Source organism: Symsagittifera roscoffensis, chromosome 4, assembly GCF_963678635.1.
Source record: "Symsagittifera roscoffensis chromosome 4, txSymRosc1.1, whole genome shotgun sequence".
Taxonomy (NCBI): domain Eukaryota; kingdom Metazoa; phylum Xenacoelomorpha; order Acoela; family Convolutidae; genus Symsagittifera; species Symsagittifera roscoffensis.
Window position 1 is genome coordinate 23,994,435 of NC_087065.1, and position 55,425 is coordinate 24,049,859.

The 55,425-nt window shown below is 33.4% G+C and overlaps 1 protein-coding gene across 1 annotated transcript; it reads right to left on the bottom strand.

Moving 5' to 3' along the window:
- Positions 1 to 1,526: 1,526 nt before the first annotated feature.
- On the bottom strand, positions 1,527 to 26,693 carry LOC134844804 (glycine receptor subunit alpha-2-like). Its single transcript, XM_063861619.1, has 7 exons — positions 26,306 to 26,693; positions 25,914 to 26,030; positions 21,227 to 21,391; positions 20,137 to 20,292; positions 19,446 to 19,705; positions 4,725 to 5,022; positions 1,527 to 1,880 (listed from the first exon to the last, which is right to left on the bottom strand). The coding sequence occupies exons 1-7, from the start codon at positions 26,408 to 26,410 to the stop codon at positions 1,650 to 1,652; spliced, it is 1,332 nt and encodes a 443-aa protein (XP_063717689.1). The 5' UTR covers positions 26,411 to 26,693; the 3' UTR covers positions 1,527 to 1,649.
- Positions 26,694 to 55,425: the final 28,732 nt, after the last annotated feature.

Here is a 55,425-nt window from a genome sequence, read left to right on the forward strand (position 1 = left end):
TTTGTATGGGCGCCAAAACCTCATTCACAATTTTATGATTGGTCAGCCGAAAATAGATATCCTAAAACATCTTTTGGGTTGGCAAGGGGGCAAGTTTGTTTACATATGAATCATAGCAGTTCCAAGACAGTCCCCTGATAAACCATGTAATGTGTTCAGATTAATTTTGCTCAATTTAAGAAACCCCATTTTGAAGGCAAACTACGTCGATAAATTCAATACAAATGATCCTGATATCGGTTTTTTAATCTGAAACTGTTTTCACCTTAAACTACTTCCATTAACCTGATTTAACAACTTTCCTCAGTTTGATTTTGAGATATCAAGAGCCTATGAAGGCTGAAAAAGTCAAAAGAATATCGATGACCTCCATCTTTGAGAGGTTAGTAGGTCAAGTCCCTGAGGGATGGTGTCCGCAGAAAATCCACCCATGAGTATGTGTTTAAAATTTACCAATAACTAGATTAAATTTTCTGAAACGGATGTTGCTTCCACTTTTACTTTTCTTTCCCAATATTGAAAAGATGGGATCAAAGAGAAATCCCTTTCCGCAATGATCAATTGAGTTGTCACCCAGCCAAAAATGGCAAAACACTACAAAAATGGGTTGCTAAACATAAAAGCGAGTAGGTGGGGATGTGTAAGAAGCACGCAACCAACTGACAAGACTGCATTTTTTTCTGCTCTGAGTGTTGCGAACAGAACGGTCATTTTGACGAGAAAAGAATGAAATTAAGCCCGTTGAACTTTCTTTTCATCAGAAAAACCAAAATTGGTTTCCTGCAGAACTTTTTTAAGGCATGGATTTATACATTTTTGTCATTTGTGTCCAAAAAATGGCTCAATAAAAAATTAACTTGATTTTTGGGATTTAATCGTGTGAATTTTGGCATTTCTTGCTTTATTAAAATTTGCTTTATTAATCCAAAAAATGATCATTATAGATTCATCAAGATGACTTGAAGTTTTTTTACAAGAAAATTGAATGTAGAATTAATTGTCAAATAAAAAAAATAGAAATTTGAGAATCAATAAGAAAAATAATGAAAGTTTTGCAATATTCAAACATCAATTTACTGTATTGACGTGCATTCAACGGATAATTTATTCAAAAATACCAATTCCACAAAGGTCTATCTATAATAATATGAAAGTTGTTCGATATGAACGAGCTAAAGACTTCCATAATTTTCTTACGCTTTTTGAAGCGGGCGCAAACGATTCTTAACTTTTTTTTTGTTTTTCAATTTTCTATGAGAAATTTCCATGTTTTCCGCTCTTTTCCCGGTCACAGAAACTTTCTCGGACACTATTTTGAAAGTTTCGCCAAAAAAATCAAGATTTATGTGCCCTTGTTTTCTTGTAAATTAAATATGTGTATGAAATCAGTGGTTCGAAAAGATGTTTACGAATGGTTGTCCGGTAAAAAGAAATATCGAAATTTTGTTAAGGGGGATCGCTTAATTTTAGGAGCTTACAGCTCCCCCATTCTTCAAAATGTCTACCTCCCATTAACAGACACCGTTAATTCACTATCTTCAGTTCATTCACAGACTTTTTTCCTGACATATTTCCAAACATCTAAATACTAACAAAGCAACAGTTTTTTGGTAATAAAATTAGAGTTTTGATCAAATTTGTCTTCAGTTTCAAATAACTTTGTCGTTTGCAAACTTCCAAGTGAGCCCAAAAAAGAAGGCATTCCAAATTACGAATGCAACAGGGAATATAACTCGACTCTTTCTGTCAACCAAGGCAGCCTTGTCGTCATAGAAGTCTTCTAGAACATTCGGATGAGAATCGAAATCGCAGTTGTTGTTGTCCGTAATGTCAATACTCAATTCTGATTTTGTCAAATGCGACATTTTTTGGTCTTCGTTCTAAACATAGACAATTGACAAAAATTCATAAACATTTACAATGTTTTTTTTTAAAATAAAGAGTATTTGTTTACACGCACGCTTCTTTGAGAACCAAAAAACGGCTTTTCAGAAATTTTTTCAAAACTTTCAGATCTTTTGTCGTAAACTTCATTCTGATGTCATACATAACACAGCGTTCCAAGATGAAATAATAATACATCAGTATTGATAAGATGGTTCTTCTACAGTCGGAAATGCAAAAGGTTCCACCAAATAGATTGGAAATTATAAATTATACCATTCAAATTGTATAAGAATTGAAATCAGATAGAGAAAATTTATTTAACCTCGAGGGTTCTTAGCTGTTTTTTTTGCCTTGATTTCGGGTGCGAGTGTTTAAACATGACTGACTTGGAAGATATTATCTAATACATCGAGGCGACAGACATATCAATAAACTGGAAAGTAAGGAAATTTTAACTTTATTTGAAAGAAAAAATGACACATCTGAAAACGAGAGATTTTAATATAAGAAGTTTTGTTTATTGTTACGATCATTGGAAATGGGGAGGAATTTTTTTTTCGCGTGTGTTTTAATGTGTTTCCTTTTTTTCCACTAAAAATCAAGTGCCACATATAACCATCGGACCAGGTTGAATGATATATCATATTAAAGCCCTTTCAGTCGTGATTCAAACTTTTGCAGTGTCGAGAAACACCGATTTTAAAGTTTTGCTTTTTCGTCCAGCTTCGGTGATAACTAGCTATACTGTTCATTTAGGCTAAAATAATTTAATTTTTTCCTATAAAAACTAATTATGAAAGCTTTAATTACGACTTCCTTGCCAAACAAAGCTTTTTTAAGAAAAAAAAATTGTGCAAAAATATAAAAGTTTTTTTTTAAATATATTTTTTTTTTTGCGACTCTATTTTTGAAGATAACTGTTGCCAATTATGCCTAATTTACTACTTTTTTACTCGTGTGTATACTTATCTGATCACACCTCTCACACAAATTGACACTAATTGAATTTCTGATTTTTGACTAAAATTGTTATTGAATAGATTTTTCGAATTTGCTTTTTTTGAATTGACATTCAGCTATATTAAATATACAAGTGAAATATTTACAGCGGTTTTCAAAAATGAAAACAAAGTATGTTTGAAAAAAAACTTTTGTCACTAAATAAAAAATTAAACGCCCCCAAAAATTATTTGGTAAAACGTTTGTTTGAATACAAAACCATTTTGAGCTTAAAAAATGATTTAAAAAAATAAAAAAATTGGAGGATATATGAAACTTTAGGTTGCAAAAATTTATTAAAAAGTGTCAGAAAAAAAGTAGCCATAAAATGCCTGTGATCATTGTTTTTAGAGTTAGGTTGATTTGAAAATGACTCAATTTGTCAATTGATTTGAGGCAAGATAATTTGTGTTTTTAAACACGTTGCTGAAAATTAAAAATTTCACTCTAATTTTGGCATAACATGTGTGGAAATTTTACAAAAAACCTAAATAAAATTGTTTTTTTTTGGTTTTTTCATACATCACTTTCAGGGGCGAATTTAGGGAGGGCGGGGCGGGGGGCGTCCGCTTTCTCCCCTCAGGGATTCGACCCCCTTCCGACCCAAAGGGTCCCCCCTTTGTACTATTTTGAGATATCCATATTTGGTGACGGACCCTAAAACTTCTAAAAGCGCCTTTGGCCGCCAATATATACTTACTTTAAGGGGGGAGCGCGCGCTAAAAAAACGCAATTTTTTTTGTCAACATTTTCTAAAAAGTGCCTAAAAACGTCTTTTTTGGCCTGTTTTTCAAAATTTTGCGTGCGGCGTAGAAAATTTGACCAAAGCAGGGTCTTTTTAGTGTTTTGGAAGGACTCGGAAAATCAATTTGGTCAACCTAACAAAAGGCCGACAAAACTTTCGAAAACTTTTGAAAATCTGCCCCCCTCTCGTGAAAATCCTAGATCCGCCCCTGATCACTTTGTATTCGGCATAACGTGTGGATGAAATTACAAAAAAAAATCAAATAATTTTCATTTTTTAAAAAAAAAGTTTTCTTTTGATGTTTTCAAACTTTGTTTCAAAATGTTGAATGAATGGGAACATTCAAGTTTTAACCTTGATAAAAACTGTCTAGTAGAATTTTAGGCGCCTGTCTTTAGTTCCCTGAAACGCAGCTAAGTCCAAACGATTTTCTTTTGGTTTTTATCAGTGATGTCTTTGAAAAAAGACATTTTATACTATGGAGGAAAAGACGTCTATAATTCGAAACGATGTAAAAAGCGATTTCAAGTGTCTCCTGAGTAAAAAAAGTTTTTTTTTAGCTCCCACTTTCAAAGAAAATGACAGAAAATTTGTGTTTGGGTGTTTTTTTTCTACAGACAAATTTTGACTGATTCGATTGAATTCTCGTCATGCATGTTTCATGTAGTGAATCTGTGTGACTTGTTTTTTTTTCTCTGAAGAAAGTTTAAAAAAAAAAAAAATTGGTAAATTTTTGTGTGGGTTTCTGCGAAAAAACAGTGCCGTAAGAATTTAAGTTATAGGTCAAAAGAGCAAAAAAACTTGATAAGAGATAGTGAAATAACATTATTTCAACGCGTTATTTCTTATCCATTCAATCCACAACCGTAAATTTGTTTCAAAAGCGGAAGTTTTTAGACCATTTTTTCTCAGATCATCTACGAAGTTGCTTTGAGCGACCCAATGGAAAAGTTTGAAAAGCCCTCATGCATGACCATAGTTCCTTCTCATATTTTTAAGAGTAGTCAGATCAAAGACACGAAATCCACACTCATCGTTGTAGAGTTTTTGCATTAAGAAATGGTTTGCCTTAAAAAAAGTAAAATGAGTTTACGTTTAAAAGACTGTCCTTTCTTTTCATTTTGTCAGTGACGTGAGCATTGTAGTGGACTTTGTGTACTCTGTATGCACACTTCCGGTTAATGAACACAGCAGCCAGCACAGTCTCGATTAGAGATGCGATGTTGAAGAGAAAACTGACTATGAGGTAGAAGTCCACCATCTTGAAGTCACTCACTGAAGGAAATCTTTGGGCCACCCCTGTTACTAGAACTATCTGGGCAAGGGTCAATGTGATGGTCAGTCCCGCACGTTCTGGCGTGTTTTTTGGGTCGATCCAGAAATTCACCCAGCTGAAACAAAAGTGGGTTGTGAAAAAACTAAGTTAAGACAACAATGCTCGTATCAGGGCGAAGCCCTGAATTTTCCGACTGCCGCTTAAGGTCTATGGAGTAGTGATCGCTTAAAACCTTGATTAATCTTTCAAAAAAATTGGCTACCTTTCAAAAAAATTGGCTTCTGCTTGAACTTTACGAAATAATGATCACAAGTGAAATACACTACTTTGCGGCTGATATAAAAATATTCCGCAAAAATGGTTAGTTAAAAAGCCGAAATTTGTCAGGAAAAAAACTACCTCAAGCGCAAATATTCCGTCACTTTCATCGAAACGACAAAACAAACATCAAAAAATGATATTTCATAGATAAAACTGATTCGCTAAGTCATGTCTTATATAAATATACTGACGTTATTAATAATATTAATTTTATTTTCTAATAAAAACATTTAATTTTCTGTTTTGAGCAATTAGTGGGGTATAAACAAAAAAAAACCAAGTTGTTTTTAGGGAGAATTGAAAAACAACAATTAAACTGCGTTTTAGACAAAAATAATTGAGTCAATAAGTTATAATATGTCCACTTATTATAGAAACTCGGGTAAAAGTATGATCGTTGGGTCCCTAATTTTGAATGAGAAGCTGAAGAACAGTTTTTAGGCTTCAAAATCCCCAAAAACATAGTTCGCTTTTCACTTGGGTTTTTAAAGTTTTCAAAAAACTGCAGGACCCATCTTTGGTTCTTGCTTTCTCTTGGAACCCAACTATGTATCGAAACTTAGATTGTCAAGCTCATAAAATTGAGATTTGAGTTTGGCGTTCAAATGTGTTACTACTTTCAGAAATTTTTGTTACTTTTGCTGCGCCAAATGAGAAACTTTAGTGTTCCGCGAGTTTCTGAAGAACAATTGATACAAATTGAACAAATTGAACATTTGGACATTGCATATTACTGCTATTACACGCCAGTTTTACTATCCAAACGGGTTACCATAACTTTAGCATAAAAAGAAATCTGCATAAAAATTTGAAATTTTTGAAAATATGTTCAATTACATATTAGCCACTCAGATTTCACAATATTGTTTCTATCCACAACATTCCGGTTACCGATCTCATTATTTTATATCAGAAATTTTGCTGCAAAGGAGCACAACAAAAATATTGACCTAGCTAGTATTCGGTTTTGTGTTTAAAAAAATAGTTAAATAAGAGAAAAGATTCATGCATCTACCATTAAATGGCCTTGCACAAATGTTCACTTTTTTTTTAGAATCACGATATTTTTTGTTCGTCCACATTAGCAAATTTACTTACAAAACATACGCGATAACACGAAAAAAGAGCTAGCTTATGCTAAATTATCTATATGCTATTATAAATAGCCCCCATTCAAACATTCCAGTTGTATATCAACCACGCCTTTTATCTGGGATAAATTGTTTCACAAACTCTAGCACGAACATTTTTACACTAATTTTTTCACATCTTAAACTAACAGTCTTGAAATACTATGGCAAGTAAAACGTTCCAACGCTTCATTCCGGTATTTTTACACGTAACTAGAGTTTTTTTCCGACTTTTGTGACAAAAGTAACGAAATATTTGTGCTCGGGGTGGGTTTTTTTCTTCAGAAAAATTTCGACTTTTTAAGTAGCCTTTTTTGACAGAATTTTTAAAATATCAATCGAAAGCTATTGTTGCTGTGAGCTTAAATTTGAAAAGATATTTCACCTGTGATCATTTTTTGTAATGTTATGGGGCTTTATAGATCGCCATTTTGGCCAATTTGGGACAATTAACGCGCGATATATTTCGCGCTATTAACGCGTAAGCGGAGATTTAATCCGTCTTAGAAAACGTTCCAAATTTTTTCAAGGATGCTTATATGCCGTAATTGATTGTTAATAGGAGCGAAATCTATCACGTTGTACTTTATATCGCGTGTGAGGGGATGATTTTCACTAAAAAATTCTCGAATTAAAAAAAGAAATTATTAAAATTAACTTTATCAAGTTACTACTGCTCGATAGACCATAAAAAGCAGCGGAACATTCAGGGCTTCGCCCTGATACCAGAAGTCTTGTTGTTCCGACTTTCGATACGAAAGTAATGGAATATTTGTGCTCGGGGTGGGTTTCTTTTTTCTTCAGACAAATTTCGACTTTTTAACTAGCCAGTTTTGACGGAAATTTTTATATCATTGAAAAGGTTTTGTTGTCTTGAGCTTAAATTTGTTAAGATTTTTTACCTGTGATTTTTTTTGTAAAGTTATGAGGGTTTAAAATTTGCCATTTTGACCAAATTGGGACAATTAACGCGCGATATAATTCGCACTATTAACGCGTAAGCGGAGATTTAATCTGTCTTAGAAATCATTCCAAATTGGTTGAACGAAGTTTATTTGCCAGAATTGATTTGTTACAAGGAACGAAAACTATCCTTTTGTACTTGATATAGCGTGTGGGGGGATGATTTTTTTAAAAAAATTCAAATTTAAAAAAATTTTCATTTTTTTTTGTTTCATTTAATTTTTTTATGTTATTACTGCTCCATAAAGCTTAAAATGCAGTCGGAACATTCAGGGCTTTGCCCTGATACGAGAAGTCTTGTATATTTTTACTGCCTATTGACAACGTTTTCTTCAAGCCTGCTTATTTTTCTATCATTTTCTACCCTCGCCATCTTCTGATTGTAGTGTGACTCATTGGACAATATCATTGCTGCCTTCTGTCTTTGGGTGAAACTCTCAGACGCTTTAACGCTTAATTAATTTCATCGAGATCTCTCAATGCGCTAAACAGAGTAGCTGGTGGATGGTTTTTTGAAATGTATTCCGCAAACAATGTCGGAATAGGGCCTTTTTAATGGCTTTTTTGCGTATAGTATTAACTGCTCTGCAAACTTCACTGGACATCAATATTTTTCTTTCCGAATCCTTAGGCAATAGTTTAACTTATTCGGTAGTTATTCGTTGTAGTTATTACACTGGCTTTTATGATCTTGTCTTTAGTTGCCTTTGTGCAGCAGCCGTTTTTTCAGCAATCAGTCGTTTCATCAGCGGGTTCAAACTGGCCAGTCATGACCCTTGCTGTTTTTTTTTTCATTTTCCTCGTCAAGCTTGACAATCATGGGAGGAGCAGAAAGCTAGAGGGTAACGAGCGAATGATTACCACGGAGAGAACCCGCATGGAAATTTCATGTATAGAAAACGGTTATAATGGATGTTTACAGTCTGTCTTTATAAAATTCTTAAATAATTGGTTATAACGGATTAACAAAGTAATTTTGTGAATGAATGTTCAAAAAGTAAAGTAATAAAGCAGAAATCACTTTACTTTATCATAACGGATTATAACAGAAAACGAAAAATACAAAAATATATCGGATTTAATAAAAGTTTTATGATTAAGAGCCTGCATTGAGTTTTACCTTTTGCTACAGCAAAACGTTGTATTGTTTTCTACTAGTCTACATGTATCTCCTAACCCCAGTTTCTTCGAACTAACTCTCGCAATTCTTAGTTCTTTCACTTACCACCATCACCCCTCCGCCCACCACTTACCCCCACTTACATTTTTTTTAAAACGCAAGAAAAAAACGTGAATGCCCCCAACATACACGCACACCCCTTTTTCCCCCTACAGACTTTTACGAGAAACAAATGGGGTTGAAAACGTCTGGAAAGTAGGGCAATCTTATGGGTTTATGGTGGTGGGTAAAAAGGACAGTAGTAATCGGGGTTTGAGGACGCTGTAATTGTGGGATGGGGAGTCTAGGTGTATGTGGCGATGCTGGGTATGTGTGTGTGGGGGGGGGGGGGGTGCTGGAAGTATTTGGGGGCGGGGTACGGTTTTGCAAACGTTAAGTAATGTGTGTAGATTTAGAAATCAAAAAGGTTGTAAAAACTGCGAAAAAAAAATATTTTCATCTCTAAAAATAATGGATTATACTCGATTTCATGGTGTCAAAATGTAATTATGACCGATTATAATGGCAACCTTTTTTACCACAAAAACTAAGAAAAAACTTCACATTGCGGACGGTTTTCGATTTGTTCTAATTGATAATTGACTCAATCAATAACTAAGAGTTTACTCAATCGATAGAAATTATCAATAACTCTTTGATTCAAATAGACGTAAATCATATCATGGGGAATACTTCAAGTTTCAGATTTCAGAGAGACGGATAACAAAAAGCAATTAGCCCGCAAATGAGCTGTAGAAGTATACTAGTGGACAAAAGTAAGCTCAAATTCATGTTTTTATTCTCTAAACTTCTTGTTTTCAATGTCCATTTTGGACATAAACATTTCAATTTTTAGCACATTTGTTACCTGAACCAAGAAAAAAGTATCAGAACCACCCTTTATGAAAGTATCGTTATTTATTTCTTGTAGTTCACCAATTTAATTCTAGTCTGAATAAGCCAGATTTCCTCTTCTGCATTAAGTTTTGAACAGCAGTGAGCTCTTTCTCGAATAAGCGCAGTAAAAAAACTGTATATGCGACGTGAAACATTCTCATTAAGAAAAAAGAAATAATCAGAGTGAAAACTTTATTAAACTCGGCTCTTTTTTATTTTTTTACGCGGATAAAAAAACTTAGTACAGACGAGGAAGTCTGGCATTTTCAGAGTCGGATTACATTGTTAAGTGTTTGAAACAAAATTTTGATAGAATCATAGATGGAAGCTCTGATAATTTTTTCTTGGTTTATGTAATAGCTTCGCAGAAAAACGAAGAAATTGTAGTCAAACAATATCATTGACAATTGGCATTTTAGAGAGTAAAAACTAGAACTTTCGCTTAATGATGCCCACTAGTGTAATTTGAGAACATTTTTCAAAGAGAGAAAACATTAGTTTAAGCATGTGAAAAACCAGTGAAAAACAAGTATGAACACAAAAATGTTTTCATTTTCGCAATTGTTTTTTTATGCACGAGGGAACTAATTCACAGTGATTCTATTTCTCAAGTGCGTGAAAAAACAGTTGCGAAAATGCTTTAGTCAACGAAAAATTTATGTGTTCATGATTGTTTTTCACTTGTTTTTCACATGCTTAAACAGATGTTTTCTCACTTTGGAACATGTTTTCAAACTACACTAGTGGGCATCATTAAGCGCAATTTCAGGTTTTTACTCTCTAAAATGCCTATTTTCAATTATCTTGTTCGACTCGTCTGTACTAAGTTTTTCTATCCTAAGTTTTTCTATCCGCGTAAAAATGCAAGGAAAGCTCTCGTACGAAGAAAGTAAGAGGCATCAATTGACAATTCTCAGTTGATGCCTTGTCATTTCTTACTGTTCTTCCCAAATACAATCCAGAAATCATTTTTAGAGTCATCAGATGTCAATCGGCTTTGTAAGCAACGCAACAAATTGAGAACGAACAAGATGAAATCGGCTACATTTTTACTGATTTTATTACTTAGCTGTGGCTTCCTTCAAGGGAAAAATTGCATCAACTTTTAGCTAATCATTTTTGCTAAAATTTTTGGCTCTGTAGTTTTATCAGGTTCCGACTATGTGCAAAACGTTTGCAGAACTACGAGCACTGATTTTCCTAAATGATAAATTGGATAAAACTGATAAAAACACATGGTTAGAATTACCACATAAGAATTACACATAACTGATACAATAATTTAGTTTTTTCATACAATAATTTAGTTTTTTAGGCATGTTTAACCCGCCGGAAAAGAAATGCGTTTAAAACAAAGCCTCTCTCTCTCTCTCTCTATATATATATATATATATATATATATATATATATATATATATATATATATATATCCAACTTTGTGAGTATTTATAAGGGTTGTGCGGATTTTTTTTTACTACCAAGTAAGTTACTATGAAAGTAAAAGCAAATTACTACTAAACCAAATAGGGCTTTTAGCAAGCTGAACAGCAGCTATCAGTCATTCTAAAAAACTCATGAAATTTTCATTCTATAGCCTTCCCACAAACATTGCTGGTAGCAAAAGGGTTTGATAGCAACTGGTTTTTTATTTTTGTTTTTAATTTAATCATAGGTTCTTAACCCAACGAGTAGATAAAATTGTTCTCGTACACTGCATTACTACTTTCTGCGTTGACTTCAAGTTTTTTTCAACTATACTTCATGTTAAACTGTTTTCTTTTTACCAAACATATAAAGAAATTAAAATTAAGGTTGATGTTATTTGAGTAAATGGACAAGACGCACTAGTTGATAAACGAATGGACTGCATCAAGGACATAGATTGTCCAGAGTACGCATTCTGTCAAAAGACCTTGGGCAGGTGTCGTCGCAAAAAGTGCAAGAGGAACATTGATTGTCCCGTACATTTTAATTGTTTCCTTAGAAAATGTCTGCCGTTTTAGTCTACGGCTACTCAAAAAAACTTTTCAGAAAGAGAAACGTTTAAACCGCAATTATGATATACAAGACTAATAATTGGAATTTACATTGAATTGAATATATGTTTTCAAATTGTGTCTTACAATATTGATTCTGGTTTTGCTAAAATTCACAGGATCTTTCAAACTAACCCTTATTGTTCCGACCTTCGAAGAAAACGGAAAACTTATGCTTGGTGTGGTTTTTTTTATCCAGTCATTTTTCGGCAATCGAAAAAATAGTTTTTAACAATTTTTAATACCCCATTGAAGATATCAACTACCAATCATTTTTTTGCAAAGTTATGGGAGTTTGAAAATTGGCAATGCTCTGGACTAATTTACGCGCGATGTGAAGATTTCATTCATAATACTGAAAGCGTAACACGATTTGGTTATGCATAGCGAATTATCATTTCCACAACAAAATTGTTTCAAATTGAATTGAGGCTAGCTAATCGGTCGTAATTTTTTCGTCGGATAAAAAAATTTTTCGTACGAATCACACAATTGATCTTTGATTGATATTGTCCAAAATTTATAGTTCTCAAATAAATTCTTGTGCCAAAAACTATTCGCTGAGGGTCAGTCGGAACCTTCAGGGCTTTGCCCTGTATACGAGCAGTCTTGTTTCTTTTATGGACGTCAACCTGGGAACTCATACTATTTTATCAATATGCTATATTATACAGCCCCTATTCAAACATTCCAGTTGCACTATTTAACATGAACATGCCCATTGTATCTCAACCACGCCATTTGTACTATTCAAAAACATATGAAAATCAAACAATTTTCGTTTGTGTAGTTTAGGAGAGAAAAATTATGAAAACAAGCGATCTACAGTTTGATTGTATGGATGAAAGGCTAGTAATACATTTTGGTAGAAATTTGAAGTACATGGGCCTTAGTACGCGTATTGTATGATGAGCAATTTTTGTCCACCGAAGTGTACTGTTTGCTGCGTTTCAAAAAAGTTGATGTAACACAGAAACCATATAAAGGCGAATTATAACTATACCGGGCTTATTACAATCAAAATAAAATGTGACAGGAGCAATAAAAAGGATCGCACATGGATTTTTGTCCACGTTTTGCTTCCAATCAACCCTGTGGTGTTTCTTAACATCGTCTTGGGTTGAAAACAAAACAAAACTACACGTATCAGAGCGAAGCCTTGAATGTTACGACTGCCTTTTAAGGTTTATTAAGCAGTAATAACATAAAAAAATAAATATAATAATAAAATAAAATGAAAACATTTTTCTGAAACTTGAATTTTTTAGTGAAAATCATCCCCGCACACGCTATTTAAAGTTCGAAAGAAAAGATTTCGCTCCTTGTAACAAGTCAATTATGGCAAATAAGCTTCTTTTAACCAATTTGGAACGATATCTATCACGGATTAAATCTCCGCTTACGCGTTAATAGCGCGAAATATATCGCGCGTTAATTGTCCCAAATTTGCCAAAACGGCAATCTTTAAATCCTCATAACTTCCCCAAAAAAATTATCACCGGTTAAATATCTTTTCAAATTTAAGCTCAAGATAACAATAGCTTTTGAATGACATAAAGGAAAAATTTCGTCAAAAATTTCTAGTTAAAAAGTCAAATTTTGTCTGAAGAAAAAAAGCCCAACCCGAGCACAAATATTTTGTTACTTTCGTATCCAAAATCGGAACAACAAGAAGATAGAAGATGGTAGAAGTTTCAAGTTCATGGGCCTTAGTATGAGTATTGTATGATGAGCAATTTTTGTCCACCGAAGTGTACTGTTTGCTGCGTTTCAAAAAAAGTAACACAGAAACCATATAAAGGCGAATTATAACTATACCGGGCTTATAACAATCAAAATAAAATGTGACATGAGCATTAAAAAGGATCGCACATGGATTGTTGTCCACGTTTTGCTTCCAATCAACCCTGTGTTGTTTTTTAACATCGTCTTGGGTTGAAAACAAAACAAGACTACACGTATCAGGGCGAAGCCCTGAATGTTACGACTGCCTTTTAAGGTTTATGGAGCAGTAATAATATAAAAAAATTAAATATAATAATAAAATAAATTGAAAACTTTTTTTTCTGAAACTCGAATTTTTTAGTGAAAATCATCCCCCCACACGCTATATAAAAGACGAAAGAAAAGATATCGCTCCTTGTAACAAATCAATTATGGCAAATAAGGTTCTTTCAACCAATTTGGAATGATTTCTATCACGGATTAAATCTCCGCTTACGCCTTAATAGCGCGAAATATATCGCGCGTTAATTGTCCCAAATTTGCCAAAACCGCAATCTTTAAATCCCCATAACTTTCCGAAAAATTATCACAGGTGAAATATCTTTTCAAATTTAAGCTCAAGATAACAATAGCTTTCGAATGATATATAGGAAAAATTTCGTCAAAAATTTCTAGTTAAAAATTCAAACTTTGTCTGAAGAAAAAAGCCCACCCCGAGCACAAATATTTCGTTACTTTTGTATCGAAAATCGGAACAACAAGAGGATAGAAGATGGTAGAAGTTTCAAGTAGATGGGCCTTAGTATGAGTTTTGTATGAGGAGCAATTTTTGTCCACCGAAGTGTACTGTTTGCTGCGTTTCAAAAAAAATTAATGTAACACAGAAACCATTTAAAGGCGAATTATAACTATACCGGGCTTATTACAATCAAAATAAAATGAGAGATGAGCAATAAAAAGGATCGCACATTGATTGTTGTCCACGTTTTGCTTCAAATCAACACTGTGGTGTTTCTTAACATCGTCTTGGGTCGAAAACATAACAAGACTACACGTATCAGGGCGAAGCCTTGAATGTTACGACTGCCTTTTAAGGTTTATGGAGCAGATATAACCTAAAAAAATTAAATATAATAATAAAATAAAATGAAAACTTCTTTTTTCTGAAACCTGAATTTTTCAGTGAAAATCATCCCTCCACACGCTATATAAAAGACGAAAGAAAAGATATCGCTCCTTGTAACAAATCAATTATGGCAATTAAGCTTCTTTCAACCAATTTGGAACGATTTCTATTACGGATTAAATCCCCGCTTACGCATTAATAGCGCGAAATATATCGCGCGTTAATGGTCCCAAATTTGCCAAAACGGCAATCTTTAAATCCCCATAATTTTCCAAAAAATAATCGCAATTGAAATATCTTTTCAAATTTAAGCTCAAGATAACAATAGCTTTCGAATGATATATAGGAAAAATTTTGTCAAAAATTGCTAGTTAAAAAGTCAAATTTTGTCAGAAGAAAAAAAGCCTACCACGAGCACAAAAATTTCGTTACTTTCGTATCAAAAATCGGAACAACAAGAAGATAGAAGATGGTAGAAGTGTGAAGTACATGGGCCTTAGTATGAGTATTTTATGATGAGCAATTTTTGTCCACTGAAGTGTACTGTTTGCTGCGTTTCCAAAAAATTTGATGTAACACAGAAAACATATAAAGGCGAATTATAACTATACCGGGCTTATTACAATCAAAATAAAATGTGACATGAGCAACAAAAACGATTGCACATGGATTGTTGTTCACGTTTTGCTTCCAATCAACCCTGTGGTGTTTCTTATTATCGTCTTGGGTTGAAAACAAAACAAGACTACACGTATCAGGGCGAAGCCTTGAATATTACGACTGCCTTTTAAAATTTATGGAGCAGTAATAACATAAAAAAAAGAAAATATAATAATAAAATAAAATTAAAACCTTTTTTCTGAAAGTTGAATTTTTTAGTGAAAATCATCCCCCCACACGCTATATAAAAGACGAAAGAAAAGATATCGCTCCTTGTAACAAATCAATTATGGTAAATAAGCTTCTTTCAACCAATTTGGAACAATTTCTATCACGGATTAAATCTCCGCTTACGCGTTAATTGCGCGAAATATATCGCGCGTTAATTTTCCCAAATTTGCCAAATTGGCAATCTTTAAATCCCCATAACTTCCCGAAAAATTATCACAGGTGAAATATCTTTTCAAATTTAAGCTCAAGATAACAATAGCTTTCGAATGACATTTAGGAAAAATTTCGTCAAAAATTTCTAGTTAAAAAGTCAAATTTTGTCTGAAGAAAAAAAGCCCAACCCGAGCACAAATATTTTGTTACTTTCGTATCCAAAATCGGAACAACAATAAGATAGAAGATGGTAGAAGTTTCAAGTTCATGGGCCTTAGTATGAGTATTGTATGATGAGCAATTTTTGTCCACCGAAGTGTACTGTTTGCTGCGTTTCAAAAAAAGTAACACAGAAACCATATAGAGGCGAATTATAACTATACCGGGCTTATTACAATCAAAATAAAATGTGACATGAGCAATAAAAATGATCGCACATTGATTGTTGTCCACGTTTTGCTTCAAATCAACACTGTGGTGTTTCTTAACATCGTCTTGGGTCGAAAACATAACAAGACTACACGTATCAGGGCGAAGCCCTGAATATTACGACTGCCTTTTAAGGTTTATGGAGCAGTAATAAGATAAAAAAAACTAAATATAATAATAAAATCACATGAAATCTTTTTTTTTCTGAAACCTGAATTTTTTAGTGAAAATCATCCCCCCACACGCTATATAAAAGACGAAAGAAAAGATATCGCTCCTTGTAACAAATCAATTATGGCAATTAAGCTTCTTTCAACCAATTTGGAACGATTTCTATTACGGATTAAATCCCCGCTTACGCATTAATAGCGCAAAATATATCGCGCGTTAATTGTCCCAAATTTGCCAAAACTGCAATCTTTAAATCCCCATAACTTTCCGAAAAATTATCGGAGGTGAAATATCTTTTCAAATTTAACCTCAAGATAACAATAGCTTTCGAATGATGTTTAGGAAAATTTTCGTCAAAAATTGCTAGTTAAAAAGTCAAATTTTGTCAGAAGAAAAAAAGCCTACCACGAGCACAAAAATTTCATTACTTTCGTATCGAAAATCGGAACAACAAGAAGATAGAAGATGGTAGAAGTTTAAAGTACATGGGCCTTAGTATGAGTATTTTATGATGAGCAATTTTTGTCCACCGAAATGTACTGTTTGCTGCGTTTCCAAAAAACGTGATGTAACACAGAAAACATATAAAGGCGAATTATAACTATACCGGGCTTATTACAACCAAAATAAAATGTGACATGAGCAATAAAAAGGATCGCACATTGATTGTTGTCCACGTTTTGCTTCAAATCAACACTGTGGTGTTTCTTAACATCGTCTTGGGTCGAAAACATAACAAGACTACACGTATCAGGGCGAAGCCCTGAATATTACGACTGCCTTTTAAGGTTTATGGAGCAGTAATAATATTAAAAAATTAAATATAATAATAAAATAAAATGAAAACTTTTTTTTCTGAAACTTGAATTTTTTGGTGAAAGTCATCCCCCACACGCTATATAAAAGACGAAAGAAAAGATATCGCTCCTTGTAACAAATCAATTATGGCAAATAAGCTTCTTTCAACCAATTTGGAACGATTTCTATCACGCTTTAAATCTCCTCTTACGCGTTAATAGCGCGAAATATATCGCGCGTTAATTGTCCCAAATTAGCCAAAACGGCAATCTTTAAATCCCCATAACTCTCCGAAAAATTATCACAGGTGAAATATCTTTTCAAATTTAAGCTCAAGATATCAATAGCTTTCGAATGATATACAGGAAAAATTTCGTCAAAATTTTCTAGTTAAAAAGTCAAATTTTGTCTGAAGAAAAAAAGCCCACCCCGAGCACAAATGTTTCGTTACTTTCGTATCAAAAGTCGGAACAACAAGAAGACTCTGGTTATTTTAAAATAGCAATTTATATCCCTTTTCAACCAATCAGGTTCGAAATTTTTCGAACTTGTCTGCTTTTTGATGAGTCTAAAATGAATATTTGCGCTTGCTGACCTAGAACCTTGCCGGATTGTATTCAAAATATGAATTTATTTTCAAACGCTATGATGTTAAGCTATTTTGGGATGGATAAGAGAAAAGAAATGGTGGATTTAGGGGAGGGGCTTTCAACCCTTTAGAGATTCGACCCCCTGACTACCAAAAGGTCCCTCTTTGGTATTGCTTTAAGACCTCCGTTTTTGGCTGGCTGACCCTAAAATTTTTTTCAAAACGACTCCAGCGCCAATACATACTATTTTTGAGTGGGAAACGCACCGAAACAAAACACAATTTTTTGCTCAAAACTGTCCCAAAGGTGCCTAAAATCATTTTTTGGCCTGCTTTTCAAATTTTGCCTGCGTCGCTCTATAAGTTTGCCCATCACCTGCGCCCTCAAAAGTTTATAATTTTGGTAAGTTTATCTTCCCATATTGGATGATGTACTGGCATAAATACATGTTCGATATTGACAACTTATAAATAAAATGATTCAAATTGCTTTATTTTCTGCAGAGTTATTGTTCCGACTTTTGTAACAAAAGTAACGTAATGTTTGTGCTCGGGTGGGTTTTTTCTCTTCAGACAAAAATTTCGACCTTTTAACTGGCCATTTTGACGGAATTGTTGTCTTGATCTTAAATTTGAAAAGATAATTCACCTGTGATAATTTTCGTAACGTTATGTGGCTTTAAAGATTGCCATTTTTGCCAAGGATATATTTCGCGCTATTAACGCGTAAGCGGAGATTTAATCCGTCTTAGAAATCGTTCCAAATTGGTTGAAAGAAGCTTATTTGCCATAATTGATTTGTTACATTGAGCGAAATCTATTCTTTTGTGCTTTATATGGCGTGTGGGGTGATGATTTCATAAAAAATTTCAAATTTTAGAATTTTTTTTTTGATTTTATTTTATTACATTACAATTTTTGATGTTACTACTGCTTCATAAACCTTAAAAGGCAGTCAGAACATTCAGGGCTTCGCCCTGATACGAGCAGTCTTGTTGGGATTTGAAACTTAAATTTGTTCAAAATTCGCGCTTCAGATCAGCAATAAATCTACAATGCTGCTGATATTGCAAATAATTAAATGCAAGCAGTTAATCGACGTTGAAATGTGTCGCTATAAATCCTTAAATACACCATGCTAGAAACAGCAATAATCTTCAGAAATTGATGAATCAAGAAAAGCTCGTTCAAATTAGACCAATATAATTTATAATGTCTTGACTAGCTACAATCAGATATACCTGCGGTCATAAATAACCAGCTGAATTAGGGGAATTTAGTGGGCGGAAACTTTAAGACTTTCGCCCCTTCAAACTTCTCAGTCCCTTCGCCACCCAAATGTTTTGACTTGATGAAATCAGATTACAAAACTGCCGGAAATTGGACAAGCACTCAAGGGTTATAAGGAAGTTGTCCTTACCTTACATAAATGTGGCCCTCGTCGCGTACAATTGGCATTATTTTATGAAATGCCTTTCAAGCCAATAGACCATTAACTGACTTTTAAAGCGGATAATACGGCTTTTGTTGTAAGACTTACAAAATCGTGGATACTGTGGCTTTTTTTAAACGGGATATTGCGACTTTTGTTGTAAGGTTTATAAAATGTTGTGAGCCCGGGAAACATAATGAAGGTTTTTTTTGTGCTTTGTGTAATGCTGTAATTCGAATAAGTTCGGTTTTTCCTATGGTATCTCTTCCCATATTCAAAACTTATTCAACTTTCCTGATTTATCCGCCTTACAAAAAAAACTAAGCACAAAAAAATAAGACAGTAATGAACATAATGACAGTAACTATTAGTGATATATTTTTTCTATGTTGTTGTTCTAAAGCTGCAAACTAGAGCAGTCGTCTAACTCGTTTTATATACTTCCTATTTTGTCTTTTTAAAGATCTCGCCTATTTTGTCTTTTTAAAGAAAAGTCAATACTTTTCTCGTTGTTGTTTGGCGAAAAGGATCCTCAATTTGAAAAAAGCTATTACTTAAAATATTTCCATCTGACATTTTGCATTCAAACCCTTACAACCTGTCTTACAACCTTGAAACTTAGCCTGGGAGATCCTGATCAGACCTTCTGGTCCGTTTACAGACGTCTCTGGTACAGGTAGACAATTCCAAAAACTGACAGCAGGTACCAGTTTCTAACCTCAAAACAGCTAACGTCGAGGCTGGCAAGTATATAGTGAGCAGATAGATGTGGTACTTCCTAGCCATCCTAATTGTGATCACGTGTTCTCTGAAAATATCCCCCATGTAGGGAGCGTCGATCCAGCTGTAGTCTTTGCTCAGGTCGAAGTCATTGAAGATGAAGTTGGCGGTTGATTGGTTCGAGTACATTCCTGACAGCCGAGGAGCGTAGCGCAGACGCAGCTGGTCATCGTAGTACTTGTACGTTCCCATTCGAATCTGAACAAATCAATTTATTCGGTCCTCAAGAAACTTCATCACAAGGGATATCAACCACACAAAAACGTTATCCCACTAAATCTGCGCCAAGGCTCCATCGAGATTAAAATGGTTTCCAAAATTTAGCGCAGATACACAGATTAACCATCATTCATAATATAATTATTTGGTATATTTTCATATTTTTGTAGTCATTTTTTGAAGCCTGAAAAGTTTTACTTTGATTTGGCTCTCATATAAAGCAACATATAGCAAAAGGTGATTTTGTTTCCAAGTTTTAAAAAAGTTGTCAGCGTGATCTGACGAAACGATGAGAAAATATGGGACGTAGGTAAAGTACCAGGATGTTTTTTCTTCAATGAACAACATTTCAAAACGACGATTGATACAAAATGACACTAGTTATCATTTTTTAAACGTTTTCTACTTACACGACAGTTATGTCTGTCTAGTGGGAAATAAGACAACTCCATTGGACAAGAGTTGGTCAGAATGTATCTGCTAGAGTAGAGAATTGACATACTCCTGTTGAATCGCAGACACACGTTGTCGTTCTTGTCATCGGCCGGAACAATCGACACCGCCGTCTAAAGTAGGCGCCATTTGTAAATCTAATAATTCTGCTGTAGTTTATTATGGGATCGGGGTTTGACAACTTTCGTCGACTTTTTTTATCAGACAATTTGAGCCTTCGAGCTCTGCCGAAACTTTTTGTATAAATCTTAGACACCTGTGAACGGACCTGTAGGCCCAATGGTGCTCTTCTAGACAGTAAAATTGTTAGCGTGGTTTGTAAATTTATTAACTACCCACAATGAAATTGCCTGAAAACAATTTATTATGATTATTATTTTAAATTTATTTTTAAGTAGACTTAAAACTGATGCAGTAAACATTTCTATTTTATTATATCCATTTTAAAAACTTGTCATATTACTAGCATTATCAAGTACATATACTGTATATTCAACCCCTTTTCGATACCATTTTTCTGGCTCCCTTTTGGATACAGATTTTTATAGGTCTCACTATCAATCATACGGTATCCATTCTGCCCGAACAACCTATCGCATTTTTTCAGCGCGCTTCCCCTTAAAATTTATTATACATTGGCCTCCGCGAAAAAAAAACGAAAAAATAATTTGCCAGAAGTCACTTTTGACGCCAAAGGGTTAACATAACTTCGTTTTGAGGGGGAAATGAACAAAATAAACGAATGGTTTTCGGTCAAAGTCTTCTCAGAAAAGCCAAAAAACAACTCTGTCACATTATCTAAATTTTCCTGCTGCAAATACCAATTTGACAATCTACGGTCTTTTAATTTTTGCGGAGAGAGCAATATTTGATGTGGATGACCTAAAATTCATAATACTCTCGTCCAAATTTAAACAATTTTCATTCAAAACCTCTTAATAAAATGTAATTAACGACCTGTATCTCATCTAAATTATGCGCGCAAACAAATTTTTCAAACAAAGTTTAAATTTATACCATTAATTTGTTCATACTGATAAATTTAACCTGGAAGTAGAAGTCCGGCTTCCATATGTAATCGGCGAAGTCACTTCCAAGAGTGAATCGTTCCACACAAAGGTTCCGTTCGGAGCATTCGTGGTAGCTGATACCATGTATGTTTTGGTATAGATTGTACCATGTTTGATTCAGTCTGACATCTGTCCAAGTTGCCTGAAAAAAAGCTATCGAAAAATCGAAAAAATAAAAGCAATCAGTTCTCCGAGACAGACTACCGCATTGGTCTCTGCAACAAAAAAATCATAAAACACGCTGTAAAAAGTTAGTAGCTGGGAAAAAAATTTCGTTGAAATAGTTAGTGACAAGTAAAGAGCAGTGCTGTTTTTTTGAGATGTATGGAATTGTGGAATTTTAACATTTTATGAATAGAATAGCCGGAGTTTAAAGCGGAACTTACATCCCGCACTATCTCTTTCATTACAAAACAAAACTTAAAAGGATGCTGGTATCAGCCCAAAACTCCGAATTTTCCAAATGTATTTCCAATTCTATCGAGGAGTGTTCACTTACAAATATAATGGAGAAATTTCCAAAAAAAAATAAAATTCAAGGTTTTTTCTGAGATTTTTTTGAAAATGATCTCCGCGCACAATATGTAAAGTAAAAAATGCAATATTTTGCATATAGCAAGTATTAAATAGACCAAATAGCATGTCTCAATTCAATTTACAAACGATTGCTAAACGTTAAACCGGATTTGATAGCACAAAATACTTTGCTTGTTAATGCTCCCAAATTCACAGGTCACAGGTAAAATATCACAAGTAAAATATCTTTTGAGTTTAGATTGATATTGGAAAATCCGGTCACAAATTGCTTGTTAAAATTTTGTTTATCTGGAGAAAAAAAGCACCCCGAGTACAAATGCTTGGTCAATTTCTTCGAAAGTTGGAATAATGATTTGGAGTAGCACAACCACTGATTCACGCGCATGCAACTATTCGAGCCTCTGATTCACGCGCATGAAACCATTCGAGCGAATGCTGCCTTCTATTTTTGCAGTGTATTCTGGCGAAGTGTTATTTGAAGACATTTTTCACTTCTGTTTTTTTTTCATTATCATTTTTTGTCGAGCAGTTTCATAGTATCAATTTTTCCATCAAAGTTGTTTTCCAGATATTGCAAAACCTGGAGGCCTAACCCGGAGGTTAATTATTTAGGTTGACATGAGCACATATATTCAGCACCATTTAAGCTATGACTTACTTGCAAGAGCTCGCTTTACAAATTTCAGCGTACGTGCGATTTGAACCACCAATCATATGATTGCTGGGCACCATCACTACCGGAGAACCACAATGCCAAAGTTGTTTAACAAAGACACTTTTCATTATATCAATGTATCGTTTTAGATCCGAGTGAAAAAAAGTATAGAATAGAGTCCACTGGATATTTTTCCGGCCAGTTGTAACTTCCTCTGAGAAAATTTGTAGGAGTCAAAGTTGGAATCAGACTTAAAATATATTGGTCGTGATTCGGAATCTAGAAAGTTAAAATTAAAAAAATCTTCCCAGTCTCAAGAAAAACTGGTCTGAATAATTTGGGCTCTTGAATTTAAGTTTTACAGAAAATTTGATGCAATATTTCAACAACTTCTACGCGATAGATCTTTTTTTTTGATTATATTGGTTTTTCAGTGGGTCTTACTTCACCCACATCGCTCTTTTCTTTGAAATTTTTTGGCAATTTGTTAGTATTTATGCTATTGAAAAATATACGGCACCAACAGTGTAGCTTAATGCAACGCGAAGAAAATTTAAATGTTCTGACTGCCCCCTAAAGATCTATGAAACAACTTGATGATATTTTTTAAGATGAAACCTGATAAAAAAAACAAAAAAAGGAAAAGTTGAATTTCTTTTTGTAGCTCTTTTAAAAACTCTTTTTCCCATCCTTTATGCATCTTCTATGAGAAAAACACTGCAACATAATAGAAGTCCCATTAGGACCCAAATTAAGCAGCATGTTACTTTTCGTAAAAACGTCAAATTGCCAGAAGTTTTTCATTTGAACTTGGACGTTAACTCTTTTCAGATAGGATGACAAGTTCCGTTCAGTAGTGGCTAGTAACAAAATCAATAACTGTTTAAAGAAATGACAAACCGCTCCAAGCACTTGTAATCCATGTTTTCATTGAAAGTCGGTAAAAATCACATGGTACACGCAATTCTGCCATTTCATTGATTCTTTTAAAAAGCAGTTTGAAACATTCACACTTTTCTAATATATGAGAATAAATACAGAGCAATCAAAAATTTTGCAGGTTGATGAGATTTTTCTCAAAAAACTCTATAATTACAAAATCATATGCTGTGAATGCGTTGATCGTTAAGCGATTGTCTATCAGCTTAATCTTTATGATTGGTGAAAATAGTTGAATGAGCGAAACAAAACGTGAATATGGATACTTTAACCATTCGGTGGTTATTTTGAGCTGATTGCAAGGACAAAATGAGTGTATTTTTATCTGAATTTCAGAATGGACGCTTCTGCTTCTGTTTTCGAGACAACGTTGTTAAGGTGGATTGCCAAAATTATATAACAAACTGAAAAAAATCGTAGTTTGGATTCTCGTCACTTGCTAAATTTAATTGCATCGATTTGTCGGTTTTCTTGTTTTTGAGTTATTGCAATTGTTTGTGTTTAATGAAAAATCGGCGCTATTAGTTCGATCATTCACAAAATTTATGTCAGTGGCGGATTTAGAATTTTTGGTTGTGGAGAGAGATTTTTTGAAGTTTGTCAAAAAAATTTTTGTCCATGACTTTTTCAGCCGTTTCAAGTTTTATTTTGAAAAATTTCGACGAGCTGGGCCATATAGCCCTTGACTAAAAGGGTTAAATTAAGTAGCCCCTTAACTAAAAGAGATTTTAGTGATCCAGCTGTATGATTAAAGCTGAGTGCAATTTCTGAATGCTGGATTAAATTGAATAAACCTGAATAAACGAAAATTCGAATCACGGTTTTGACAAAAACTTAGATTATTTTGAATGCTGTTTACTTGAATCGCAGGATACAGAGTTTAAAATAAATTGATTTCTTTTTTTAATTCAGTCAATGTGACTTCGGCGTCCCACAAAAAAATGTTTTCGGGCCTTTATTTTTCATTTTTTTAAATAAAATATTTTCCGGATTATGTTTATAACAGCAATGGTTTTCTCTAATGCGATGATGTGAAATTTACCCCGATTCTTAGTCCGAACCAATTCAAATCGATATAAATAGCTGATCAGAGTGTGCGACTGCAATCGAACCGATGTTTCACCCATTAAAAACCAAAGAGTTAAGTTTAGTGTACAGTCCCCAAGACTTTACCTTTGATAACTCGTCAATTAAATTACGCAATTTTTCAAAAGATCTAGGTGTTATTGTTGCAATGAATTTGAACTAGACTCGACAAACAAAAACAAATTATCAAAATTGCTCAAAATTGCCAGAAGGAGTCACGAAGTGCATGAAAAAGTTTTTGTATCAATCGTAAATTTTATCAATCAAAAAATTCTGTTCTGCGACTTGATGTCAGTCAATTCGCTGGTCGGAAAAATTAGAGAGCTTTCAGCGAGGAGTTACGAATTGGGTTGACAGTAAAAATAAGTGTTAGCCTAATTCCTCGTTACAAATGAGCTCCATTCTACTTGTATTTTGTTGCAGCGAATGGATGTTTTGTTATTCGGAAAAAAAGTTATCAAAAATAAGACATCTCACAAAATCTAAGCAAACCAAATAGAAATTGCGCTCATAATAATCAGAAACGGACGAGTTGAGTTTGGGCATTATAAAAAAAATCAGATTTGACCTGAATATTTTACGCACCCAGAGCCACAAGCGAAGTGCTTCGTGGGACACGTTAAACCTGAACTGACTCTGAAAACACTGAAGATTGCTGTTGGCGATATTTTAAAAAAACAGGCCAAAAATAAGTTTGTTTGGCTGTTTTTTGGTTTTTTGATTTTAAAGTTGCCATTTTTTATTGCGCGCTTTCGCATCAAAATTTCGGTGAAAGGAAATCGCACCTGAAAAAGTTTCGGGATCGGTCAGCTAAAAAAATATGTCAAAAACAGAACCAAAGAAGGGGGACCTTTTGAGTGTTTGGAAGGTCGAGCCACCCGAATGGTCCCTTCTTTGGTGCTATGTAAGACTGGTCTGGTTTCCCAAAAAACTTTTCTAAACGAAGCACTTTTCGAGCCAATTTATACTAATTTTGAGAGGAACGCGCACCAAAAATTTTGCAATTTTTGTTTAAATTTTTTACAAATGCTGAATTTTCCCTCTAAGCCAAGTATATCAGCAAATAAAGCTCTTTGGGAGAAACCGAAAAAGAAATCAGTCGACATTTAAAAAAATCAGCAAGTTTTTTGATTTTCTTCTGAGAAACCTTTTGAGAAAATCTTAACTATAAGAAACGGTTTTTATGATTATCAGTTAGATGTTTGCAGCTTCTCCCCTGCAAGTTCTCTCAAATTTTTTAAATGTTTTTCATGGAGGGCTAGAAAAAACTTTATACCTTTTGTTTTTTATTTGGGTTTTTAAGGCAAAAACTATATAATAATTCTTCAAATCAACCTATGCGTTCTCTTTAGGTGAACTAGAAGTGGATATACAAAAGCTATAAGTAATGTGCGTCATAAAAAAGACGTGGCTGTATACTTTATGCTATCTAATGCTGTATACGAACCTGTACAAATACATCCAGCACTACAGTCATGTCAACTTCAGACACAGTTCTGATGGAGTTAATGAACAGTCCAATCTCCGCTTTATCGACGTCCACGCCCTCATTTGGCCTCACATTCTTATCGTTGGCAAGTTTGATAGTTGGGTCACAGAAAGAAAAAAAAACTTAATTGATAACTCCAAGTGTACAGGCAAAACTCAAATAAAAACAACAGAGTTTTTCAGTTAATAGCTGCAATTAACTGATATTAATTTTTTCAGTTCAATTGAAGCTCGTTTTTGTACACCATCAAAATGGCGGCGGTCAGTTTTGTGATGGAAACAACAACCTCAATTAAGAAGCCAATAACAAAACTCACATCTTTCATAGGGACCCAACTATCACTCTTGTACTTTATTATAATCAGGGTCAAAAAATGTAGAGCTGCTGGTGATAATTCTGGCATAAAGAAGTGACAAAAAAGCTAACAAAAGATAATAATTGTAGGGTTTAGCCATCTGGTAAATGGTATAAAAAGTTTACAAAGAGGGAAGACCAAATTTGTTTAGAAGAGTTAAATGTCGTAAAACACTTATCAAAGGGGTTTAAATTGAGTTAGTGAAATCTATTTACTTAAGGCCGAGAAATTTCGACTTTTTATGCAAAGTTCTCAAGTCAAATTTGGTTTGAAGTCTGGCGAACAAATTCTAGTCAGATGCTTATTAGACCATGGAGTAATTTTCTTGCCTTCTTGGCCTTAAATAACAGTTTTAAGACACCAAAAAGAAAACGTTTGTTTTCATAAAGACAAATTGAAAAGAAGATTAAGTTGTCAATATGGTTTTCATGGAACCAGTTCGGTAAATCTGGTTCAAATTAAAACACCAGATAATTCTAAGCCACCAAATTTGTTTGAAGAGGCAATTTTCATTCTTGTTGTTGAAAGATCATTATTATCAATTTTGATTTTGAAGATTTATTTTGTATCAACCACACGTGTGTCAAGATTGGCTTTAAGACTCAGGAAGGGCTCTCAATATTTGATCAAGATTTCTGTGTCGGACGTATATTGATTAACATCCTTGCACAGTGTAGTCATTTCTTGCACACATGGTACTGTTCTTCTTGGGAAGGTCGGTTGTCAGAGTTTAAATCAGAACACTAATTGGTCCTTTGACAGTTGTTCAGAGTCAAAAATTTCAATCAAATCAACGGGTTGTCTTGTTCTGTTCAATTTTAAAAACAAAACATAGTTTCAGATAAGCAAACGAAACTTTTCGAAACATAAATTGAGATGTTAAAATGTGTTTTGATAAAGTATATTTATTCTATTTTGAACACTTTTAAACATTGTTGCGATAAAATTATTTAAGTTTCCGATGAAATTAATGAAAATAACATTCTTTGTGAAATAATATGCAAAACCGTGCAAAAAAATCAAGGAATCGTACACTATTTGGAAATAGTTTGGCAATCTCGATAACTTCTGATCCCATATTTGAATTTTTACCAATTAAATACTTTGATCTGAGCGTGCTCGTAATTGGCTCATATTCGGAGTCTCATGTTGATGAATGGGCCCATTGAAAACTGGCTTCAAAACGCCTTGTGAGTAATCTACTGCCAGATTAAGCCCTGAAAGACCCAAGGATTTAATTGCTGAAGGACTGAACCTGATCTTCTCACATTAAATGCTCCCCCTGACTGTGCTTTCAAGAGCGGTTACTTCAATTTATCAGATTAAAAACAGATTTATTCGACAGACTGATGATAAAATTGCAAGATATCAAATCATTGTTCCACCGTTAGCTGTGGTTCGCGAGGTAAAAAAACCCAAAAGTCTACTAGATATAGATAACCGTTTTTTTCCATTTTTTTCATCACTACCCGGTCCCGAGCTCCCAGACTTATATTCGGACTTTGAAAGTCGCGCCGCGTCCGGATCAAGATCTAAATTGTTTAGTCGCCCCGAGCGTTTGAGTCTGGACAGTCTGAACATAAAACTGCGAAAGTCGCGTTGCGGGTCGCGCCTATAGGTCAATCTAGAATAACGAAAATAGCAACTTACTAGGAGGCATCTGGCTCAAAGATTCTATTTCAAAAAGTAGGATTTGTTTCTATAGTACGCTGTGTGCCAGTTATGTTTTCATCTGCCTGATATACGTCTATACTGATCCTGACATAAAAACTTAGCCTCTTTTTTCTATTTTTACACTCAGCAAACTAAAAATGTATATAAGTGGAATAAAAGTTGATTTATTAGCTTGAACAGTTCTAAAGCATTATAAAAAGAAATGAGACTGCTGGTACTTGGCTTCAAACCTTAAAATTATACTGCCATCTCGGCATAAATTAGAAATTGTCCCAAAATAGAAAAAAAATGAATAAATTTTCAAATATGCCATCAAAAGTTTCAGCTTTGCCTCTTTTTAGTTAGAAAAGTTTCAGAGTTTTCTAAGTTTGGAATGTTTTTGAGGCGCCAATTCTTTGTGCCGCTGTCGCGTTTAGCATAGAGAATTGAGAAGAAGTTTGTCTGACAGAAAACCGCAGCTTGTATAAAAATAATGGTCTCTATTATGCTAGTTTTCAACGGCAAAATATTTTTCTTTTTCTTGTTGTCAAGGTCTTTTTTATCGGGACAATTTTCCAAGGTTTCTTCAAGAGTCAATGTTTGGCGTTTTCTAATTCAAAAATAATTGCCGAGCCGGACAGTTGACTCATTTTTAGGTGTAAAATAATGGGCATTCATTGACATTCCCTGAAATTTTTATGCTTTTCAAAATCAGTCGAAAGAAAAAAGATTAAAATGAAAAGGCGGAGCAAAGTGTTTTCGTTGAAATTTGAGTTTGTAACAAAAACCAGGTGACTGTTAGATCTCAGAATTGGCAGAAATTATTTGCTTCTTGTTTAAGCATCATTGCATAGCAGTGGGGCGTGTTGGCGTGACTGGCTATCGATCTTGTTCTGATTTCTATCACTTTTTCTTTTTGTTCCGACTTTCGAAGAAAACGGAACATTTATGCTCGGTGTGTTTTTTTTTTCAATCAATTTTCACCGATCGAAATAATAATTTTCATCAAAATTTTTTTATACCATATCAACTTCCTGAGTTCAAATGTAAAAACATATTTCACCTCCGATTATTTTTTGTTAAGTTCACGGGGTTTGAAAATTGTCATGTTTTGACTAAATTATGCTCGCTTTTAAGAGTTATTCACAATGCTGAGAGCGTAACGCTAAGTGGTCCCATTGATTTGAATGACTCAAAACTTTACACTTTGATATCGTCCAAATTGTATAAATTTTCAATCTTTTCTTTTCCCAAAAAATATTTGATATGAATTAAGGGACATTCGGAAGATTCAGGGTTTTGCTCTGACATACGAGCAGTCTTGTTTGAAATTACAATAGCTTTTCTATTATCACAGTCACTGGTTTGGTTCTGTTTTTTTTTTAAATAGGTACGCATCTACATTTAATCAATGCAGTTATTAGTAAAAAGCAGATTATCTAAATTAAACAAGCATTTAGATGGCAAACAGCGCATTTTGTGAATTGTAATGATTTCCGCAACAAAGCGAGATCAACTTTTGTACTAGAATCAGAAACAAATCTGTTTTTTTTTTTGGGCAGTTAAAGAATCAGTGACAACTGAATTAAATGTTGTAGAGCTCCAAATGCTGTAGAGCTCCGCAATTTTTTTCAACTTGAATCCGCATTTTGTTAACAGAAACCTCATTTCGTTAGCTGAATTCAGTCACATATATAGTTATTTGCGGCATAATTGGAACCTGATCTAAACTATATTTTATGATTAGATAAATTAGATATTTTACCACTGTAAAGTATTTAATATTAATCAATCATGATCCATCTAACTAACAACCCACTTAATTGTAAGTGCTGAAATTACTTGTAATTTCAGCACCAGAGAGATTTGAATTTAACTTAGAAATTAGTTGTCTCTCCAAGAGAACTTCAGCAGCCGCAACAAACCAGTATACCCTAGATCTATTGAGCCTAGCAGAGACTAGTTAAACACCCTGAGACTAGAAAGTATAAGAGTAAGATTAGGATCGGTATTGGATCGGTATTGGATCGGTATAAGAAGTTGCACGAATCTATCCGGCCGAAAATAAGATAGCGTGAAGAGCAGACGGTGTACCCTATCCGAAATTACTCTATGAGTTAACCACATCGGTTCTAACTCATCTGGTGCGACCATAAGTCTCGAATAAGACCTTAATAGCTTAGAAATAACCAAAAATAGATTAGAATTTAGACAAAACATTTTCAAAATGTTATACGATAATAATTTAATCGAAATGTCTCTAGGACTCAATAGATCAGAGCCGATATTCCGAACGATAATAGAACTACCCGGAATTGGAAGAAGACCTCGAAAATGAAAACAAAAATTAGTAGCATGACAATAATTTTTTAAAAATCATAAACTGTTGTCCCAGCTTCATCACCTAAACATAACAGCAATCATAAGCTCACCAATATCATTAAAAAACTAAATCGTTTTCTTAAATAAATTTAAACCATTTCAAACTTAAATTCACTTAATTTTAAAATTAGATCATCAAGGCTTATCCTTGGATCTTAATAAAATTTCTATTTCACTAAATTTAAAACCTGATCATCAAGGCCTATACTTGGATCAAAAAAAATAATTATATTCTCCCCCACCCACTTAACAAGTGTCTAACGAACTCAAACGTCGATTCACTATCCAACCCTTCCAAAAGACCCAAGACTAATAGAAATTTTAAAATAAAATTAACCATTCAAATTAGGATAAACAGTGAAGAAATTCGGTTATTCATCCTTCACTTGAACCCTCTTCTTACCAGACCCAGGATAGATCTTAGACTTAGTAAGTTTAAAATAGTACCTAAAGAACTACTTGCGTTCTAATTATACCTCAACCTTGTGGATCGATTTACTATTCTCCAACCCTTGAACACAATCACTACCCCTAAGTAAGATTAAGTAAGTTAACACCTTAGCTTAGACTAGCCACGAGAAAGTAAAAAATCATTCCTCGGAATCGATATACTTTTCTCTCCAACCCTAAATAAAAAGACCCAGGTTAAGCTAACCAAAAAATCGTAAGGACTGACAGTCTAAGAAAATAGAAATACCTAACAACTTTTTGCATCCCTCATCCTAAACCTTATGTCATTCAAAAATCTAGGAAATAAACAAACAATCGTTTTACACAACTGTGAGATAGATAACAAAAAATACGATTTTGTCATCACACCTCATACACAAACAGTTTGATACATTAGAACAAAACGACAAACAATAAAAAGAAAAATTATAAACAAAGACAAATCACACGAAAAAGATTTTCAAAAAATAGAAACGCATTCTCAGAATCAGAAGCCGGCAATTTAGATGAACTCTACAAATTAAAAGAATCAATTGATAAAAATTGTCCCATTCACGATCAATTATATTTTTCCGATTCAGAAACAACTTCAAATTCATCAAAAAGAGGAAAAAGAAGAATAAAAAAGCAATGCAAACACAAACCAGTACCCTTGTATAATTGGAATCAACCAATTAGACACATCGATAGTTATATATTAACATCATCAAACAAAAAAATGAGCCACACTCAAAGTGACGATAGTCCAGATGACGAAGAGGTTTACCCCTTCCTCATAGATGCACCCGATAATAGAGGGTAACATGATTTTTGCAAGAATTTACTCGTAAATTAGTTTGAACCCGGAATCAGTCCATGCAAAGCAGAATTCCCAGATGTAAAAATCAAAAAACAAATTATTGAGCATTATTTGAAAGATATATGTAACTTAACACAACAATATGGAATCTACACCATAGAATTCAGCACACCAAATACGAATCATCGTAAATACGTAATTCAAACAGATGATCTTGAATTAGAATTTTCAAAAATATTCTTAGAATATATCAAAAGCATACAATATCATAATTCACAAAGAGCAAACTCTATATTCACTAACGAAGTTTTTGCAATAATATATACCTATATCTCTCTATTAGAAAAAACAGAATTTCAAAGTATCTCACCAACTGAAACATCCAAAAATACAAAAGTACGACAAGAAATCACATTATTTTCGACTTTTCTACATATAATCAAAGAAAATTTTGGCATGGTTTATAATAGATTATTTCACACATAATTTAGACTTAATTTCACAAGCAAGAAAAAACTTTAGACCTCAAAATCCAAATGATGATACTGCCATTACAGAACAATCAGACTAAGTTTGGGACCCTGAATGGTCTCATTCTACATTTATAAATATCCCACAATCTATTTCAAGTCAAGCAATAAGTACAATATCTTACCACAGAGATTATGTAAAAGTAGTACCACTAACCATTGATGCAACACCATTAAACTACAATACATTTTTACCTGATACACGAAATAACAGTTTAAATTCGACCGTCATACACAAGTAAAACCTTAATGGAACTAGAAATCTTACACAACAAGATATTCAAACACCATCACACTTCATAAATGAAGAAATTGTCCAAACAACAACAACTACACAACAAAGTATTTCACCAATACATCCAAATTTAACAACAGCAAGAAATACAAATACTTCACTGGCACAAGTAACCTTACAATCAACCGTTAAACCTTCGGTTGCTCCAAAATTTTCACATATGGATTATCAAACATATAGACCCATGACAGTACCATCAAAACCACGAAAAACGTTCACAAGAAACACTTTTGCAGAACACAATTATAATTATGCACATTCGTCAAAAACAAACTACCCCCCACGAAAAAATAATAATCATGTATGTTCTCACTATTGGGATAACCCAATGACATCAACCAATTCAGTAAATTTTCAAACTAAATCACATCCTCCACAGGATCATACTGAAAATTACCCATTCTTTCAATAAAAAAAAATAAAAAGCAAGCACCTCATCATACGGATTACTTATCATCTGATGATGATTATTTACAACCAGACCTTTCTGCACCATATACCCAAGAATATCGCACACAAGAATCGCGACGACATCATACATATAATAGAATTTTTTCTCCAAACCCAACAGATACACGAAATCAACAACCAATACATATGCCAAATCCAACTAATACACAATCTTTTCAACCGATTCAACCACAAAACCCAATGACTATGCAATCGTATCAACCAACTCAAATGCAAAATGAAATACCACTTCCATATTATCTTCAGCAACACGAAATAAGAAAAAAATCAACTTTCAAATTTTTCGCAAATGCCAAATGCCGCAGAATCACTACAAATGACAATGAATCCATACCTCATGGGTGGATCATCAATAACATCAAATAAACTACTGATGGTATTTACAGGAACAGATCCTGAATATTCTGTAGAAGATTATTTAAATGCAGTAACAGCAAATTTAATTTTAAATATAGGACCTGAACCAATTAATAAGCCACTACATCAAAATTGGATACATAGACGCACAGCATTGATACAAACAACCTTAGATGGCGCAGCTCAAAAATGGTTTCCAGTATTACCTATAGAATTAAAATCAGACTGGAAAAGATTTACACAAGAATTTTCAAAAATGTTTGACTCCGAAAGAAATAAACAACACCAAAGAGTTTTATGTAATGAAATTCGCAGATTACCAAATGAAACCATCAAACAATTAGCAGTACGTATCGAAACACTAGTACGAAAAGCATATTCACTTAATACACATGACTATAAAAACAAAAAAATGACAGAAATTCTAAAGATGACCTTAACACCTGAATTAAGGAAAATAGCAATAAAAAAGAGAGCATCTCATCCATCCTCAATTCGAGAGCCAGATTTAGATTTTCAAAAACTAGTAGACAAACTAGAGCAAGCGGAAATCACAATGAAACTTGAAGAAACAGAAAATCTAAAACTACAATATGTTAATCGAATTGAAACAAACACTACACATATCAATAACATACAGGAATCAGATACAGACCTAGTTGAAAAAATCACTGAAATACTAAATATTTATGAAAAACACCCAAATTTTAAAGGCAAACCATCTTTCAAAAAATGGTGTACTTATTGCCAACGATACGGACACAGTATTTCCGAATGTAGACAAAAACAACAAGATAACCAAAACAAACCTCAAAAGCATAAAGAACCAAATAAATCGTTCTATCAATATATGAAAAAAGATCAAAATCTACCAAAAAAAAATGTATATAATAACAACAGTTCAGGAAAGCCACTTCCGAACAACACCAATTACACAAGAAATCAATCACCATATAACTCAAATTATAGAGGATGATCACCAGAACGAAGAAATACACAGAATTCTTAACAAAATAATTATAATCGATCAAATAGTCGAAATAACTATTTGAGATCAAATTCTAATGAAACACAATTTGTTTCTAGATCCAGTTCCCAATCAAACCCAAGAAATAAACACTATTCCAATAATCAATCACGAAACTCATCATACAACAGAAATAGAAACTATTCACATAATCGAAATAGAAGTTATTAGAACAATCGAAATCAGAATTACCCAAACGATCGATCAAGAAATAACTCATATAATAGATCAAACTATCACAGATCAAATAACAATTATCAAAACAGATCACGGAATAATTCACAAAATCGAAATTCAAGTTATAATAATCAATATAGAAATTATTCCCAGTCACCACATAGGAATAATAACCATTATAATAACTCTAAACATCGATACAGAAGTAGTACACCAAAACATCAAAGACATATTAATCAAGTACAATTAAATGAAGAAACAACATCAGACCCCCCAGGTATTGATGACACAGGAAGTAACAAACTACAACTAAATCAAATAAACTGTGAATCATCAGATACAAAAAGTGATACCGAAAATACCATCTCCGTAAATATGATAACAGTCGAAAACGACTACGAACCTATCATATATGAACAACTTTTTACATCACATATATATGAAAATCAATTGGAACTCCTTCACAATTATTATATTGAACCCATCAATACTACACAAACTGCACAAGAAAAAAACGAAATTAACACGGTAAATAAACCCGATGAAAAAGACAAAACAAAATGTTTAAACACAAATCATATTTATCAAAATATACAAAAAGAACAACCCAGAGAAAAAATATGGACAATACCATTTCTCTTAGAAAGTCCAAGAAACAAAGAATTTCAACCACCAGATCTTGAAATTGATTTTTTAAATGATTCAGGAGCAGAATCAATAATAATTAATATTCCCACATGGACTGAAATCAGAATATTACATCCAAAATTAACGCCTCTTGCAACCTCTAGTAAGCTAGCAACAGCAAAAGGATCAACATTAGTAAATTATGGAAAAATCCAATTATTCCTTCTCCCCACGAGAACAATGGAACAAAATAAAATTCTAAACAAACCATTTAAACAAATATTTCATAATACTGATATTAAACACAATATCATTGGCATACCATTTATATCAAAAGATATACCAACAATCAATATCTTGATTAGTAAAATAGTAATCAAAGATAAGTACACAAAAACAAAAAATACAGCTCTAACATTTTTTCAAAGACTAAATAAACAACCACCATTCTTCTCAAAATTTTATCCAATTTATAACCAACAACGGAAACACCTGAAACCACTATCAGGAAATATATATAACTTTTCAATAAAACAAGATCACCGGTATGATAAAAGTCAAAATAAACAACAACTTTTTATGTCAGACTTTGAATTTAAACCTATTCACAAGTTTTTCAAAATCAAGATTTCATCTATAAAATATTTGAAAAACACAAATTCCGACATCATTTCGCTACACGTGTATAACAATACACCGTATCAAGTAAAATTACCCTTAGGACTTTTAGGATATTGCGAAACAAACGCTACAATCTCACCCATACATGAAAAAGCATACCGCGTAAATAATATACTCCAATTATTAGATATTTGCCAATCCACAATTCTTAACGAATAATTATCCATAAATAACATAAAAAGCAATGAAAAGAGAAACACAGATTATTTCACAAAAACACCATATTTTAAACCAACATTCAATATAACAAATTACAAAAAAGAACAACAACAATTTTTAACAATGTTTAATTTCGAACACTCACAAATTACACAAATCGAATTTGACAAACTAGCAAAACAACTGTTAAAATATTCAACAGTATACGCAACATCAAAATTTGATGTTGGGAAAATCAGTTCATCACTACATCTCCCGTTAAAACCTGACGCAGTTTTCAAAAAACAAAGAGCTAGTAAAGTACCAATTCATTTACATGACAAAGTAAACAGATTGTTGATATTTTAGAACAATACAAAATTATCTCACCAGTAAATAAAGAAGAACAACCAAAAGGAAATATATTTATTAACCCTGTTATCATCCTAGCAAAAGGAGAATCATTAAAAATAGTTTTAGACGCTAGATACCTCAATTCACTAATAGACGAATCGAAATGCAATTGGCCTATTGAACCAATACAAGTTATTTTAACAAAAATAAACGGAAAATACTTTACAACAGCAGATATGAATAGTGCATACAATCAAATGCCACTAGATGAACAATCACGACGTTAAACACAATTGGTTAATGGAAATCAACAATATGAATTCAACCGCCTATTCTATGGAATTTAGATAGAACCAGCAGCATTTTCAGCTTTTATGAGCAAAATTTTCAGACCACTAATACTCAAGAAAAACGCAATCACCTATTTAGACGATGTTTTTATGCAATCACAGACAAAAGAAGAAATGTTTACAGTTTTAGAACACTATCATAAAATACTTCAGAACAAAAATCTGAAGGCCGCCCCCGATAAATCGCACTTCTTTTTAACACGAGTTAAATTTTTAGGACATAATATAGAAAGAAACACAATCACTCCATTAAAATCACGCATTGATGCTATTCAAAAACTTCAACCACCAACAAACAAAAATAAAATCCAAGAATTCCTTGGAATGTTAAATTTCTTAAGCAAGTACGTTTATAAAATGCAATTATATTTAAGACCGTTCTTTAATATCCTCAGACAACAAAATAATTTTGAATGGACCACTGAACATCAACACGATTTGAAGAAATTAAAAAACTTTTAACTGAACAAATTTCAAACACAATTCCAGATCCAAATCAACCATTCTATGCAATGTGGGATACTTCAAATTTTGGCATAGGCGCAGCATTACTACAATCACACAGTGGTACAAATAAAATGAACCTTATATCAGCAAATTCCCGATTATTCACTCAAGCAGAGCTACGACTCTCAACTCTAATGAGAGAATGTACAGCTATAATTTATACACTTACAGAATATGAATTTCCAATACTTGGATCAAAACATCCAACAGTTCTATTCACAGGTCATAAACCAATCATTTTTCTCTTTACACAAAAGTTAAATCCCAATCACCGAGTTTATAGATTCCAATTAATTCTAATGAAATTTCCAAACTTACATATAGTTTGGACAGCAGGAAAGAATCTTGCATTACCAGATACATTAAGTCGAAATACACCACCTGAATTACTTACACGAAAAACTACAGTTGAAATACCCAAAAAAATAAAATTTTACCTCGCAAAAGACGAAACATCACCCCGACTAGAATGCAAATATGCAGTAAAATTTGACATTGAACAATCACAAATCAATAACATACAACATTTCCCACTTTACTTAGATTGCCAAAATAATCATTATGAAGTTGATCTACTAGGAACATCAACTTTCAAACCAATTCCATACTCACAATGGATAAAAAAAAACCCAACAAAAAGGAATAAAACACCACTAGCATAAAAAAGACCTTTTTCCATTAATTGAAAAAGAAAATTTAACTGATAAAAAAAATTATCAGGACCACAAACAAATGATTCAAAATACAAAATAAATCAAGTCTTTGACCTCCATGACCCACTTGACACAATTCCCCTATCTAAATTAGAAATTGAAAATATTTTTCTCCCTCCAACAGATAAAATTACAATTGAAATCTTGAAACAATATCAAAATCTTGACCCAGTAATTAGACAAATAAAATCTTGGCACAAATACAAAACTAAGCCCGTAAAGGCAGATACCACAATTTTAGGAAATACAACACTCCTCCGATATTTCCGAAAATTTAATAATACACTAATTAATGAAAACACAGACCTTCTAGAATACCAATTAAATGACTCTACAGTTCCCTGTCTCCCTTTAAGTATGATTCTAATAGCTTTTAACATTTCACATACACAAAACACTAAAGGACACTCTGGATCAGAGAAAACATATTCAAATTTCATAATTGCACCCGGTACCTAATTGTAATGCTTATTATGCTTACACGACACTTTATGAACACTGGATAGCTAAATTCGGATTACCCGAAATCTTAGTTACAGACAACGGTACAGAATTCATAAATAATGAAATCATCACACTATGTCACTTATATAACATCAAAAACAAACCGCGTACATCTCATGCACCTTGGACAAACGGTTTAGTCGAAGGTATGAACCGTTCACTACAAGAATATCTTAGATGTATCATAAACGGAAATGATACAGGATACACAGAATGGTCAGCAAATGTAAAATTATTTCCCTTAGCATATAACTCACAAATTACGACAACTTTAGGAATGTCACCATACGAAATGGTTTTTAATCAAAAGCCACGTAAACCAATTATGTTTACAGCAAACTCTCATAAAAATGCACAAGGTCATTGCCAACCAAATAAAGACTGAGTTTGTTATAACCTACTTTTACACACGCATGATGAAGATCATTTTCATCACCCACAAATCCTTAAATTAGCCTCGGGTACACACACCGAATGGATTTTAAATAGAGATAAAAAACACAATGAAATTTACCAAAGAGTAACAAAAAAATTGTTACAAAGGCAAAACATTAACGAACAAATTAATTCACGCTTTACACCAGCCTCAGATTTAAAAATTGGAACATTTGCCTTAATACCTAATTTTAATACACAAAAAGGAATTTCTAAAAAATTACAACCCCTTCGCAAAGGACCATACCAAATCATTGCCAAACCCACTGACGTAAAATATAAAATCACCGATTCAGACCAAAAAGAAATTGTTCAACATCGGAACAATCTATTGCCTTACTATCCAAAAGAATACGCACTACGCGAATTAACTCAATTATATTCTTTCACAGGTTTAAAAGTTATTCAAAATCATCCACATACGGAAAATGAAATAAATGAACAAAACGACATTCACCTTGAAAAACAAAATAAAAAACCAACTACAACCCAAAACAATACAAAAAAGCTAGATCAAAAAATACCCCAAAAAGAAAGGAAAAATAGAAAAATGATAGAAAAAATTATACCACAAGAACAAGTCGAGAAATCAGAACATAGAGAGTCATCACGACTTAGAAATCAACCACGTAAAAACTACAAAACATTCATCCCACAATCTAAAATATTAAAGAAAGTTGAATTTCAAAAACAGCTTTAATTTTAAAATTGATAATCTTTGCATCACTGAATCATTTTGAACTTTCCTTTTTCAAAATAACATGCTGACAAACACGCAACGATTCTAGTTCAAATTTAGCCAATAGGATTCATTCAATCCGTCCCCTTCTATAACTATAACACCAATCTATTAGCCGAAAGGTATTCAACTCCAGGCATATCTATAACTATAACTTTGCAACCTCCAGGTCAAAAATAAGCAACTTGCTAAAACTTGACAACTAAAATAAATACCACCATAGTATTACAACCCTGCCCTATCTAATAACGCAAAGATCAACAATATTTTCCAACTCAGACCTCAAAAACCCTCCAACCAAAAATCACATATTAGCCTAAAGTAAAAAAGGACCATAATCATTTAGCCTAACGTACAAAATTCTCAAAAATACCCCAGATCATCTGACAAATAAAAATAAAGCAAAGAAGATCTCTCGAACACCATAAAGTTAGCCCCCAACAACTTTTCACAAAACTCAACCCACTTGTCAAAAAATCAATAAATAACTCGACCACACTTGAAAGTCGCCCCAAACAACAAAAAATATTCGACCAAGAAATCGTTTCTTAAATGCTCTTCTCTCGATCAGTCAATATCTTTAAAGATACAATTTTCAACATTTTCATAAACTTTTTCGCAATACTTGAACTTTTATTCATATTTCTCTTTGATACCTTTGTCGCTTTTATAATAATTTTAATCATTTTTTGCAATATTTTTTAAATTTTCTACTCCCTATTTGAAACATATCTCCAACTTTCCCAAACCATTGACCATATTCACAGGTACGATAACCCAATATTTATTTAAATGATACGAACCATTTTTAGTAGAACAGATATTTTTTTACTATTTGTAAATTTTATAACAATTTTATCATCCCTAATATTGACAATATGCAAATGTATAAAAAAGGCAATCATAACATTCGCCTTAGCAACAATCCTTTTAATTCTTTTCCTTGAAGAAAACTACAATAAACATAAATTTTTTCACTAAGAAAAATCAATCAGACAACCTTTAAAAATTGCTAACCAACAATCACACAGTCAGTCTTCACCGACATCATCCCAAGAAAACCCGACAATACCTACAACAACCCAAAACCCCCAAACATCCACACGAATTTCTTTCCAAGATAACCCATACACTTTTGAAGAACGACACGCTCGCTTATCCGAACCATTAGAACCAGTTCAGCGACAAGCACCCCTAAGTGAACCAACATATAACTTGTACCCAACATTACCACAAGAATTAAGTAGAAAAAGAAACATTAGTCAAAACCAAAATACAGTTGAAAAAAATAGACAAATTATACATACACGACGAAACAGAAATTTTCAAATCCCCCGAGTTCATTTTGATATACCCCAATCCCCATGACCAAGTACTCCAGAAAACCCAATTAGCATGCTACCGGAAACCCCTACACTTCTTTCACAACGTAGCACCTCAAGTATACCCTCAGATTACTTAGGTTCAACACCAACATCTGAACAAATACGTGAAAATCCCTTCAATCCCCCAAACCAAGCATCACGACTACCATATTGGACAACACATTCATTCACACAAGGTGAACTAAATTTAGTAAATGATCCAATAGATATTTCTACGGATACAACAACATCCTCATCACTACCAGAAACATTATCACTACCATCAACACCATCAATAAGCCAGATTTCACCACCACCTTTTAACTTAAATTTCCCAAATAACCTCGACGCTAGATATCGAGAACAATCATCAACAAATATTCCTTTAGGACTAGACTGGAATACATTCACAGCACCTCCACCATTATTTGGACAACACCTAGAAAGTAACCGACTCCACAATTGGGCACTAAATAGACTACAATATAGACAAGACATCCACGAAGACATTCGTGACCATAACATCCAAATACTCCAACAAAATAGTCTACAATTAAAATTTGAAATCACGGTTAAACTTAACAACATTGCTCAACATCCTTACCCATTAAAGCCACCCAATATAACAGCTCAATCGCTACCACTACCATTTATAACAACTGAAGTAATATATAAATACGACAGATATACCAAAAAGACAATTGGTTTCATCACATTTTATAAACCATACTCAGGATTATCATACACATGTATATTCCAAAAATATTGATACTTCAACAAATCCTTTTTCTAGCATTTTCCGATCAGAACACAAATCCTTCTCCCCGCACAGGACCCCAGGACCTATTAGTAACACACTACGATTGTGAAGAAAATGAACAAAAAACACTACACAAATATGCAATAAATCAAGTATCACAATGCGAAACGGAACCACAAGCTATAGAAACTACAAATGTAATAGCGACACTGTATTCAAAAGCCCGAGCAACAACAGTCGTAGGATATAAATTTACAGCAACATTTTCCGAAAAGAAAGTACATTGTTCACAAGTTTCGAACGGAAATAAAAACCGACTTGACCACGAGTCATTCTACCAAAGTAAAATAGAACGACTTCTACATCTAAATCCCGATCATTGTAAAAACGAGCTACTCAGATTAAATATCACAAGATATAAAAAACACCGACAGAAAAATAGTATATTTTCAAGTCTTTGCCGATTCTGTACATCAAGCAGAACTTGAAAGATATCAAGGACATATAAAACTAGATGAAAAATACCCATACAACGGCGCACACGGAAGATTAACTTATGACATACACGATAAGCACTGGATACCACACATTGGTATAAATAATCCATCAAACTGCAAAGCAGACACAAAAAATAAAGGATATCAAGAAATTATGTTTTTCGATTGGAAAATACAACTCGAAAAAATACAATTCACACGAGATTTATCCGACAACACAATGATCTATCAAGGAATTAGATTACCTTGTAAAAACGATCAAGGTTATTGTGATCCTACAACACGGACACAAGCAACAATTGTTTGGTTTCCCGAAGATACATGCACAACATTTCAAGTAGCAAAAATACACGCTCGAATGATAAAATTTCACGAAAAATATTTTATACAATCAATTCCATATGAACAAGTCCATCCATCACGAAAACAAAGTACTGTTTTTCGAAATCTCCATAATATAGAAAATAAATTAACACATTTCCGAATATATCAAGAAACAGAAATCGCATGCAAATACAGAAACACACTTCACAAAACACAATATTCTGAAATATTAGTTGAATACGAAAAATAAAAATTGACCCTTATGCCACAGGTCACCCTCTACACGAAGGAACATCATATATACCAGTTAACTTTCAAAAAAGTAATGGTCAACCCGGTGGAAAACTAAAGCCTCATGACACTAGAAGCACACGTTTACAAGAACTATCACTAATGAATAATACTTATTTTGGTAATATCCACTATGATATCCACTTAGATATGAAGTTAGACTACACGATTAGTCGAATTTTTCAAGAAATGTCACTCTCCGAATTAGAAACACTTCACCAACTATGCGAATTAGAAAGGACACAAATCCTACAATCACTCGCACTAGCAGTATTAAAAATACCCTACGCAGGATATTTATTATAAGGAAATAGATCAAATTTTCTAGACTACGAAGGAAACATTTTAAGCTTTCATACTTGTACCAAAAAAGTATCACCACTATATGTTTTTGAAGATAAACGCTGCTATAAAAAAATCCCTATCTTTTATAAAAATAAGGTACATTTTGTTGACACACTTTCAAGACGAACATATTTTTGGGATACCGCAGTCCCATGTGGATCAGAAAATAGCCACAATGTAGTACAATTGAACCCTGATGAAGATAAATATTATTTTCTTACTCCATACCCCACGTTTATGCAATCACTCAAAAAATTTTCACCCGAAAGCATCAGAGCTATTGCTCGCAGTCCAAATATTGATTTACAATCAATTGGAATATATTCAAAATCAGATATTCAACACCACATTAGAACACAACAATTCCAAGAATTAGTAACACAAATGGACACTATACAAAGACAATCAATTGACCAAAATTTACGCAAACTTGCCGAAACCGCACGATTTGCAGATATTTATACACAAGATTATAGCGGATATTTTAAAGACATTAAAGACTATATATATCTAAACGGTGAAAAATACAGACCACAAGATATTTCACCTACAAACATTGTTAGCTTTGTTACACTAAATTATGAAATTCTCGATTTTCTAGGGTGGCCCTATTACATCTTAGAAAAATTAACTATCCTAGACGCAATGTTTAACTTTATAGGATTTCTTTTTTCACTTTTAAAAGGAATCTATAATACATGCGCTATACACACACAAGTAAATAGACAAGCAAGTGTAGCACTCATATTATTTGGAGGATTTTTTGGAATTTTTTCATCATCAATTAATAAAATTCTTCTAGACGCACAAATAAAAGAATATAATACAAAAATAGCGACACGACAGAACACATACGACGAAGAACATAATAAAATAGAAGTAACACCTACCGCACCACAGTTGCCACCCCTACCACATAACCATCCATTAACCTTAGTCCCACGTAATTTCCGAAACCTAGCAATAACACATAACCCAAATTTTAGACAAAACATATCGCAAAGTCCCATACAACATATAATGTCACATCATTCACAAGATGATAATTTCATATGAACAAATTATAGAACAACCCCATACCACCGCTTTTTAGTCTCAAAATAATCATTTTTTAGCCCACGATGAGCCAACAACTTGGATCCCTACACCGCTCAAACTCCCATCCAACCAACCGCCACACTCCAATCCCAATAATCCCACTTTTTGCTTTCCTGCCACCCGATTTTCCAACTAATAATATATCATCAAGCATGAATTCGGATACTAATTCAGATATTTCAGTTTTATACTCCATTTCACAACTTAATAACCCTAATATAGAAACCCCTGACAAATTTGCAGACTCCGAACCATCTCCATCCAATAATTTTCAAACCAACTCCTCAGTTTTTTCAAAACCCCCTTTTCAACCGATCCCACCAAATAACCCACTCCCATCTGTTTCTACTCTTTCTTATGCTTCACAAGTAACCCCAACCTATTCTCCATTTCATTCCGACCGATCATCTAATAATTCTCCAGATACCCCCCAAATCTCCCAGGAACTCGATAATTTTATCACCCTGCAACAACAGCTAATACACCCTAACATCCTCACTATAAATCAAATTTCATCCACAATAGAATCCTCAAACCCACCTACTCCTACACCCTCCTCAGCTTACACTGCATCATTAGCACAATCATCCACATCCACCGAATTATCAAATAGCACTCACCGAGCTTATCGCACTTTTAAAAGAAAATTCCCGAACCATCCATTCCCGACCAAACCAGGAACAGCCTGCGAATATATTAATCATCCACACCACACCAACACGAAAGATTTTCTAGCAATCACCTTAGCCTCATTCCCACAATATACTTTAAACACACCTAACGACACTAACGACACACGTAGTTTTGTAGATGAACATGTTTTAATGCCAACAATTCATTGGACAGCATATTACCATTTTACTAATCACCTTTGCATGCCACTATCTAGTACTCATAACGATATAGAAAAGAATAAAAGATATGCTATATAGACTCACCGCAACACTAATACCTAGATAATTTACTTATATAGGATATAAAAAATCATTAAAAACATTCACTGCACCCCGAGCTAACGAATTTACAATAGAATATTACGACCATAATATCATCCGAACTAATCAAGACCAATTTCTAGATGACGACCGCTTCGCTAACCCACAACTAACAGAAACATTCTTCATCAAAACGTCATATGTATTCACACTTAATATTTTTGATAGAAAATATGATCACATCATTTCTGAAGCACTAACTGATACTCAAGCTTACGAAAGTTTTAAAGTTTCAGTTATTTTCACTAACCTTTTACTTCCTTGCACCACATGAACGCGATTTGCAGTGTTCACACGACATTATGTTACGCACTAAACAGACTCACACATATACATACTATCGCTTTATACAAAATCATTTTGATTTACATACTCCATCAAGACAACCACACCATCGTTTTCAGTTTCTTAACTCGAAGTACACTTCACCATTTTTTCTTAATTTCACCTATTGCATCAAGGATACTAACCTCCACGGCATCCTACGCAATTATCACCCAGTAACACAAATGTATATATTTTGTCCCATCACGAAGACCTTTAATGCCGAAGAATCCAGACCCTTCCTTATCCCACATGAGTTTATCCAACCTATAGAAATCCCAATATTAGAATTTATTCACAATACTAAATATAATCACAAAATATATAACCTCATTCAAAACACACCTTATGAGTTTGCAGTAGGCACCGAAGAACTAAAAACCATTAAAGCACTACAATTGCTTTGGCCACTGCTCCAAACTAAAAACATCATTCGCATACTAGCAAAATTACTAACAACTTCGGACATAATACACGACATCTTTCCCCACAGCTTTTTCCCAGACAATTAACAGGTAAGTGTAATTTGAAAATATTCTTAACTAATAAATTTAAATTAGTACTAACCATTCTTTACTCATGTTTCTTTTACATTTTTAGTCTTCATACCACGATCATCTGCAAAAAACAGAAAAGAAAAATAAAAAATAAACTTGTTAAAATTCTTCTAAACTTCATTAATATTTTACACAAGATAAATCTGATAAAATTCATACTAAATGTAGTAAATTAATTTATAAATTATTCCCCCATAACGCAGTAAATTTAATTATGATGAAAATGTATAACTTTAAATTTGCCCCAAAACTAGAAGTAAAATTGAAATTCCTTCTAATAAATGGACAAAGTGAAAATGCAGTACTAACTTTTTGATATTTTCATTCACTCGCACAGCAATTCTATCCAAACTCGCACAGCTTGCCCACGAAGAATTGTTTGAATAATGATTTTAAGTTTCAAGTTTTCACACTCAACAACTCTAACACACGATAACAAGTTTCAAACTTTCCTTTAACCCGTTTGGAAAGGAATTATATACTAAACCAAACTAACCAACGCAGCTTACTAAACACCACAAATCATAAAATAACAGCATGACTAAGAAACGAAAACCAACGGTACCCAAACCGGATTAACCCAGTTTAAAACTGGATAATTTATTCTTTTGAAGACTATTATAAAGTCTAAGAAAGAAATAATAAAACACAAAAAAGTCGAAAGACAAACCCATAACAAAAACAATTTGATGTTTGAAAAAAGGACACAACCAAAGAAACATAAGAAAGACCAACATAAACCCAACATAAAACGTTATCACAGAACAGGACCTCTCAAAGAAACCGCACGAAATCATACTCCCACTCCTGGCCTAACCCATTAGAGAGGACATCCTGAGCATGCTCTATAGCCGGCCTAACCCACCGCGCTACATCCACGCTTTGTGACCACACTTCTATTTTTAATAAGAGGTACTCAAGGGTGAGTAACTCTTCAAAATAACCGAACTAAAACAAAATGCTTTTGTGAAAACAACTAACTAAATTCATGATTAAAAAACCAAACTAATAAAAATTTTATAAAATGTAAATCATACCTTGCAGTATATAGATCAACACACAACAACAAAGACGAACATCCAAAGACAAAATGATCCCATTACACTCGAACAAGAATGGCTAACCACAACCGATATGCCGTCCACAATCACAACTCAAAGGATTTAGAGTACGACTTGACTTCGCAGAAAAGGACTTCATTGAAATAGACCAATGACCACCTCGATGTTCAAGTATACGTACAGATCCGAGTAACAGGGCATCCCTTCCACACACATTCTCCACGCCATTCCCAGACGAGGTTGAACACAAAACAAGTTCTCTACATAATACAGAAAAACCCGTCATAGCAAACCATTTTGAAATCAGATTGATTTCATTGGGAAACACAGTCGTTGTCACAAGACGACACAACGATTGATGTCCCTAACTCCAGCGTCCTGGAACTTCTCTAACAAGAGGAACCGGACAAGAATACGATGTTCGCCAAATACCAACGTTCATCATCCATCCTTTGAATTACAGAAAGATAAATCTAAAAAACTCTGTAAAACCCGGATGGGTGGAACCTGATCTAAACTATATTTTATGATTGGATAAATTAGATATTTTACCACTGTAAAGTATTTAATATTAACCAATCATGATCCATCTAACTAACAACCCACTTAATTGTAAGTGCTGAAATTACTTGTAATTTCAGCACCAGAGAGATTTGAATTTAACTTAGAAATTAGTTGTCTCTCCAAGAGAACTTCAGCAGCCGCAACAAACCAGTATACCCTAGATCTATTGAGCCTAGCAGAGACTAGTTAAACACCCTGAGACTAGAAAGTATAAGAGTAAGATTAGGATCGGTATTAGACTAAGAAGTTGCACGAATCTATCCGGCCGAAAATAAGATAGCGTGACGAGCAGACGGTGAACCCTATCCGAAATTACTCTATGAGTTAACCACATCGGTTCTAACTCATAATTCTTAGAAGTTAGACCCGACATCGTCTGAAAATTAGTCGCGACATCTTCTAAAAATGTCGTGTCACAGAGATAAAATTAGTCCTGATAGTCTGGGCTTCACGTCGCACCACTCAGGGACATAAGCTGCAAACTTGTAAGCAATGACTGCAAACAAAAAACCAAGATATGATTTTGCGAAGTAAAACTTTTTTGGGCTTCAGAATTTGATATCACAATGAGTAAGCTTCAAGTTGCAGAAACGAAGGAAAAATTGCAATGCGTAAAAATCCAACTTTTGTTAACAAAAATTTGCTAAATTGAAGCACGTTGGATTTTCTTAACAATTACCCTCCCCCTTTCAAGAAAGGGGAAAATTGTTATTAGGTAAATTTAGTCCAATTTTCGACCCATCAGAATGCAGCGAAATTCGGATTTTACATAGAACGCTCCAGCGCTAATTTGCTACTTTTAAGTTTAGGTGTTGCAGTTTGTTAGTAGATACCATAGGGAAGGCAATTGTTAAGTAGATTTAGAAAGTTTTGTTAATTGAAATAGCAAAAAAAGTCGAAGGCAACCGAAAATCAATTTGGATAAACTATGCATAATTCGTCAGAAAGGTGCCAAAAATGCATTGGCCGCAAATTTCGCTCCAATCGCGGTTAAATATTTTGGGTCGCGCGCGGGTCGCTGATAAAACTTCGTGGATCGCTACGGTCTTGGACACATTACCTTGGTCTGCAAATTTTGGAAATACACGATGTACGTGTTAGCAGTCGAAATAAAAAACCCAATTTTGGCCACGACAGTCTGGAAATACCAAATTTGGCTGCAGTCTGATCATAAAATTACAAGCTCCGCCCTGGTATACTGATCTTTATTTTTTTAGCCTGGTAAAATACTATTTGGCTAATTCTGCGTTTAGTTTGAATGCGAAACTATTGCTTCTTAAAAAACATATGAGTTGCCATCTGTGTGTTCAGCTTGGCGGGAGAGGCCTGCGAAAAAATGAGCGCGAGACAAACAAAAGTATCGGGAGATCGAGTTATGCCGGACCTTAGACGCGTTAACTTAGCAGAAAAATAGCGCTAATTCACTGCAAACGCATAAAAGCGTTGACGAATCAGGGTTATCGTAATTTTAAGTTTTTATCAAACTCCACAGTATTCAATTTTGATAGATTTTTAAAATCAACTTTTAATCATTTTCAACCAATTATATTAAATTATAATTACTCTAAGTTTAAGTCTCTATAAAATCTAAAAATATTCAGTTTTAACAGATTTTCTATCAATATTATTTCTTTTTAATTTCGTTATACTAGATTATAATCTCTTATAATGGATAAAACGTTTTAAAAGAACTTTTTTCTGATGATTAATTTTTAGAAAATCTTATAATTGCGTGCGGATCAAACAACAACAAAACGTATCATGTTAAAAGTACAACTTATCTTCAAACGGCTTTTTTCAATATCAAAATGGTTATGAACAAAAATCGTACACTTAGCGTAATTCAGCAACGAAATATTTCAAATTAAATGTTGAATCGTTGATAATATCATACTTTATTGCCAAAATATATTCCAAAAGGAAGCACTAAAAAATTTTAATAGATTTTTATTATCAAAACGCTAAAATTACAAAAAATGTTGATCAATAAATTCGAATATATAGATGCCAGTTTTGCTGCTGAGCAAATAGTAAATTGAAAACAAATGTAAACAAGACTGCTCGTATCAGGGCGAAGCCCTGAATGTTCCGACTGCTTTTTAAGGTTTTATGGAGCAGTAATAACATTAAAAAATTAAATGAAATTAAATAAAATGTAATTTAATTTTTTATTTGAAGTTTTTTATGAAAATCATTCACCCACACGCCATATAAAGTACAAAAGGATAGATTTCGCTCCTTGTAACAAATCACTTATGGCAAATAAGCTTCTTTTAACCAATTTGGAACGATTTCTAAGACGGATTAAATCTCGCTTACGCGTTAATAGCGCGAAATATATCGCGCGTTAATTGTTCCAAATTGCCCAAAATGGCAATCTTTAAACCCCCATAACTTTACGAAAAAAGATCAAGGTGAAATAATTTTTCAAATTTGAGCTCAGAACAACAATACCTTTCGAATGATAAAAAAAAATTTGGAAAAAATGGCTAGTTAAAAAGTCGAAATTTGTCTGAAGAAAAAAAAAACCCACCCCGAGCACAAATATTCCGTTACTTTCGTATCGAAAGTCGGAACAATTAAGAACGTAACGGCAATAAGTTGAACTCAAATTGCATGAAATACAAGGACAGTATAGCCGAGCGTATACTCACGGAGTTGTTCGAACGTTCTAGCGGGTTTGGCGCATATTCGAATCCCAACTAAGTTGTTTCCTTTAGAAAACACAAATTTGAGCCGAATTTGAGAGAACATAAACTATACGCTCCGTAACCATAAACTTTTTTCGTTTTGGTTAGCTATTTAAGTTGGTTTATGAAGCGGCCGTGGCTGACCTATGTTGACAAGTTTTTGTCTGTCAAGACCGTGTTTTGCCAAAAGTGTGAACGTGGTCGCACGCTCAAAAATTGGTGCTTTGTGACAAAAGGAGAAATCATTGTTGGTCTAAATGTTAAATGCTGAAAAAACTGTTACTTCATTTGAAAATAATCATTCCAATTGAATAGAATTACTTGCTCAACAGCTTTTTTCTAAACGACCAGAAGCAGTAAAAAATAAATTTTAAAAATACATACAAGTTTTAATTTTGTAGAATAATCCATTAAAAGCAATTTTTCTTCAATTAGTACCATTGAGAAAATTTTTCTTCACTTAAAATGCATAAAAACTTAATTTGCTGCAGAGCAATTTACTTAATCAGTTATTGCAGAGCATGTTGCTTCCTCAATTTCTGCTGAATAAATTGCTTTCTCAGACGCAAAAACTTCAATTGCCACCCCTTGCTAAGCGTAACTCCCCTCCTCCACAATTGCGATTATGTCTGGTAAGATTGTGGAGTCGGTAAAGGGTAAAAATGGAGACCATACAAGCGTTGAAGGGAACGAAAGGGCGTAATTTGGCGCAGATGCGGTTGAACATAGTAAGCAAAACTCAAAAAAAGTGTATAAGAAAATAAGAACAATTTGCGAAAAGAAAAAACACACAAAAGTCCTAAGCCAACGTAATTCCTACTTTAACTAATGACAAATGTGTTAAGCGAAAACAATGATCAAGTTTTGAAAAAATTGAATTGTGATTCAATTTTTCAGATTGATTTTGAAAAATATGAGCAGAATTCGATATCTCGATTCAGTCGATTAAAAATGGGTTTTATAAGTTGAAAAAGAGAAACATTATATTCCATTTTAGGAGAGGGTTTTTTGAGTTTATAGAGACTGACAAAAAAGAAGTTTCAGTACATTCAATCATTAAGCATGAAATTCTAGTGAAGGTGTGCAAGCTTTTTTTTAAGGGAGTCCAGACTTCTGTAAAAAATCAGCCCCTTGGTTCCATGAAAATTATTTGATTTTCAGAGAGCAAGATCTAAAGATTAGGCTAAACTATTTTCGAGTTTTTCTGATATTTTAAACACAAATCACCCAAGAATACAGATACCACAGACAGAAAACACATCTTGTGTTTTTTGTCCACGTCTCAATGTTAACTGGATTTTTCTCTTCTAAATTAGAATTGTTTCAGAATCAAACTTTAAAAGTTAGAATTAACTGATTTGGTTTAAATTATTGAAACTATTTAAAAAGTTAGAATTAATTAATTTGGTTCAAATCATTGAACTATATGTATATGCTGCATCGCTTTTCATTATTTCTGAAATCATCCTCAAATTTTCTGATCTCCACTATATCTCAGTTTTTACTCAAGTTTTAATTTCTTTTAGGAAAACTTCCGGGTTGTCGGAAATCATACTTAAAAATATTTTGAGCCAAAAAGTTTTTTAAAAACCATCTTTAGGTTTTCTGAACTTAAAAGTTTTCTGAACTTATTGACCCGTAAAAATAAAACTAATAATTTTGATCAAACTTGAACTTAGGGATTTTTCTAAAAAAAAACATTTCAAAAAGTTATCAAAATTCTTTATTGATTCTTGCTCAAATGTTTTCTTAAGTATAGAAAATTTTTTTTAACCAGATTCAATACCAAACTCTCTCAAAAATGATATCGTGAACGTGTAGTTAACCATAGATGATGCTCGCCATGTTGCTTTAAAAAGTTTTAAGTTAGAAAATTTTCTGTTTAATTGGAAGCGAGATCAAACATAACGGGCTTCTTTTGAAAGGATACCAAAAATTTTCGAAGGTAATTTTTGAATCAAAAACTTTTACTAAAAACAAACCCAAACAAATGCTTGAAAAATCTGTTCATCAGTATAACATTTTTTGCGTTACTTCGGAGAAAAAAATTGCGAAATGATTTCTGAACAAAATGGTGATCAACAATGGACTTTCTATAAAACTTCAGAACAGAAAAACTCTACCAGAACTTAGATAATAGAAATTGCGTAACCTAGGTCTCAAATTGTTTCGCTTGCTATCAAACTTAGGAGCATGTTTAATTAAGACTCACAAAGTATCGTAGCTTTAAAACAAATTCGTTTGATCTTCGTAGTATTTTTGTTTTTTCTTCGGCGTGAGCTCATTTTCGAGTGTTTTAAAAGACTACAATAGGTTTTTTGAAATGACTTGACTCAAAAAAACTATATTTGAAATCTTTTAGGAAGAGTTAATTACTGAGCTGTTAATTTTAACTACTTAGCTGATTTTTTATTTGGACGAAACAAAAAACTTGAAAGTTGAAAAAGGTTTTTTCTAAAATGTGATAATTTTGCCTGTATTTTGGCAAAAAGTGATTACGAAAAGAAAATGCTTAGATTTATATCAGAATATTACAAAAAACTCGGGCCCAAAAATTATATCAAAAACGAACGATTTTGACTTTTTTATTCAATCAATCATTTCTCAAATTTCAGTGGTTTAATTGCTGACAAAACTTTATCAAAGTAAGCCTCGACTGTAACCCAATAAATTTTTAGAGGGTTCTCACTCTTCCAACCTTCTCACACTTCCAAAATTAGATTTATTTCCATTAAATATTCAAAAAAAATCATATATATAAGATAAAGTTCCAATTTTTATTTGAAAACAGTTTTTGAAATTTTGGAACATTTAATTGCGTTAAATACGTTTTTTAATCTTTTTGAACTGTATAAGAGGGTTAATTTAATATAGTTTTGTCACCTTGAGTTGTTTTGGCGTAGTAATTGTTTGACTAAAAAGCCAAGTGTGTTAGGTTTTTGGGCTCCTATTTTTGGTCCCGAATTTTGTTTAAGAAACTTGCACCATATTAATTCTGCTAAAACATTAAGCTATTTTGGTTCGTGTCGTTATTTGTCTTAAATCAATCCAGTTTGAGAAAAACGTTTAAATTTTTAAGTTTTTTTTGTTTTGTCTGGATAATTTAAACCCGGGTCGAGATCCCGCTCAAAAACCGCTCAAGATATGAGCGGTTTGAGCGGTTTTTCAGCAAGATTTGAGCGGTTTGAGCGGTTTGGGCGGTTTGGGCGGTTTTTTTGGAAAAACCGCTCAAACCGCTCAAATCTTGCTTAAAAAACCGCTCAAAAACCGCTGATTTCTTGCGGTGATTTTTGAACGGTTTTTCAAGCAAGATTTGAGCGGTTTTTGAGCGGTCTTCCCGGGTCGAGGTCCCAAACTCATGTCCATACTTTCGCGACAAAACTTTGGCATTTCCAGACTTTCCAGACCAAAATTAGGCATGTCCAGGCTTTGGCGACCAAAACATGGCATTTCCAGACTTTTGCGACCTTGATGATCCGTTGCGACTATCGCGCCGAAGCTGAGGTGCGACTCATATTTGGTATGTCCAGACTCTCGCGACCAAGAGTTGCCATTTCCAGACTTTCGCTACCAGCACTGTATTGATGAGAATTATGAAAAATGCGGAGAATTGTTTGAATTTGTTCTGCGGTTGAAGCTAGTGTCTAAGCCTCATCAAAACCGCTCCCAAATTTAATATCGTGCAAAACAATTTAAGGTAGATGGTGTAAGAAAAGTTATTATATTTTTAGATAAAGTATTTTACTTTTCCAGATCTTTTATATCTTTGATTAATTTTCCTCGTTAATTTTTAGATCTCATGCTTAAAAACTTTAACAAAATAAGGTTTGTATTTAAAAAAGGTAATTAAAGTAGAATAAAATTGTTCCTCGTCAAGTCTTTTGAAAACTAAACCGAAAATAATTTTTTTTATTTCAAGGAAAGTGTACTTTTAGGCGGCTTCAACTCCAGTTAACCCAAAAAAGTAGATTTTTTTTCTATTTTGCCCACAATCTTTTAAAGTGACAAAAAGTATACCGCTTTAGACTCGTATTTCAAGTTTATGGTTATTGTTTGCTGGTGGAGTTATAGCATGAAAGACCCTTAAACAGCTTGGTAGAGGGTGTAATTTGATTCCATAAAGTTGACATACCTTTTAGCGTATTTTTTGTGCACGTGTTTGGCTCGTACTCTAACCTTGCGCTTCTGGGAAATACCCTTAATAGTTCTTCATAGCAACAAATAAAGCAAAAGGTTATTTAAAAACTGCGGTAAACCCACGCATCTTTAAAACTATATCAGCTCGACTTGCATCATCTACATTAAATTTAGCACAAATTTAAACCATCCTTGGAAATCTGTGATTGGCTTAAAGAAAGGATTCTGGTTGTCAGAAAGCGAAACTATATCCTTCCCAAACCCACAAGCAAATCCTTTCCTAGAAGAAAAAATGGCTTTGTCGTGATGGTATTTACTTAGGACTAAGCGTCAATTTCATCTTCAAATGAACTGACTCGAGGAAATGAGTAAAGCATAATACTTTAAATTTGCTGGCTTGATTAGGTTACGACAATGAAATTATTTCGTTTTTCAGTCTTATAATCCAGCAATTGGATAAACAATTGGATAAAATCTTCAAATGCATTTGAAACCTTTTTATATTTGAGTTTTTCAAAAAAAAAATTTGAGTTTTCTTAGGTAGCTAAACTGCAGCGAAAAAATTAATAGTTTATTAATGGATCTAGAAATCATTTGCGATCATTCACAAATGTTCCATTGTTTTATGAGCATAAAAGTCCTTTTTAATGATGACTCTCGGAGCAATTTAAAATGATGCGATCCCACGGAGGCGCACTCCCGGATAGCCTAAAAACTATATACACCCGGTTGCAACTAAATTAAATTAAAAAAGTATCACTAAATTGATACTCATTTTAATTGGACAGAAAGTTTGCGGCCCGTTAGCTAGAAAAAAACCAAACATCCTTAGGAGTTTAAGAGGTTTAAAGTCTTTGGTTAATACTTTACTCTAATTGAATTATTTAACGACAAAAGTCTGACTGAAAATTTTACTTCT

What these genes read in the sequence shown, in the direction of transcription:
- LOC134844804 (XM_063861619.1), bottom strand. Translation starts at nt 26,410, where the DNA reads ATGGCTAAACCCTACAATTATTATCTTTTGTTAGCTTTTTTGTCACTT. An exon ending in TTGACCCTGATTATAATAAA is followed by an intron (nt 26,031 to 26,305) that starts GTACAAGAGTGA and finishes GCCAACGATAAG; the next exon opens with AATGTGAGGCCAAATGAGGG. An exon ending in TGCTGGATGTATTTGTACAG is followed by an intron (nt 21,392 to 25,913) that starts GTTCGTATACAG and finishes GCTTTTTTTCAG; the next exon opens with GCAACTTGGACAGATGTCAG.